The 72,089-nt window shown below is 40.9% G+C and overlaps 1 long non-coding RNA gene across 1 annotated transcript; it reads left to right on the forward strand.

Moving 5' to 3' along the window:
- Window positions 1-32,593: 32,593 nt before the first annotated feature.
- LOC142436620 (uncharacterized) lies at window positions 32,594-50,935 on the forward strand. Its single transcript, XR_012782030.1, has 4 exons — window positions 32,594-32,677; window positions 33,683-33,773; window positions 42,355-42,471; window positions 50,864-50,935. It is a non-coding gene; the product is annotated as an uncharacterized LOC142436620 (long non-coding RNA).
- Window positions 50,936-72,089: the final 21,154 nt, after the last annotated feature.

Here is a 72,089-nt window from a genome sequence, read left to right on the forward strand (position 1 = left end):
TTCTGGTCTCCAGTGGTGGAGGGTGATCGTTGCTTGAGTCACTAGTCATTGATTCATTGTGCCCAATCAGTTCTCCTCTTCTGCTGTCCTCTGGATAGGGAGAGACCAACTCTTGCCCCTTTCCTGATTGCTCAGGAACTTTGAAAATCCCAGAGACGATGGTCCTGATCCCCCAGCCTCAACAACTCATTCCCTCACAGTTTTTGCATGTCTCAGAGATTTTTTTCCACCCCCACCCCGTTTTATGACATTGGTCCCTGTATGCTCCACCATATACCTGGATCTATTTAACAACCTAGGTCAATACATTCTATAAACTTTTCAATGGCCGAGGATTCTGAAGAAGATTGCCAGGCTTCTCTTTCACAGCTCCTCTAAGTGGGTTGGGAATGACAACTTTTCCCTTAATAGCAGAGCTCATTAACTGTTTACACCCCTAGATACTTCTTACTCTTAGAAAACTCACTGCCATCGAATCCATGCTGACTCACAGCCAACTTATAGGGCAGCGTAGAACTGCCCCTGTGAGTGTCTGAGACTCGAACTCTTTATGGGAGCAGAATGCCTTATCTTTCTCCCACAAAGCAGCTGGTAGTTTCAAACTGCTGATATAGCAATTAGCAGCCCAACTTGTAGCCACTAGGCCACAAAGGCTCTTTTTCTTCTTAGCAAAGAGAGGGAAAATAAGCAAACGGAACATTCCCCTGGTGCTTCCCGTGGATGCTGCGATGGGAGCTGGATCCTGAAGGCCCGGATTGGCTAAAGCTCCATTTACATAGGAACACATGCCTCCCTTGTTAGTATTTGCATTGGGCAAGCCATTTCCTGCGCTGACATTTTGCATCTAGTTAAATGCCAGCAACTCCAGAGAGATGTAGCTTTTACCTGTGGCTCTGCCCTTCTGGACAAGCCTTTGGTGCTCGATGGGGCTACTTTCAGTCTATGATCTTACATGTCCTTTTGGATCCCTTCGTCTCTTGTTTTTGTTTTGATTAACACAAACTGGATGAACAGCTTCAGGCTTAATATAATCGCTGCTGAATATTTCATTGGGAAATGTTAAGAAGGCAGTTGGCATCCATGATCTAAGTGTATGCATAGAGATTTCTTTTCAGATGGTAATGTGGCTTTGAATAATTATTGTTATTATTAGTGAATTAAAGACAAATGTGCCTCAAAATGTGAACATTAGGTGTGTGTGTGTGTGTGTGTGTGTGTGTGTGCATGTTTTAAAGAGCACATGGCGTGGTGATAGAGAGGGCGAAGCACTGGTGAGGAGCACATGACAGTGTTCAGAGAGATGACAAAGGGTAGTGATGAAACAAAACAGATTCCAACCTCAAATCCTCTGCTCCCTGCCTCAGAGGGAGGTCGCAACAAGGAGCAGAAAAGCCAAGGGCATTTCCTGCCCTCTCACAGCTGGCAAGCGCCACAGAAGGCACAGGGTTTTAATGCCGAGGCTTTGCTGCTGTGAGGCAGGGAGGGGGGCTTGCCATAGTTTCCACACGCTGACATCACAAACATACCGCAAGTGGGTGCCTTTAACACACCAAAGTCAATGTTCTCACAGCACCGGAGGCTGACAGCATCATGCCAGTGCACCAGCTTGATGGGCACGCACTCTTTGTCCATCCCTGGGGGCTGAGGGCTGGTGGGCGGTATTCTTGTTTTGGCTTCAATGACCTCCATGGTTGGTGGTCCTTGGAGCTCTCTGCATGGCAGCTGCCTTCTTCCCTTGGAGTTGGTTTGCTTCAGTGTTGAATTGAATCCTTTTGTATCAGCCAAGTCATTGGTGTAAGGTACAGCCTCTTTAAGTCACAAAGAAAATATCTGCCCAGGTGGGATTACATCCACAGTAAAAAATCCCACTCCTGTAGAGCTCACTCCAGTTCATCATGGCCCTCTCCAGGGGGGTTCCATGGCTGGGCATCTTTATGGAAGCACACAGCCACAGTTTTTCTCCAGAGAAACAGCTAGTGGGTTCTGAACTACTGACCTTGTTGTGAATAGCCCCCTTCTTAACGTGTGCGCCAGAAGCCCTGCTCTGCGGTTTGATGAGCAGCCCTTCTGGCCATTGCTAAGGGCTACATGGCAAAGCCATTTGGTACAAGCAACGTTGTCATCAGCAAAGAATGAGTTTAGCTGGCCTCAGTAGGATACTCAGCCGGGAAGTGATAAACTGCTTGGCTTGGGTTTTATGCAGGAGAACCATGGGAGTTGAGATGTGCAGTCTCTTGATTTGAACCCAGACACTCTATCTCCCAGCCTGAACTCTCACCATCATACTCAACTTTTGGGGGTCAAATGTTTGACTCACCTGAGAGATGTGCAGGTGAAAGCTTGCCCCAGGAACATCTCCCTCTCATCCCTGTCATCTCAGAGAGTTCTCCAGATAAGGATTGGTGGGTCATGTGAAGGGACATATTGTAGCATTTCCCTTGCACTCCTCAAAGGCAAGAAAATGACCCACAGCACCTCGAGTTGCCAGCAGTGTCAAAGGGGATGTGCTCCTTGAGACTCAAGCTGAGTCCCCAGGAGACGAGCTCTCAACTGTGGAATTAGCGCTTTTGAAAAGGGGCAAATCTTCCAGCAGTTCTCTCTTCAGAGGCCTGGCCGTACGCTCTGCAGACTTGTGGGCACGCTCACTCTGGTGAACCCAAATTCTTGGGAGAGGCTGATCTGTCCCTAGAAAACTGGCCACATGCAAAAGCATAGAGACCAATATCTGTCTCCTGCTGGAAGGATCTGGAAGGAGAAGGGTGGCTGGAGTCCTCTAGGAGGGAAGTTGAGAGCCAGGAGAGGCAGCAAAGCCACAGTTCCAGCAGGTGGTGTCCTAAGGCTAAGGGAGCTTGCCAAGGATCAAGTGAGTCCTGGAGGTGTCTGCAGCCCATCTTGCTGAGGGCCTCCATTTATTTCATATATCTATGGATAATGGGAAGGGCCCCCAAGGCCCGCTGGCTGACCTCATATGATACGCCGTGAACTATCCACCTTGGCATCCTCCAAAGTCTCTGAAAGCTGCAGCCCCTCCCACCCACTGGCAGCCTTCTTGGACAGGATCTCCTCCACACTGCTGCAACCATGGGCTCACACACAAGGACCATTGTGAGGACGGTGCAGGACCAGGTGGTGCTTCAATCTCTTGTGTGTACTTTTGCTATGAGTCAGGAGCTCACTCAATGGTATCTAACAAGTTATTGTGAGATGACATAAGAGGACTTGGTGGAGGCCCTTTCAAGAGAGGGTTGGAACATAGCATGGTAAGAGGCCTGGTCAGGAATGTGCTCATTGTGCTCATTGTTTCCATCCCCTTCTCCCGGAAGCCAATGCTCTAGGGAGGAAAGGCAGGCCCAGAGACAGGGAAGGGCTAGGGAAGAGGGAGCGATAGGAGAGCAATAGAAAAGACAGGTTACTCTCCCTCATTCCCAGTATAGCTCCTCAAACCTCAGGTAAAGCCTCTGATTCTGAGGCTGAGGCTTATAATAGGATCAGACTGAACATTTAATCCCTCAAGCTGCCTGGAAAGTGTGGGAGCTGATTAAGATGGCAAGAGATGAAGAAGGAAGGAATCTACTGGTTACAGATGTGAAAGCACCTGTTAGTGAAGCCTTCTCAGTTTCTTATTGCCTTATCAATGTCATCAGTCCACTTAATGTACTCACTTTCCAAACGCCTATTAACCAATTGTACATACCTTGAGTTCTTTCTAGGAGGCAATAATAATATTCTCATTTCCGAGTTGAGGCCACAGAAGTTTGGACAACTTCTGGTTGTTGTTGTTGCTGGCAGGTGCTCATCAAGTTGGTTCCAACTCATAGCAACCCCTGTGCATACCGGAAGGGAGCATGGCCCCGTCCTGTGGCCCCTCTCTGAAGGGCACTTGCCTCAAATCTTTAAATTCAAAGCTTCTTGTTTTGTCAAATGAAATCATTTCTTCAGTCAATCTCAGAAATCTTTATGTAAAAACGTTGGAAACGCCTTTCACTCAAGGTCTAGGGAGGCTGAGTAAGGTGGGAGGGGCTCCAGGACAGATGGTGGGAATCACTCCTGCAGGTGGGTGGTAGGTTGGCGAGGCCAGTCTCACTTGCCTCCCTGGTGACTGACCTCAACCAGCAATGTGCAGCTGGACACATGGCATGAAGTGACCTCTGGTCTTCGTGGCGGTGGATGCCAGTAGACCGTCAGGTATGGGAGACCCATGAGAAAATAGGTTACTTTTCTCTTTCTCTCCAAGTTTCTCTGTGATCTCTTTATGCTGCCTGAGCCCGCATGCATACTGACAAAGGCAGACATGTGCACACACATGGCAAAGTAAATAGAGACGCCCACATTCACAGACGTATTCATCCACGTGCAAATAGGCACATATGTGCACATGCATGCCAAAGCAGACACAGACATCCATGAATGCACATGTATTCGTGAAAGTTGATTTTCATGGGGAAAAAGATCAGATCTATCACTGTCAAGTCCACTCCAACTCAAAGCAACTGTAGAACACAGAGGAGAACTGCCCCATTGGGTTTCCAAAGCTGTCATCTTGTCAGACACAGTCAGCCACCACTTTCTCCTGCAGAGCAGCTGGGGTTTTCCAACTGCCGACCTTTCACTTAGTAGCCGAGCACTTGCTGATTTTCATAGGAGTCTGGAAATCAGTTTCATTGCCTGCTAGTCACACCTCCTCTGTGAGTTAGCACAGCCTGGTAAGCTTGGAAGGAGAAAAATCTTCCTTCCCGAGGTAGTTGAGTGGTTTTCCCCTGAGGAAATGGTTCAGAAAAATATTTCCTTCAAGAAATCAGAACACTCTTGAAGAGAAATTTCCTGCCAAAACATTTGTTTGCTTGACACTGAGACAAGTGAAGCAGCCCCCTGACTTCCCCCTTGGGTCCTCTTTCTCATCATGACTGCTCTGCTCAGCTACAAGGCTCCAGGTCCTGGGAGCAAGGGTGCCCTTCTATTTGGAACCTCACAGGGCTACACTGTGAGTCAGGGAAAGACCTGGAAACTTGAGCATCCTGAAACGAGGCCTGCATATCAATATCATCTGTCATCAGGCTCATCATTTCTCTCATTTTTTGTAAGATCATTGAGCCCTTGGAGCCCTGAGAAGTTCTCTCAGAGGAAGCCATCCTCCTCCCATGAATCCAAGAGGGACTGCTTAAAGATTGTTGTCTTCTACTTACAGGAATACCAGCAACCAATTGCCATTGAGTCAACTCGGACTCATGGAGAGCCCAAGTGTGTTAGAGAAGTCCGGTCCCTAGAATTTTCCATGGCTGGGGTGGGTTTTTTTCCAGAGGCATAGCACCAGGCCCTTCTTGGAAGGCACCTCTGGGTGAACTCAAACCTTTAACCCGTAGTTCGCAGCCTAGCTCATGAACAATACCATCCAAGGACGGTACAGTTACTTGCTAATGGTCACCTGCAGTAGATGAACCGAGGTCAAGTAACTGCCTGAGAAACATCAACCAGAGGAAAGCAGAGTGAACCCCAGGGTTCTTGGGAAGAGGGCCAGAGAGAGAAAAAGGAGAAAACAGCTTTCTCGGGACATCAGAAAGGAAAGGACTCCACTTTGTGGATGCCATAGAACAATCCCAAGCCAAGCATGGGTGAGAAACAGACCCCACCCAAACCCAGCGGGCTGGATTCTGTCGCCAAGTGTTGAACACCAGACATGGATATGACAGAGCCGCTAGTCGTCCGTGGAAAGAAACTGTTTGCCCATTGTCTGGTAGTTTTGTAGCATTTGAACAACCAGGCCTCTGCTGCCTCTTCTGGCCTGAAATATAATTGCAGCCATAACCGCCCAGCGTTTCAATGGGTAGAACTCCCTGGGGAGGGCTAACTACCCAAATCATTTGGGAGATCCTTTTAGGATTGTCCAGGAGATCTTTCTTTGGCTGTGTCTATAATATGAACGATGGTGTCTTTGTTTTAAAAAAATAAAGTTTTTATTGTAAGGTGGGTTAAGGTTTACAGAGAAAATCAGCTTTGCACGTAACAATTTATACACGTTTTGTTATGTGACATTGATGACAATCTCCTGCAATGTAATATCACTCATGCCATTGAAACTCTGCTTCCTGTTTTCATTCATCCTTCTCCCCTAACCTTGCCTGCCTTTTGAATTTGGCCTTGGGCAAATACTGCCTATTTGCTTTTGAATGGTTGATGGTTCTGAGGAATGTGTGCTCCTCAGTGCTATGATACATTTTGGTGTAGTTGTTCTTATCAGGTGCCATTGAGCCAGTTGCAACCCACATTGACCCTATGCCAAACAGACAGAAACACTACCTAGCCCTGAATAATTCTCCTAATTGTTCCCAAGCTTGAGCCCCTTGTTTCAGTCACTGTCAATCCATCTCCTTAAGGGGCTTCCTCTCTTTCACTGTCCCTCTACTTCACCTGGCATGATGTCCTTCTCCAGGGACTAGTCTCTCTTAATAACATGACCAAAGTATGTGAGAGGAAGTCTCACCATCCTTGCCTTTAAGGAGCCCTCTGACCATACTTCTTCTAAGACAGATCTGTTTGTTCCCTTGCCAGTCCATGTTACTTTCAATATTCTTCACCAGCACCACAATTCAGACATATCAATTCTTCTTCAGCCTTCCTTATTCAATGTCTGACTTTCACATACTTATGAGGCAATTTAAATTACTATGGCTTGGGTAAGGTGCACCTTAGTCCTCAAAGTAACATCCTTGCTTTTTAGCACTCTACAGACGTATTGTGCACCAAATGTATCCATATGGAATGCGTCATTTGATCTCATGATTGCAGCTTCCAACAGCATTGATTATAGACCTCATCAAGACAAAAAATCCGTGACAACTTCAACAAATAACAACAAGTAAAAAAAACAACAAACTTCTCCATTTATCATGGTACCTATTGATCAAGTTGTGAGGATGTGTGTCTTCTTGACATTGAGTTGTAAACCATACTGAGGGCTGCAATCTTTTCTCATAAGGTTCACTTTATAAACCTGTCTATTTTTCAGGGGGTTGAATTCAGTTCCAGACCTGAAGGGTGATGAAGGACCATAGTAGTGGGGATCTCACTAGTCTATCTAACCAATAAACCTCATCTTTTACCATTATTATTATTACTATTGGTAGTAGTAGTATGACTTTCAGTTTTCTTACACATTACTCCCCACTCTATCTAGGACCATGTACCATGATCCCTTTCAGAGCAGCTGTTTGTCATAGGCAGGCACCATTTAGTTCTTCTGACCTTAGCATCATAGAGGCTGAGGTACGCATAGTCCATTACTGATTTGGACTAAGTGTTGCCAGGCATCTTGAGCTTCTTCAATGTTATTCGCTCCAGACAGGGTGCAATAGTTTATTGTGCCAGCCTGGCCGATAAACACAAGTAGGATTAATCGAAGGGCAGAGGGATAAATGGCTTCGTGAGCCTCGCCTTGCTTGTTCTATGCCTCAATTTAAAGGGGTACACTACCTGTGGGATGCCTAGCTTGTGGACTCTGTCGCTGTAAGTTGAGGTCCATTTAATCCCACAGGATTGGAATGTTCGTCTCTGGAGCTGGGGACCGACAGTTGGTGACAGTTGGTGACTTGCCTTGCTGTTTGCTGCCTGGGTATATATAGCCCAGCTCTCTCTACAGAAAGGGACTGGCAACTGGCGGCTCTCAAGCCTTAAAGGACTGCTAGTGTCTCACTGTTTTATAATTTAACTGTTAGTTTCTTGTGTTATCTATCTGTATATAATTTAGTGGTTCATTTCTTGTATTGCATATCTAGCTTTATAAATATATTTATATATAATTACTAGCAATATGGTTTTGTCTCTCTAGAGAACCCTGTCCAACACATAGGGTGAGACCAAGAACCGACTTTTAGTTTGCTACTCACTAGCTTTTGAAGATCCCAGTCACTTCCCTGATGGATACAGAACATTGTCTTTGTGAGCTAGTTTGTACCAATTGATCTTGAGGTCTCTCAGAGCTATGTTCCTGATCCCCGATATTTAGGACACGCTCCCTCAAGGGGTTTTGTTCTAGCTAAGACATTTCCTAACTATGCCTCCTGGATGCACTATTATATTCATGGTCATATTTGTAGTATATGCTAATATGTATATAGAACTATTCTCTGGCAAACCTATATTTATTCATGGGGCTATTCCCATTCCCCTTCCCACAACTGCTCAGATTTTGTGGTTTTTCTATCTATCTATTTATCTCTCTAGCTATCCTTGTATGTTATTGTTATTATTGGAGTATTTATCTCTGTTGCCTTTAATGCTTGTAGTCTACTGAGAAAGGATAGTGTTTTGATGTTCCAAATGTTTCCCCATTTTCTGGGTTACATGACACAAACCAATAGAAGAAGAGAAAAGAAAAAAATTTAACCCAAGTAATAACACCAACAATAAAACCAATTTAGTCTTTTGGTTAAGAATTAGTCAGACTTTCCCACTCCTAGGCTAACCCTTGAAAGAAAATGAATGAGATAAAAGACCATAGGAAGGAAGAAAGGAGAGTGGGAGGCAAGGGAATAAAGAAAGAAGGTGGCAGGGTTGTGTGAACAATTAATGTGGACCTTCTTTGATGTGTATTAAAAATAATATTGACTGGTTTTTTCAATACTCACCAAAAATTATTTATATCAATCAAGAAAACCTCATTACCCTGGAATCAATTCTGACATATAGCAACCCTTTGGACAGAGTATAGAACTGCCCCTGTGGGTTTCCAAGGCTGTAAATCTTTACAGGAGTAGAAAATCTCATCTTTCTCCTGTGGAGTGGGGGTGGGGGGAGTTTCGAACTTCTGATGTTGCAGTTAGAAGTCCAACTCATAATCTACCACACCAACAGGGCTCCTCCTTTCATCATTAATCTAGACTGTTTGACCTTCTTGGCTTACTGGGTTTGGTTTTCTCGCTTTGGAAGACATGGTACCAAAATACACACCATTTCCTAGCCCCCCAAAAAATCAAAAGTAAGCAAAACAAAACAGGAAAAACTAGCAACCCAATCCAAACTAACTAACCTATTTAGCCATATAGATAAAGGATACTTGTAGCCAACCTCTGTTTTGGGGGCAATAGGGATGGATGGGGACTCTGGTTAACAGGCACGTGTCAGCTCATCCACAGGGGACATTCAAATTCTAGCTCCAGACTGTTGTTGCCTTGGGGAAATGCAAGGATTTTAAGGCCTGATTTTCTGTTTGTAACTGAGATGCTGAGAATATAAAATTCGATGTGAAATCGTCAACTTTTCAAATATTGGATCACATTAGTTAAAACCACTTTTCAGGCTGCTCATCATCATACTAGCACATCATTAGGCTAAAATCATATCAAAGACATCTGGTTTGTCCCCTGTGCCCTTTAAGGACATCTGAAACATAAGGACGGGAATGGGACATTCATTCTTCCTCTAGACCCTCACCCTTTGCCTCCATCGGCTGGCGTTCATAGAAGAGGCAGACGGTTTTGTTCAACTTCAGCATAATCAGAGTCCTGAGAGTTAAACACAATACATATATAATTTAATACTAGTCATTTTAATATTAGCCCAAACAAAACCAACAAAAACCCAACCCATTGCTGTTATGTTGGTTCTGGTTCCCGAGGACCCTCTGGGTGCCAGGGAGAAACTACACATCACAGGATTCTCAAGCCTGTGGGCTTCTAGAAGCAGGCCATTAGTTATTTCTTCTGAGGGGTGCAGCTGCCCACCTCTTGATACGTTGAGTCCTTAACCATTTGTGCCACCCAGGGTCTCCCAGTCTTCGTATGTGACCCCCAAATTCCTTGACAGGTTACCTATAGGAAGGTAGAGTCTATGCCCTTTCCCCTTAAATTGGGATGTTCCATGACCTCTGTGACCAATAGATTATGGAGAAGATGACACTGTGACATCTAGTTTGGGCAACCCCCTTCCCTCCCACAAAGTGCTTCACAGCTTCTGAAAAATCCCTTCAAAGACTTCTTCTTGAGTGCTCACCCTTAGAATGTCCAGCCTCCACGTGCTACCTCTCAGGACACTTCTCAGCACCCGGACACTATGCTGAAAGAAGCCTGAGCCGCCTGGAAAGGCCACGTGGAGACACTCCAACCAACAACCCAGCTAAGCACCCAGCTTCAGCTTCCAGCCCTCTGAGTGCACATGTAGGCACTGGAGTCACCAGAGGCCCCTGCCCCAGCTCCCATGTGACTGCCAACTCATGGGAGACTCCAAGCACCACCCAGTGGCCTCCCAGCAACCACACGATGATGGTCCTTGTTTGAAGCCACTGCGTTTGGGGAGAGGGTGTTTCTTGCCCAGCCACAGGGATGAGAACCTATATCTCAACATCATGCAGGTGGGTGAGGGGGCCGTCTCTCGAGCAAGGCAGCTTCCCTTCTTGTCAACTCCTGGGGATTTTTGTTGTTCTTGCCACTGGTGCCCCAATTCCCCAGGAGCTAGAGGAAGGCAGGCAGCAGGCCTCAGGTGGCCAGGAGGCAGGAGCTTTTGTGGGATGCAGTTACAATGGGAGACATAACTTTAAAGGCAGGAGCCTGACTTTACCTTTGCCTCCTGGAGATTTGGGATGCAGAACACCTGTCAAATCCCATCTTCTGTCCAATCCTGATCATATGTCTGTCTTATGTTTGCACACAGGACACAGACTTGTGAACACCCAAAGAACAGGGTCTGGCGCCAAGAAACCAGCACCACAAGGAACTGATGTTTCTCCAGCAATGGGGAGGGGTGGGATGAGAGGAAGAAAGGAGTACAAATCACTGGATCAAAACAAGGTGGGGGAAGGAAGGAGCAAAGGAGAGAGTGAAGGAGGGAAACTGGGAGGCCTAAGGGAAAAGGCAGGGAAGGAAAGGAGAAAGGTGGCGGTGGGGAGAGAGGAGCGAAGAAGAAATGGAGGAGTTTGGGAGGGAAGATGGAAAGTGAAGGCAGGCAGGAAGACGTGAGCAAAGGGAGGGAAGGAAGAAAAGAGAAAGAGAAGGGCAAGAAGAAAGGAAGGTAGGGAAGAAAGGAAGAAAACGAGAAACCTAATGTCAATGGCACCCTCTATGTTTTTATTTCCTGTTTTTCTGAGGTAGCCTCTTCAGCAGAAGCAAATGGGCTGAATCGCCTCAAACTCTACCTAGGTAGAAAGCACGGGTTTCATTTCGCCAGGGCCTGTGAAAATGTTTGAAGTGAGCAGCATTAACACGGAGACAGCGATGACCCCACGTGGCTGTTGCACTCTGATGATACCAAGGCAATGGGAATGGGGGCTCATTATTTCACCAGGTGACAAAAAAAATTGTATTTTGATGTTTCACCCTGAATGTGGGGAAGGGTGGCGTGGGGGAGGAAGCAGGGGCCCTTTGTGGAGTCTCCTCTTGCCATTGTGATGTCCCTTGGCCTGGCAACAACCTGAGGTCCTGCACGCTGCCAGTGAGGGGCTTGGCTGCAGGCCCTAGCCCAGCATTTCTTATCAGATTTACTGTGACAAGTGATGGGAGAAAAGCAAGATGCTGTTAACAGCGCATCCGTTCAGACCCTGCTATTTAGAAATTTGGATTGATATTTTGTCAGAGAGAAGTAGCACTGATGTTAATCTTTGCACTACCCTTGGAAAAAATCATTCATAATCTTATAACAATAATCCATAGCATTTGTGGAGCTCTGAGAACCAAGGGATGGTCAGAAGCATTTTTAGACAGATGTCTCATTTCATCTTCAAAGCAACCCAGTGAGGAATAAGAAAAGTTGGCTTATGACTTCCCTTTTGGAAAGTGAGTCTTTGGAAGCACAGAGAGGTCCAGGTTTGCCCAAGGTCACATAGTCAATAAGTTAGAGAGCCTGGATTTGAACCTGAGCGGTCTGCTGCCAGAGGTACTTTTTTTGCACGTGTTTATTAAGGCAACTTGCAGCTCTGGCAAGGATTCAGATAGAATTGAGGATCATTTTTTTTTTAACAATTTATTAGGGGCTCATACAACTCTTATCACAGTTCATACATATACATACATCAATTGTGTAAAGCACATCTGTACAGTCTTTGCCCTAATAATTTTTTTCTCCTCTTTTCCTTTTTTACATTTTATTAGGGACTCATACAACTCTTATCACAATCCATACATATTCATACATCAATTGTATAAAGCACATCCATACATTCCCTACCCCAATCATTCTCAAAGCATTTGCTCTCCACTTAAGCCCTTTGCATCAGGTCCTCTTTTTTTCCCCTCCCTCCCCTTCCCCCCCTCCCTCATGTGCCCTTGGTAATTTATACATCGTTATTTTGTCATATCTTGCCCTATCCGGAGTCTCCCTTCCCCGGTTCTCTGCTGTCCCTCTCCCAGGGAAGAGGTCACATGTGGATCCTGTAATCAGTTCCCCCTTTCCAACCCACTCACCCTCCACTCTCCCAGCATCGCCCCTCACACCCTTGGTCCTGAAGGTATCGTCCACCAAGGATTCCCTGTACCTCCAGCCCTCATTTGTACCAGTGTACAGCCTCTGCCCTATCCAGCCCTAACAGTGTTTCTCTCTATCCTTGTGGAGCCCTGGTGATGGGCTGGGCTGCTAAGTAGTAGGTTAAAGGGGCTTTCCCCTCCTGTGAAAAGTTACACTCTCGGGAAACTCACGGGTGCCAGTCCTACCCTGTCCTCCAGGGTTGCTCTGAATCAAGGTCAACTCAATGGCAGTGAGTTTGGCTTTTTAATGTCTCTCCCTGTTGTTGTTGTTGTTAGTTTGCCATCCAGTTGGTTCTGGTCCATGGCAAACCTATTCACAGCAGAATGTAACAATAACAGCTCCTCCTCCATCCACCCAAGTGTTCCTATGCTCAGTCCTCTTGTTGTCGTCACTGTGTCAATCCAGCTCTTCAAGGGCCTTCAACCTTTTTTCACAGCCCTTCCATTTTTCTAAGCATGATGCCTCTCCAGGGACTGGTCTCCACTGACAACATGTCCAAAGTCTCACCATCCTTACTTCTAATGGGAATTCTGGCCGTACTTCCAAGACAGATTTTGTTTGTTCTTTTGGCAGTCCATGGTACTGTCAATATTCTTTGCCAGTACCATGGTTCAAATTCATACAGTTTACCTGGGTCTTCTTCACTCAATGGCAAGCTTTTCACATGCAGATGAGGCAAATGAAAATACTATGGTTTGGATCAGGTGTACTTCCTGCTTAAAGTAACATCCTAACTTTTCAACATTCTAAAGAGCTCTTATGCAGCAGATCTACCCAGTGCAATGTATCTTTTCATCTCTTGACTGCTGCTTCCAGGAGCATTGCTTGTGGATCCAGACAAGACAAAATCCTTGACAACTTCAGGTTTTTCTCGATTTATCATCATGTTACCTATTGGTTCAGTTGTGAGGATTTTGGTTTTCTTTGTGTTGAGTTGTATCCCACATTGAAGGCTGCAATCCTTGATCTTCACCAGCAAGTGCTTCAAGTCCCCCATCCTTGTCAGCAAGCCAAACTGTGTCGTCTGCATATAGCAGGTAGTTAATAATATTTCCTCCAAATCTGATTCTGTGTTCTTCTTCATATAATTTGGCTTCTCTGATTATTTGCTCACCATACAATTGAAAAAGTATAATAAGTGGGTGCAACCAGGATGCACACCTTTCTTGGTTCTTAAACCATGCAATCTACCCTTGTTCTATAAGTGTTCTGGAATTCTCTTCTCAAAACTATCCATGTTTTCTTATGATCCACACAGTCAGATAGCTTGGGTGTTAATAAAACATAAGTAACCATCTTTAGGGTATTCACTGCTTTCAGGCAAGATCCATCTGATATCTGATATCCTTTGTTCCACATCCTCTTCTGAATCTGGCTTAAATCTCTGGGAAACCAAACTCACTGCCTTGTAGTTGATGACAACTCATCCTGACCCTATAGTATAGGGTAGAACTAACTGCCCCTGTGAGTTTCTGAGACTGTAACTCATTATGGGAGTAGAAAACCTTGCCTTTCTCCCACGGAGTGACTGGTGGTTTTGAACTGCTGACCTTGGGGTTTGCAATCCAACCTGTAACCACTGTGCCACGATGGCTCTTGAATGCTGAATATGGTAACTTTCTGTCAATGAATCAATGCAACTGTTGTTGTATTAGCTTCAGTACAATTTGACTCACATGTGATGCCAATGATAGTGTTACATAATTTGACCATTCTGTTGGTCTCCCTTCTTTGGTATGTATACACATATGGATCTTTTCCAGTCCGTTAGCCAAGTAGCTGTATTCCAAATTTCCTGACATAGATGAGTGAGTGCTGCCAGTGCTTTATCAGCTTGTGGAAACATTTCAATAGATATTCCAGCAATTCCTGGCATCTTGTTTTGGGCTAGTGCTTTCCATGCATCTTGAATTTCTTCTTTCCTGACCATTGGTTCTTGCTCATATGTTACCTCCTGAAATGGTTGAATGTTGGTCTATTCTTTTTGATACAGTGACTCCATATTGTTTCCATCTTCCTCAGATGTTTCCTTCATCATTCAATATTTTGCCCATAGAATTTTTTAATATTGCACCTCAAGACTTGACATTTTTCTTCAGTTCTTTCAGTTTAAGATATGCTGAATATGTTCTGTTTTGGTTTTCTAACTCTAGGCTTTTGCACATTTTGTGATAATATTTTACTTTGTATTCTCGAGGTGTCCTTTGAAATTTTCTATTTAGCTCTTTACTTCATCATTTCTTCCTTTTGCTTTAGCTACTCTCTGATTAAGAGTAAGTTTCAGAGTCTCTTTGGACATGCACTTGTATCTTTTCTTTATTTCATTTTTTTTATAATTACACTGTGCTTTATTCAGAGATGTTCTCAAAATTTGGTTGGTTATTATCAAGGTTGTATATTGACTCTCGTGTACTTGTTTGCATTTTCTTGAACTTCAACTTGAGCTCACATATGAACAATTGCTGATCTGTTCCACAATCAGTCCCTGGACTGGTTTCAGTTGCTGATATTGAGCTTCTTTTATTGTCTCTTCCCACAGGTGTAGTCAATTTGATTTCCGTGTATTCCATCTGGAGAAGTCCACATTTATGGTCACCTTTTTTGTTGTTGATCAAATGTTTGAAGAAATCATTAATCATGCAAAATTCTAACATACAATCAAGATAAATTGGTAATTATTGGTGATTGGAGTGCAAATGTTGGAACCAAAGAGGAAAGAACAGAAGTTGGAAAATATAGTATATGCTATCAGCAATTTATTGGTCTTGCAAACTCTGTCATGCGATCTCCAGCTTGGTTTCTATCACCAAGACCATATTTTTCAACTACTGATCCTTCCTCTTTGTTTTCAACTTTTGCATTCCAATAGCATTTTGATAGCAAGTCTGACAAATTTGGGACTGAATATGGTGGTAGAATTATTCAATTTCTGCATCACCAGCTTTGTGTGGTTGGTGCATAAATTTGAACAATAGTTGTATTGATTGGTTCTCCTTGAAGGGGCATAGATAGCATCCTATCAAAGATAGCATTGTACATTAAAATAGATCTTAAAATGTCCTTTTGATGATGAATGCAATGTTGTTTCTCTTGATTGTGTCATTTCCAGCAGAGTAAACCGTAAGATTTTCTGTTTCAAAATGGTCAATATCAGTCCATTTCAGCTAACTAATGCTTACAATATCAATCTTTATGTATTCCATTTCATTTTTAATGACTTCCAATGTCCCTAGATTCATATTTCATACATCCCAAGTTTCAATTATGAATGACGATTTGAACTGTTTCTCCTCATTTTGAGTTGTGCCCCATCAGCAAATGAAGGTCCTGATGGCTATACTCGATTTGCATCATTATGGTCGACTTGCCTATGAAAAGTCAGCTCTTCCTCTTCCTCAGCCGTATTTTGAGTACTTTCCAAGTTGAAGAGCTCATCTTCTGGCACACGTTCTGACAATGTTCTTCTGTTGTTCATGGGGGGTCTAGTAACTGACAGTGTTGCTGCTATCCATAGGGTTTTCAATGGCTCATTCTTCCCATGCAGGCAGCCAATTCCTTCTTCATTGTCTGTTCTTTGTCTGGAAGCTCTTTGGGTGACCCTGCTGGTATATGAAATGCCAATCACATAGCTCCCAGTATCTCACAAAACAAAAGTCACCACAGTACCACAAAATGCCAGACAAGTGATGGACCTCTATTCTTAGTGAGGCGTGGCCTGGTGGGAGGAGTGTGCCCTTAGGTGGTTCTGATCCACTTACTGGAACAAATACTGTTAGTTCTTATTTCATAAATGTGAAATGCATAAAAGAGACCCCCCAAAAATATCCTCCAATTCAGACTTTCTGCCTTTTAAAAGAGGATAACCCACTCTGATTCAAAGTCATTGAGGTGTTTTGTTTTCCCCTCCCTCTGAGGCTACCGAGACTAGACTAATCACAGCTGAGGTGGAGCGACTGAAATGACTTAAAGCACCAGCTAGACTGGCTGTCAGAAGCAGCTACAGTCAACAGCTACAGACTGACAGAGCTGCTCAGCCAAGAGCTGAGGGTTCTCAACTCCCACTTCTACTGATGGGCACAGCCAGTGGCCTCTGGGAGTTGACTGGAACCCAGCAGCCAGCTGTGAGGAGCAAGCTAATTCATCTCAGCCTGGCCCAGGTCATCAAGTCACTGAAGGAGTATCGGGAAAGAGGGAAGAAATTTGGGGTCCCACATTTGGCCACAGACAAAAGTTGTTCTGTGTTTAGACAGTAGTTCTGGGCCTGAGTTTGGGGCAGGTGTGATGGAGGAAAGTCGGCTCCCTCCCTGCATCTGGGAACAGATGGTGGGGCTGCCCTGGAAACAGCAGGTCAGTCAGCTGGAGCAAAAAAGGCTTGGCCTCTAAAGCCCTGGCAGGGCAGACTGAAGCTACCTGGACTGTTTTTTCTTAACCCAATAGCTCCTGCTACCCTCACCACCCCCAACTAGGTAAAAGGGAAGAAAGATGCATTTTCTTTACAGAGGCAACTTTCTAGAAAGGAGACCAGCCCACCAGCTGTGAAAGGTCCCCTTAAACCATTTTACTTTGAGCAGGAGGAAGAAATGTTGAGATTCCCAGAGCCACGTGGAATTGTGGATCCTCTAGTTTAGGTTCCAGTGATGCCAGATCGATTTTTCTAGAGAAAGTCAAAATTCCTGTTTTCTTAAAAACCTCCTGATTTTTTCAAAGGCGATTCAATAACATTGGATAGAAGCCAAGTAGGCCAAAGAGCCCTGATGGCACAGTGGGTTATGTGTTGGGCAGCTAACTAGAAGGTCAGTAGTTTGAAACCACCAGTCACACTGGGGGAGCGGGGGTTGGGGGATAGGGTGGGGGGCTGTGCAGAGATGAGACCTTCTAGTCCATATAGAATTTCAGCCTCGGAAACCCACAGGGGCAGTTCCGCTCGGTCTTACAGGGTCACTGTGAGTTGGAATCTTCTAGATGGCAGTGAATAAGCAGGCCAACCAGAGTCCACACAGGTCCTCATTTGGCCATGGGAGTCCCCAGTCTGTGACCCTCACAGAATCGACCTTTGTGTATCGATGTTAAAAGTGAGATCCAGAGAGGGGAGTGCCTGTCCCCTTGAGGAGCACCGAGTTGACTTTCCAGTCTCCAATCTGGATTTCTACCCCTGAGCTCCAAATATACATTAATCACATTCATTTTTACCAGTTAGTACAGGAATCACCAAAGACAGCAATCAAAGGAAATCATAAAAAGTTTAACTTCCTGTATTTTTTCCATAAAACAACCCAGCAAACTGAATGGCCAGATCTAACCTCTGGCTAGCCAAAAAAGTACTACCATGAGCAGACGTCAAACAAGCATCCACTCTCCATCTTTGTGATTTGTTTCTCTAGTACACCACTCCAGGTAGCATAATGTGTTAGTCCAGGTAGACCAGAGAAACAAATTCACAGACACTCATGTGTATAAGAAAGAGCTTTGTATAAAAGAGCAATTGTATATTGAGAAACATCCCAGCCCAGTCCAGATCAAGTCCGTAAGTCCAATATTATCCCCTATGTCCAATACTGGTCAATAAATTCCTCTTTAGACTCATGTAGCCATGCAATAATGCCAAATGCAAGAATATCACAGACCAGTGGGTGGAAAGTCATGTAGATCCAGTAGCGGTGAAGGATCTTGGTGCTGGCAGGGGTCACTATGTGGCTCCTCCAGCTCCAGGGCTCTGGCTCTCTCAGTGTGTCTCCATGTGGTTTGTCAACAGGATTGTGTAGAAAAGAGACAGTGTGTTCCACCACAAGATAGCAATACAGGAATACCCAAAATCCTCTGGAGAAAGCCAGGCCCCACAGAGGCCTCATTCGCTGTGACCCTATTGACAGGCTAGACTTTACCCTTTCTCAAGTTATTAGATTATGTAACTGCCTACAGTGGGTTTTCCAACAATTCCTGGAGCCTTGTTTTTGACTAATGCTTTCAGTGCAACTTGGACTTCTTCTTTCAGTACCTTTGGTTCTTATATGATACCTCTTAACATGATGCAATATTGACTAGTTCTTTTTAGTATAGCGACTCCATATATTCCTTTAATCTTTAAAATTTTTTCAGTTTTATTGACATATAATTCAGATGTCATATAATACAATAGTTTAAACTTGTTAAAAAGAGGTGTGTAATGATCTGATCACTGAAGACAAATGGCTATCAAAAGATATAGGGTCTTAGAGACTTCAAAGTAAATAAGCAGCTCTCTAGCTCAGAAACAAGAAAACCCACATGGAAGAAGCACACCAGCCTGTGTGATCATGAGGTGCCAAAGGGATCAGTTATCAGGCATCAAAGAACAAAAAAAGTCATATAATTGTGTGCTCACCTTCCCGATATGATTGCTGAAGACAAATGGGCGCATAAACAAATGTGGTGAAACAAATCCTGGCTGTCAAAAGAGATAGCGTCTGGGCTCTTAAAGACTTGAAGGTAAACAAGCAGCCATCTAGCTCAGAAGCAACAAAGGCAACATGGAAGAAGCACACCAGCCTGTGTGATCATGATGTTTCAAAGGGATCAGGTATCAGGCATCAAAGAACAAAAAATTTATATCATTGTGAATGAGGGCAGTGAAGATTGGGAACCCAAGAACCATGTGTAGGCAAGTGGTCATCCCCTTTCAGAAGGGTTGTCGGGAGATGATCCAGTCGGTGCAGTGTAGCAATGATGAAACATACAACTTTCCTCTAATTCCTAAATGCTTCCTCTCCCAACCCCCTCCTGTATCATGATCCCAATTCTGCCGCACAAATCTGGCTAGACCAGAGGATGTACACTGGTACAGACAGGAACTTGAAACACAGGGAATCCAGGTCAGACGCTCTCTTTAGGACCAGTGCTAAGAATGGCTATACCGTGAGGGTGGAGGGAAAGTGGGGTATTAAGGGGGACCGATTACAAGGACCTACATAACCTCCACCCTGGGGGAAGGACAACAGAAAAGTGGGTGAAGGGAGATGTCGGACAGTGTAAGATATGACAAAATAATAATTTATAAATTATCAAGGGTTCATGAGGGAGGGGGTAGCGGGGAGGGTTGGAGAAAATGAGGAGTTGATACCAAGGGCTCAAGTAGAAAGCAAAGGTTTTGAGAATAATGATGGCAACAAATGTAGAAATGTGCTCGAAACAATGTATGTATGGGTTGTGATAAGAGATGTGCAAGCTCCTGATAAAATGATACAAACAAATACATAAACAAATAGAAAATAACTAGAGCAAAGCTATATGTTTCATTGTTGCTCCACTGCACCCTGAACACCTCTTCTCTTCCCACAACCGTTCTGTAAGGGGATGTCCACTTTCCTTCAGATGGGTTTTGGCCTCGTCCCTACTCCATACCCTTCCTCATTCACAATGATGTGATTTTTTTTGTTCTTTAATGCCTGATCCCTTCAACACCTCGTGATCACACATGCTGGTGTGCTTCTCCCACGTGGGCTTTGCTGTTTCTGAGCTAGATCGCGGATTGTTTATTTTCAAGCTTTTAAGGTGAGCATCACGGCATGCCAGTTCAATAGAACAAAGTGTTCTTGCAATTGAGGGAGAAAAGAAGTGGAGGTCCAATGTCCATCTGCTACCTTAATTCTAAACCTATCAATATTAACAAGGGTTTAGGAGGGAGGGGGTAGGGAGGGAGATAGAAAAACGAGGAGCTGATACCAAGGGCTCAATTAAAAAGGAAATGTGTTGAGAATGATGAGGTCAACAAATGCACAAATGTCCTAAACACAATGGAATGATGTATTGATTGTGAGAAGGGTTGTACAAGCCCCCAATAAAATGATTTTTAAAAAAAGGGGGGGACTGATTACAAGGATTTACATATAAGCCCCTCCATGGAGTTGCACAACAGAAAAGTGGATGAAGGGAGATGTGGGCACTGTAAGACATGACAAAATAATTGATAAATGATCAAGGTTCCATGAAGCAGGGGAAAAAGTGAGGAGCTGATATAAAGGGAGTAAGGAGAAAGCAAATGTTTTGAGAATGATGGCAAAAATGTACAAATGAGCGTGACACAATGTATGTACATATGGATAGTTATATGAGCCCTCAATAGAATGATTTTTATTTTTAAAAAAGGGAAAAGAGGAAGTTTCGGGGGGTGTGGGCGGTACATCTATTCCAAGCTATGCTGCTCCCTAAACTATGTGCTCAGATTAGTATTGGAAAATTCGTCTCACCTCATGGATAAAGTCAAATGGAACCCCAAGGACTCTTTCCGGAGGGCCGCGTTCCACTGGAACAAGGCACCGGTCACCGCCTCCCCACTTCCGGTCATATTTCTGTACCGCGTATGGAATTGTCCCTTTGCAACCACCGTAGCCACGCAACCTGCGTCCTTGCCTTCCCATTGGTTGGGGATTTTTTCGCCAAAGCGCAGGCGATTTCCTAGACCTGCGCTAATAAGCGCGGCGCGAACTAGGCTGCAGGGAGCCCGCAGACTCTTCGGTCAAGTGGGCGGCCGACAAGGAGGTCCCGGTACCAGGTCTACCCGCCATGTTCTGTGAAAAGGCGACGGAGGTGGTCCGCGAACTGCACCACACGCCAGAAGGGCAGCTGCCCGCCTTTAATATGACGGGCTGGACGGCAGAGGGCGGGATGGAGGTCCGGGGAGCTTGGCTGAAAGGGGCTGGAGGGTGAGCGGGATCTCCCCTGGGCTGCTCTTTTCGCGGTTTGCTTCAGATTCCCCTGAGGGTGTGAGCCAAGTTCCGGAAGGGAAAGTAACAGCATAACAAAAGGTTACTGTGGGAGAAAGAAGGAAGTTACTGTACAACTCAGCAATTGCGCTTCCTCAAAGTCTACTTCCTTCCGTTTTGCTTCATTTTTAGCTTTGTTGCTTTTCCTTTGCTTAGCCAAGTAAAAGGTTGCCTAATACGAACTAAAGTAAATTCGAATCCACCTCCATTCTGCCGAAGAAAGCTGGAAGCTTTCTGTTCTTTTAAAGATTGACAGCCTCAGAAACCCACAGAACCAGTCGTTTTTATTGGATCTAGCGTTTTATGCGCGTTAGTGTGCGCGCACGCACTCAGTGAGCAAAATGTGATGATGAAGTAGGCCTCTGGTGCCAGACTGAGATTCATACTCTGTTCGATCACTGTGGACTCAGGCTTTCTGTGCGTCCAGTGTTCTCACCAACAAAAATGGGCATGATGATGGTACAGAGCTCTTGGTGTAGTGAGGAACTGTACCTGACACACCCAGGGCTGAGTCCCTGTATGCTGTTTCTACAAGAAATAATAATAGTGCTAACAGTCGTATTGTTACTATTATGATTATTTGTCCACTACAATACCATGGAAGTAGGAATGATGTTCAGCACTTAGCTTGCAATTGTCTCTCCTCATAATTGTGTGAGATCTGAGCTGTCTCCCCCCACCTCAAACATGTGAGTGGAGAATTGAAGTTAGGAGATTTGTCAGTGGTGATATAGCCAGTAAAGAGCAGAGCTAGAGCTTGAACCCTGGAAGTCTGGCTCAAGAGCCTGTACGTTTAAGCATCGTAGTAAACAATCATAGGGCAGCAACTAGATAGATGTCAGTGAGAGGACCAAGAAACACAAGTGAATAGAATGCAATGTGGTAAGTGAAACTGGTGTTGCGTAGATGGGAGCATAAAGAGAAATGCTACTGGGGGGTTGGGAGTGGGTGTTCGAGCCTTGTATGAAGTATTAGCCCTCACACAGGCAGGTGATAAACAATGGCTTAAGACTCATGATCACAACTGGAAAGGTTATGTATGGAGATGTCAATGGTGGGTTCTAGGATTAGAAAAACTTCGGCATTATTCCACAGGCATTTGGAATCAGGTAGAGGTTTTCAGGTAGGGGTGTGGCGGGATGTTTTTATATTTTGGAGTACTTATTGGCAGTAAAATGAGGCCTGGAGTTATGCATTGGGCTGCTAGCCTAATGGTCAGCAATTCAAACACACCAGCCATTCTAAGGGAGAAAGATAGCCGCTTCTGTAAAGATTTACAGCTGTGTAAACCATAGGGAGCAATTTTCTCCGTCCTATAGGGTCATTTAATCAAAATGTACTTAATGGAAGTGGTTTTGGTTATTGGCAATATGGAAAATGCATCAGAAGAGAAGAACTAATGGAGGCAGAGAGATGAGCTAGTGGTGAGAAATGTGGATGATTGAAACTCAATTCTACAGATATTGATAAATGAGTTTTTTAAGTGATTGAAGACTAGCAGGACTTGTAACTTTTAGAATTGTGGAGATGAAATGGGTAATAAATGACATCAAGAGTAAACAAGGCTATTCATCATCATCAAATATTTTCAACATATAATTGGCTACAGGGTTGGTTGAACCCAAGACTGTATTTTGGCTGAAAGAATATGTGATGTCACTTCTTTTCAAATGGTCAACTATCTTATTAATATTTATGAATTTTAGAATTAAAACATTTGTCTAAGTGAAAAATTTCTATCTTAAGGTAGATGGTAGGAAAAATTCCTTTGGCCTTTCTTTTCTTGCAGTACAAACCAAAACTGTGTCTTTGGGGGAAAAAATTGGGAGAAATATTTTAAAACTTGTATTTGTTGTTTTTGCAGTGAAAATATGTACTTTCATGCTCGATTAAGCCTTTATTTTTGATATAGGTACATAAATAGCCAGAATTTATGCAATGGCTATGGATTTTAAATAAATTATATATATAAATTGAGGATAAATGTAGTACAGATAGACTTAGGGGATTAATTGAATGCATTGGGGAATCCATGGATATATATCAAAAGCAGTTTATATATTCCAGGAGGATGGACTCAGACAAATTCTGGAGGAGATGAAGGCTTTATATGAACAAAACCAATCCGATGTGTAAGTTTTCATAAGATTTTTTTTAAGTTATCAGAGTTAAGAATTAATTAGAAATAATATTAGCTAGTTGATTTTGCATCATATTTGGGTTTTTTTTAATCTCTGTGCACCTGATTATATTCTAACTATATAATTTAGCCCAGCTCTAAAGGACTTAATATTGCTTATTGTTATATCTGCATTTTGGGTGCTTTAATGCATATTTGTTGGTTGATTGATATGACGGAATTAGGATAGACCCAAATTGAGATACAAGTGAATAAAAGCACTAACAAAGTGGAATACATACATTTTACTTTTTAAAAAACTTAATAGATGTTTTAATGCATTGAGTAAAGAGAATAGACAATATATAGTAGGCAGTATAGACAATAGACAACATGATAGCTACATGTTGGGCTGCTGACTGCAAGATCAGCTGTTTGGAACCATCAGCTACTCTGAGGAGGAAAGATGAAGCTTTCTACTCCTATAAAGTGACAGTCTTAAAAATCCAGAGGGGCAGTTCTACCCTGTCCTATGGGCAGAACTGCTTTGGGTGGAAATCAACTCACTGGCAGAGTTTGGTTTGAGTATCGGCGCAGTAGAGATTATTCATAGTTGGAGTGGAGTTTATACAGAACTAGTGCTGCAGAAAGCTCAAAAGGTTTCTAGATTTACAGATAGTAAAAGTTCAGCCTGGGATTTGGCACAGTGAAGAATTTGAGCTGTAAGACAAAGTAATAGTGCCCTGTGATTTGGTCAAAAACAAACCAAGCTCACTGCCATTGAGTCAATGCCGACTCATAGTGACTCTATGGGACAGGATAGACTGCCTGTGTGGGTTTCTGAGCCTTTTTTAAAACAGTTTTATTGGTACTTAATCCACATATATCACACAATTCAATAGTTCAGTCATATCAAGAAGACTTACATAATCATTAACACAATCAATTCTTTAGAGATAAAATTACAAATAGTGAGTAAGAAAGAAAAGACCACCTTGTCTTAGAACAAGCAAGAAATGCTCTCACCTAAACAGCAGTTGTCAACCTGTTGGTTACGACCCGTTGGCGGTCAAACAACCCTTTCACAGGAGTCACCTAAGACCTGAAAACACATTTCCAATGGTCTTAGGAACCAAGACACTGTTCCTCTAGCTGTCTCTAGGCAGGGCTGCCCATATGCAGATATGCCCACATACGAGTAACTGGCGTGAAAACTGTTACCCATGCTACACTATGCTTTACAACAAAATTAATTTCATTTGTAGTTAGAAATTAGTCTTTCACAATAGAAAATGTTTTTGTGATTAATCACTCTGCTTTAATTATGTTCAAATTGTAACAATGAAAATACTTCCTGCTTATCAGGTTTTACATGACGATTCATAACAGTAGCAAAATTACAGTTATGAAGTAGCAACAAAAATAATTTTATGGTTGGGGGGGTCACCACAATATGAGGGACTGTAGTAAATGTATATTAGGAAGGTTGAAAACCACTGACCAAGAACAAGTTCAGGTTAGAAGGGAGGTCATCTGACCATGTATCCAGTTCATTCCAGCATAATCACACTTACAATGATCTCTATCTGATAGAAAAGCTGTTCGAGACACTTTCCTGTGACTAGAGGGGATCTGCTGGTGGCTTAATCTGACTAGATACTCTGCAGATGGGTTTGGGGCCCCCCTATCTTCTATAGCATTCTATAAATTGGGTCTTCGAAATTTGGGCTCTGATACTTTTCCCTTTGTCATTTTTGAAATTTGTTTTGCGTGCCTTTGGGTCACGCAAGCTGGTGTGCTTCTTCTTTGTGGACATAGTTCACTCCTCGTTTAGATGACTACTTGTTTGAATTTAAGACTCCACACACTATTCCGATTGATAGTGAGCACCATTTGTTTTCTTCACCACACTTAGCTATAGCACCCTTATCTTCAGTGATCATTACATGAGGTGGGCAAGGCCATGTTATCCAAACTAACTGTCTTTGGATTGGGACTAAAGTTAAATTGGGGCCAGAATCCATCTGCTTGTCCCTGGGATATGCATAGCTCGGGTTTACTTTGACAGCCATACTATGACAAATTAATACCCTGTAAGACCAACTACCCCACCAACAGCAACAAAACAACTAGCAGACAACTAAAGACAAACACAAACAAAACAAGCAAATGAAAGGCAGGGAAAAAAACCCATAGAAACAGAAAAGTAACACATTGTCAATCATTCCCCCTGGAGTATAAGATGATTGCACTGGCAACACCATCAAGTTTTCCGATGACACATCATTCTGCTGTAGGTTTGAGGAGTCTGCAAGTACAGTTCTAACTTGAGCCGAAACCCATGAGTTGTTGCTCCACACAGTTAGATCTCATATTCAGTTGAATTCTGTTTACCCTAAGCAGGGGGGATCGATGCCAGGGGAAACATCCTGGATCAATTCTTCCAAGTTTAAATCCCTGCCCAACAGATCAAAGCCAGTCATATCACTGAGAGGGGAGCATCAAGGTACTAAATATATGGTGATTCTGAGTCCCTTTTGATGGACTCCAACCAAATGGGGTTCCCCCCAAGGTCCAATGACCATCACTTCCACAGGTCCAGGGCAGCCACTCTGCTTCCTCTTCTATCTAAGCACCCCAGTCCTCAGTCCAAGGGTACAGGCACCTTTGAGGCCAGGCTCAGTTCATTCTGCTGGGCCTCTGTGTTAAGCGCTTGTGTAGCCCGAGTGATGCCATGCTGACCACAAGGTTTACCGTACCACAAGGTCAGCATCCAGTGACATCTTGGTGTTTAGTCCATGGCATGTTTTATTGAGCTTTGGCTAGAGACATATTTGTAGTGTTTACCCAGGAACATAAAATCTGTCCCTATAGGTTCCCTACAATCATTGTTTAGCACCCCTTCCCAATGTGAGGATATTTCTCCCCAATCACCTACCATGCTCGCCAACAGAACTATCAGTGATGTTCCTCTCCCCTGGCCTAAACTTGATTTCCTGGCAAGGTTCTTTCATTTCTGTGGGGATTTGCCCCAGCCTTGTCTTGGTGTAGACCCTCAGGTGGATGGTCTTATCCCATATCCCACCTCTTTGTGGAGTGACCCACTTTGGAGGATATTTTTGGTTTAAGGATTATTTTAGGACTTGGGTTTTTCCAGTTTACGTGGCTCTAGAAAGTCTAGCGTTCTTGGTAATTTGAAATTCAATTTTGAATTTTTCCCTTTTGATCAGCATTCGTTTATAGATTCTTTAATCAAAAAGTTCACACTATCAATAGAATTGCCATGTGCCCCTGGGGGTGATTGATAATGTTCTCTAATATAAAATTACAATGATGTCTCTTAAGATTAACCAGAGATGTACGTAAACCATAGATAACATGAATGGGATTTAGACTTGCATTTAATTCTAGCCCAATATGAGAATTAGTTCTTGTGACTTGGCCCTTTTTGATGCTCACTGAAGATATGGATGCTATAGCAAAGTGTAGTAAAGAAATTTAGATGGTATGATTTTTAGAAAGAATGGCGCATGGGGGTCTTATTTTTCAACAAGCAGCCTTCTGAGTGAAATGTCACCTAAGTCCACATGGAAGAAGCACATCAGCCTTTGTGACCAGAGGAGTGTGAATAATTAAAACTCAAATATGAAGGAGGGAATAGTATTAGAGCTTAAATTGTGAACACCTGATTTGCAGAAGGATATGGATGACAGTGGAAATCCAAAATCATTTGCAAGTTCCACACAAGTGGTTTAAGATTCCGGTGAATCCTCTCTGACTCAGTTGAAGGATGTCAGTAGTCTTGCTATCAGACAGAGAGTGTTATAGAGATGATTACAATAAAGCATGATATCATTTGACCTCTGTTTTGACCCATTTTACTTCAGTAAAAACAAAGTGCAGGGGAAATATGTATGGATAAAGCTCTGTGAGTCCTCTCTGAGCATAGACAAGTGTTGTGGTTAGCCTTGCTGTTATGCAGAGTGCATTGGAAAGTGGATTATTGCAGATGCAATTCCTTTAAAATTTAGCACCATAGCCATTGATCTCCTTTTTGACCCATTTTAAATTGATTTTAGTTTTTTATATTTTCTATCTTTTCAGTTGGGATACTTTTGTTTTACTTTGTTATTTTTAGTAGGTTTTTTGCTGTTTTTAAATGTTTTAGTGTATATGAAATCTAGGGTAGGTATATCTATTGAGACAATATCTTGATTAATGGTTCCTGAGTTGTGGCCGGGGCGGTTTGAAGGAAGTGAGTACAATAATAACAGTGAGTACAAGAAGGAAGAAAATGTTCTAAATTCGATTGTGGTGATGATTGTACAACTCTTCTTAATATGATTGAACCATTTAATTATATAATTTGCGATGGACTTTTTAACAGTTTATTGGTATATAATTCACATATCGTTGTAGAATCATCACCATAATCAGGTTTAGATATTTTCTTCATTCTTGGACTCATTGTTATTAGCTCCCCATTTCCTCCCCACCTCCCCTGCCCTGCCCCAAGGAACCATGAATCCAGTTACTGCCTCTGATTCACCTATCTTGGATTTTATATACAGAAAAACAGTGAAAACAATAAAAACAACACTAACAAGACTATGAAAGTAAAACAAAAACCTCAGTCAAAAGAAAGCTACAAGTATCTTAAGAACTAGAACACATTTAGATGGCTCATAAGGGAGAGCAAATGGTGGGGTGCTGAGTTTGAACCTAACCGCATCCGCAGGAATCCACTGCGCTCTGCATGCTAGCGAGGCCCTCCACCCCTCGTCCATGGTCACAGTGAGGCTCCAAGGGTTTGCTTCATGAGTATTTTCCCTTCACTTTTTTTAAAAATTGAAACAGCTTTAAAATGGGTCCAAAGGAAAATCAAATAAGATATACTGCATTTTGATCTATGTCTGACATATTGATTTACAGTGTCTGATAATAGAGCTCTTCACATCCCTCAGCTATAACGAGAGGGAATTCACAAGAGGCTTGATCTCTTTGTGGACCCTCTAAATGGATTTTGGGCTTCCACTGACAACCATAGCCTTCTACAAACCAATTGTTCACAATTTAAGCTTTGATATCATTCCAGCCTTTAGATTTGGATTATGTTCACACAGGCTGATGTGCTCCTTCCATGTGACACCCCACTTAGATGGCTGCTTGTTTGAAAACAAACCTTTAAAATCCCCAACACTATTTTTTCTAATAGCTGGGCACCATCTAGGTTCTTCACCACATTTTGCTGTAGACTCATATCTTCAGTGATTTCTTCATGAGGGCAACCACTAAGCAGGACCATGTCATAAGAACTAGCTGTTCTTAGATTGGGACTAGAATTAAGTACAAGCCTAAAATCCACTCATGATTTATAAATGACTCTGGTTCACCTAAGAGACATCATTGTCATTTTATGTTATAGAACATTATCAATTATCATCCCCTTGCTGACTCATGACAACTTTATAGGGCAGGGTAGAACTGTCCTGTGAGTCTCCCAGCCTGCACATCATCACAGGAGTAAAAAGCCTCATCCTTCCCCCACAGACTTGGCTGGTGACTTTAAACCGTTGATGTTTCACTTAGGAGTCTAATGTGTAGCCGGTACACTTTGATGGTGTCATTAGTTTAGCCAATGTTACAGAATTTAGAACATTGTTGAGAAAGGGAAATTATACAAATATGGGCCAGCTGTGAACTGCAATACATGAATTGTTGACTTGTGTAAATTAAACCTTTAAGTGACTGAGCACTATTTACAGAAACAACAGGAGTTGGTGATAGGGCAAACGTTCCAATAATATTTACAACAGCAGAGCCACACCTGCCATAAAAAGCAAAGAAGCATTAAAACAGACTGGTAGTTCTGGGCCACTGTTCTTGGTGGCAAGAGATTGAAACCAAGTCCCGTGCTGTGGTTGACTTCTTTCACTAGTTTAATGACATCGAGTCCCATCCATATTGTAGATTGTGCCAATTCTTCATTTCTCCGATTGGCTGAGTAACATCAGCAGCAGCAGTAGTGTGTACACATATATATCACATTTTCCTATTCATGGGCATTAGGTGGTTCTTATCTTCACCCATTGCAAATAGTATAGCAAGGAATGTTGGTGTACAAGTCTGTTTGCATGTCTTTTCAAATCTGGGTGTAGTAGATCAGATTTTTGTTGAGTTGCGACACTACTACCTACATTAGCGATACCATTTTACATTCCTACCAGCAATGGATACAGGAAATTTTTATTTTTTTGGTAGTGAGTTTGGTTAGGTTTATTTATTTTATTAAATCATTTTATTGGGGGCTTGTATAACTAACTCTTTGCACAATCCATAAATCCATCTATTATGTCAAGCACATTTGTTGCCATCATCATTCTCAAAACATTTTCTTTCTTCTTGAGTCTTTGGTATCCGCTCATTTTTTACCCTTCTTCTCCCTCCCTCCCTACCTCACAAAACTTTGATAATTTATAAAAATTTTTTCATGTCTTACACTGTCCAATATCTCCCTTCACCCACTTTTCTGTTTTCCACCCCCAGGGAGGGGGTTATATGTGGATCATTGGTTCCTCTTTTCTCCCCCACCTTCCCCTTACCCTCCTGGTATTGCTGCACTCATTGATCCTGAAGGGTTTATCTGCCCTGGATTCCCTGTGTTTCCGGCTCTTATCTGTATCAGTGTACAGCCTCTGGTCTACCCGGATTTGTAAGGTAGAATTGAGATCATGATAATTGGGGGAGGAAGCATTAAAGAACTAGAGGAAAGTTGCGTGTTTCATCAGTGTTATACTGCACACTGACTGGCTCGTCTCCTCCCTGTGACCCTGCTGTAAAGGGATGTCTACTTGCCTACAGATGGACTTTGAGTCTCCACTCCGCACTCCCCCTCATTCACAATGATGATTTTTTTTTGTTCTTTGATGACTGGTACCTGTTCCTATAGATACCTCGTGATCACACAGGTTAGTGTGCTTCATCCATGTGGGTCTCTATCTTCAAGCCTTTAAGATCCCAGAGGCCATATCTTTTGATAGCTGGTACCATCAGCTTTCTTTTTCACATTTGCTTATGCACCTGTTTTGTCTTCAGCAATCATGTAGGGAAGGTGAGCATCATGGAATGCCAATTTAATAGAACAAAGTGTTCTTGCATTGAGGGAGTATTTGAGTAGAGTCCCAATGTCCTTTAATACTAAACCTATAAATACATGCACATTAGATCTACTTCTCCATCATCATATATAAATATTGGCATGTACACACCTGTATTTAGACCTTTAAATACTCTGACTCCTAATTCTTTCCTCTATTTCCTTTTGCTTTCTTCTTGTCCCACTATCATGCTCAGTCTTCATTTGGATTTCAGTAATTCCTCTAGGTTATACTGCTCTTGATCAAGCCCTACCAGGCCTCCTGCACCCTCCTGGCCATTGATTTTGAATCACTTATTGTTCCCTTGTCCCTAGGTTTGTTAACACCCACTTCCTTTCCCCCCACCCCCGCCTCCCCTGCTCCCATATCTCCCCAGAACCAGCAGTCCGTTGTTTTCTCCTTCAGATTGTTTATCCCGCCTATTTTTTCTAGATAGAATTGCAGAGATAATAATATGCACAAAAAACAAGACAGAGCAAAACGAAGCAACAAAAGAAAACCAAAAAAAGACAAAAAAAAAAAAAAAGAAAAGCCTGTAAATAGTTCAAGGTCTGTTTGTTGACCTTTAGGAGTGTTTTCCAGTTGAGTCTGATGGGGTGGCACACTCTGGCCCCAAAGTCTATTTTTTGTACTCCCTCAAGACTTCTTTGCTCTGCTTCCTTTGCTGTTCTGTTGCATGGCTCTTAGTGTTTTGCCTCAGTGTGATGGGGTCAGATTGGGCACAGTTCCCACACTGTGTTTCCAGTGTTGTCCCCTGGTAGCACTATGGGTCAGTGAGGTACATCGTGTCTCATAGTGGACTGGCTATATGGTCCTCTCTGCTTTGACTTCTCTGAGTGGAAATATCGTCCTCAGGGCTTGGTGGGCCAGGATGTGTTCCACTTTGAACTACTTTCTTGTATTCATAACACTTGTAAATTCTTGTTTTAAAAATTTGTCCCCCATCTTCCTGATGTCCTTCTGAGAAAACAATCACTGTAAGCAATGTCTGGTTAAATTATATATCAAAAGAAATCTTTTTATTTACCCACCTATAAATGTGATTTTTTTAGGACATTTGATGTATGTTTTTAAGTACTTGGTATTTGGTGTATTTGTGCTTAGTTTGTACAATGTAGACCATAATCTGGTACCCATAGAGTGACAGCAGATATAAAAACCTAACAGCACAGGGTGTGCATTTTTCCTGTTTTCAGGGCCTAGTGCATTATGTGGAACAAAGCATGGTGGACCCTTTTTATATTCATCTAATTGCTTTAAAATGCTAAAGTAGATACTTACTCCTTTTGTTCTTCTGGTTTTAAAATGTGATCCATATCAAGTGTCTAAGAAGATGTGCATTTTATAGGGTGAAACTACTTCCTCTGTATATGAAAAAACCCTAAAGTATAGTAAAAAATATAGATGGGGAAATAGCAAATATTTGTTGAATGAATAAACTGCTGACTCCATGTCCAGCTACAGTAGTGTGGTGAGGATTCGGAAGTGCTCCTAGAAGCGGAGTGCTCATACAATAGAAACATCATGTAAGACCACCTTCTTCGGGCCATGATGTCAGGTTTTCTCTTACCTCAGTGAACAAATAGGACACTTGTCTTTTGAAATAATAGAAAGCAATCAGTGTGCAAAACTGTACAATACCAAATGGTTAAAGGAGATTAAATTATTATAGTATCATTGCATTGACAAGTTAGTTAACTTGGCTTTTTCTTACTTTAATCTTGTAATGTGTAAATAAAAGTTCTGAAGTAGAAGCAGCACAATTTGCTTAGGTAAACTGTTACGTACAAATAGGTAAAAATGTGTACGTGTATCAGTCCTTTGAAAAATATCATGGAAAAATTAATTTTTTTGGTTCTGTAGTGCCAGGAACTGGATTTAATGGTTTCTTGTGGGGATTGTAGGGGTGGTTGGTGGGAAACAGGAAGCTAATAACAATGAGTACAAGAAATAAGAAAATGTTCTAAAATTGATTGTAGTGGTAATTGTACAGTTTTTTGTATAATTCTTAATAACTATTGAATTGTTTGATGTGAATTGTTACATGTCAATAAAACTTAAAAATTTTTGTTGTTCTGCAGTGTATTTATCCATTTTCTCTTTAATTCTCTTCCTAGTAATGAAGCAAAATCAGACGGAAGAAGCAATTTGATACCAACCATCAAATTTCGGCACTGTTCTTTGTTAAGAAATCGACGCTGCACTATTGCGTACTTGTAAGCTGCTGTGATTTTACTTGTAGTAGCAGGAAACAAAGAAGAGTTTTCCATGGGGTTTCTCAATTAAGTTTCTGGTTGATAGCAACAGATCTCAGATTTATTTATCTCTGTGGTTATGCATGGAGCCCTGGTAGCATGGTTACTTGTTGGGCTGTGATCTACATGGTCCACAGTTCAAAACCACTAGTAGTTCCGAGGGGAAAAGGCCGTGTTTCTATTCCTGTAAATAATTACAATCTCGGAAACCCACAGGGGTTTGCTATGAGTCAGCATTGGCTTGATGGAAGTGAGAGTGTTTTCAGTGTTTATGCGCTGGACTGTTAACCAGAAACAGCATTTCAAAACCACCAGCTGTTCTGCGGGGAAAAGATGAGGCTTTCTACTCTTAAAAAAGAGTTACAATCTCGGAAACTCACTGGTGCGCTTCTATCCTGTCCTTACAGTGTCAGTATGAGTCAAACAACTCCATGTGGCAGTGAGTTATTTCTTTTAAGTTTGATTTAATGTAAGCATTTTAATTTCGTTTTTCCAGTTTAAAATTTGTATTGTAAAAGATTGCACTATTCTTGAAAGCAGAGAGAATAATATAGTGAAGCTCCTGGAGTTGTCTTATAAATTTAACAATACATTTTCCATAATTTATGACATATGTATGTTAGGCTACTTAAAACTAAGTACTAAACATCAGATAACATTTTACCACTATATACTTTAGGATACATGTCTAAGAAATAAGGGCCTTTCTGATCTTTTTCCACATTACTGCTGTGTCACCATCACAGTTACGACAATGAACAGTGCTAGGGGCATCAGCCCAGTTCCTATTCCCGATTTCTGGTAGTCCCAAAGATGTCTTCTTAGAGTAGATCTATTTGCATCAGAATCTTAAAAAAAAAAAATCCACAAATGACAGTTTAGTTGATAAGATCCTTGAGTCCTTACTGATAGAACAATGTCTGATTTCCTGCTTGTTTGTATGCTAATACTCTCTCAATGTCCTAGGTATGACCGGTTACTGCGGATTCGTGCACTTAGGTGGGAATATGGCAGTGTGTTGCCTAATGTTTTACGATTTCACATGTCTGCTGAAGAAGTAAGTTAGCACTTTTTCAAGTTAATGATTTTGGGAAAATACTGAGATCCTGGCTTTTTTTTTTCTACAATGATGTTTACTGGTATTTCTCTGTTTTCTGTAAATTTTCTATATTTTGTTTGTGAGAATGTGTAGAGGTAAATATAAACTACTAACTCAGCAGTTTGTATATATAATTTATTGACACATACTTTTTGAATTAAGCAACCATTCTTACCATACTTTTCTGAGTTATTCCTCACTAGCATAAACTTACTACTCCAAGATTCCTAGCTAATCTTTTGAGTTGCTATCATTTGATCCATGATTTGATCACCTTTTCAGCAATAAGTTTTCAGCGTTTTTTAAGCAGTTAGTACTTACTGCGATAGGCATGGGAAGTATAAAACCAAACTCATTACTCTCAAGTCGATTGTGACTAAAACTGCCTCAGAGGTTTATAAGGCTATACATTATTTTTGTTTTGAACTGTCTTATTTGGCACATAATCCATATACACTATCAATCTTTATGGAAACCAACTGCCATATTTTTCTCTTACAGAGTAGCTAAGTGGATTCAAATTGCCAACCTTTCCATTAATAGTGACAAATGTAGCAACTGCCACTGGGGTACCCTCCTGGAAGGGAGTAGTAGTAACTAATTCTAGTGCTACAGGGAAAACTGACAAACAATGAAAAAAGGAGTTTCTTTTATTTATTAGTGATTCATCAGTGGAGTTGAAAAGCCGACATTATTCTTAGGAGATATGTAGTTTCTAGTCAGCATGAATAAATATTCAGAATAAGATGAGTATTTGTCACTGAAGGTAGGGTGCTAGACCAGTATTTCAAGATAGAACATTAGAGTCAGAACACTTGGTTTCAACTCCTGACACTGCTTTCTAATCTTGGGCAAGTAACCTCATTGCTCTGTGTTCACTCCTTTATTTACAAAATGGGGTCATAGTGTGTCCTACTACAGCCTTGGTTCTCAACCTTCCTAATGCCACGACCCTTGAATAGAGTTCCTCATGTTGTGGTGATCCCCAATCTTAAAATCATTTTTGTTGCTACTTCATAACTGTAATTTTGCTACTGTTGTGAATTATAATGTAAACATCTGATATGTAGGATATATTTTTAGTTTACAAATTGAACATATTTAAAGCATAGTGATTAATCACAAAAATAGGTAATTATATCTTGTGAAATACTGATTTCTAATTATAAATAAATGAAATTTTGTCTTGAAGCATGGTGTAGCATGAGTAACAGTCTTAATATAACAATAGTGAACTACATTGCTACATTTTGCGACAGTGTGCGTAAAAAGCCAGAAGGTTGAGATAGTTTCTTTCTCACTAGATCAGAAATTCTCCAGACAGTCTTTGCAAGAGCACAAGATCATCTTCCACAACAAATCTACTTCTTTATTTAGACTTGATAACAAACAAGCTGGAAAACCCTGTTTCACAAAGATAAGTTGTTGGAAATGGAAGAAAAAGGTGCAACACAGTCTCCGACAGAACAGGACCTGACTGCAAACACTTGATCCAGAATTTTGTAACTGGCATTGTAGAGAAATCAGTTCTCGCTGCATCGCTGTTAGTTCAATAAACGTCTCTTGTGCTATCTCAGGAACATCTTCAACTTTGACTGTAAATGGACTTCTGGCAAGTGCAAATGAGGTGTCGGGTAGATTTGGAAAGTACGATGAAATTTCATCTGCAAGCATATGCAAGTGTTCTTTCACAGAAATTGTAATCCTTTTGTCTGGTTCAGTGTCATGTTCTTCAAAGAAAACAGATAGGGTAGGCATGTAAATTTTATTTTCTTTTTATTATTTTTTTGGTAAATTTTATTTTCATCCAATTTTTTCCCCCAAAGCTGATGTTTCCTTTGGAATGATCAGATATTTTCAGATAAATCAAGGCATGTTGCATTTTGTCCTTGCAGTAATAAATTGTAACTCATTCAAGATGGCAAAGATGGCAATCAAACTATTTTCTGTATCTCACTTTTATCGCTGCAAAATGCTTTGAACTGCGGTCATGTTTTCTGATAAAAAACGTTTTGAGTTCATCACCATGCTCAAAAACACCTTTTAAAACTTTTCCTCTGGACAACCGCCTCAATTCAGTTGCGAAAGCAGTAGACTGTTTAAAGTGCTCGCCTTTACAAAATTGACAGAATTTATGATGCTTCTCATTACTTCTTGTAACTCTTTTGGCCGTGTATTTGTTGCTAATATTTTCTGAGGAGTTATACAGTGAGTTCCGGTGACTTTCGGTGACTCAGTACCAAACGTTGAAATTCAGATTGACATCCTAGCATAGTGGAGCATCATCTGCAAACACCACAAACCTTTTCCCAAGAGATCTTATGCTCTTTCAGAATGAACCAACTATCAAATACATCACGTGTAGTAGTTGCCATTTTAAGAGGTTTGCAAAAAAAGAAACTCATATTTAAAGTCGCCATCATTAATATGCCTCAGGTAAACAGTAACTGTGAACAGTTTGCAACGTCTGTAGATTCATCACGCTGGATGCTAAATATTGGAAGTGGAGCAGATTTACTTTCCTGGATTATCTGATCAAGAATATCAGCAGCCTTGTCTGCTATTCTTCTGCAGGCAGTGTCATTTGATAAGAAAATTGCGCTCAATTTTGTAACAAATTCATCTCTGATCATAACTCGAACAATTTACTGGCCCCTGGCAACAGTGAATCCTCAGCAATGGTGTAGGGTTTCATAGCGCTGGTGATTCTGAGTGCCACCAAATATGAAACTTCAATGACTGCTACGTTTTGTTTGTGGTACTTGCCACCAGTGTCAAGTCTGGCTTTCTTGAGTTTATCATCAGCTTTGCTTTTAAAATAGTTGGTATCCTTGCCAGCAAAGCTCGGATATTTGCTATCAAAATGGCATATTAGTTTGTTCAGCTTCATAGATTCAACTAATAGAACTTCACAACAAGTAAGACATTGTAGTTTCTCAGTTCCTGCTGTCATTGAAGTAAAACCATACCATAAAAAATCCTCACTATCTTTTCTTAACGTTCTTCTACATGATCCATTGTCATGGGATGGTTGGCTAATGAAAATAATATATAACCATAGCTTTAATAATACAAAAGATGGCTCTCCCTCCTCCACCACTGCCACCTCCTCCTGCTGTTCCTGCAGCTGCCTGTGTGCTCGTTTGGTGCGGACCTGGTACCTCTTTTGAGAAGACTTCAGCATTCACCCTGGCCAACAAAAAACTCAAGGGAGGAGTCAAGACTGAGAACAATGATCAGATTAACTTGAAGGTGGTAGGGCAGGATGGTTCTGTGGTGCAGATTAAGATTCAGAGGCACACCCACTTAGTAAGCTAATGGAAGCCTATTGTGAACAGGGTTTGTCAATGAGTCAGATCTGATTTGATTCGACAGACAGCCAATCAATGAAACAGACACACCTGCACAGTTGGAAATGGAGGATGAAGATACAATTGATGTGTTCCAGCAGCAGACAGGAGGCATCTTCTAAGGGAGCCTGCTCCTTTCCTCCAGAACTCTCTTCCAGCCGACCAAGAATCCATTCTCGATTAGAAAACCACAGTTTGATTCCACCACCTCCTGACAACTACAGTATAGTTTTCTCTTTATTTCATTTCCCCTTCCTCATTCCTTTATTGTACACAAAGTAACTGGTGCATGTACACAAGCATATTAAATTTTTCCCTTTGTTTATTTATTCGTTTACTAAATCACCAATGGTATGTTTTGATCAACATCAGGTGGAGATGGGATGGGGAAAACACTGGTTCTGTGAAAGCTCCCCTTCTCCATCAGTGGCTTGCTCATTCAGCTTCTCTCTTTGTATTTCAGTAGGTTATTTTGCTCTCACTGTTTAACAAAAACAAAAAAAATGACATGAAAAAAATCCTTGCATGCCTTGTTCGATTGAAGAATTTTTATGTTTTTCATTTATCATTGTAAAACCAAGGACAGTTTTATAACATTTTTGTATGTAGCTATTACATGTAGGGCAATCTGTCTTTAAGTAGGCGTAAATTACTCTCAATGAAGCCTAGATAGTTTTCCCTTCAAGTCAAGCGCCTTGTTTAAATTTCTTATTTAAAAAAAAATAGTACTAAAGATGATACATGGCACAATTTAGTCAATACAGTTTATTAAAATTTCCTATGATTTAACATTCTCTATGTTGTGTTTTTACATACCTGTTACTATCACAAGGAGCAGTATTCACATCAACCACAGCTGAATATAAAAAGACCAATCAGCATCCAGATAAAGTTCCCATGGTACAGATATCGATTTTTTGCAGTAGTTTATGATTTTACCCAGAAATAATAATTCATGAAGTGTCATTTACCACCAATACTGCTGCTTTTAACACTGTCGCTGCTTTTAACACAGTAGCTGCTTTTAACACAGCAGCTGCTCTCTACGCATGTGTGACTTGTCCACATAAACACATTGTGGTGCCAACCCTGTCACATCCACCTTTATTTGTACAAGTTGAATGTGATGGGGTTGTCTGATTATGTCCTTACGCTGCGTACACGTATGTGGGCAGACCCTCCTGGAGATGGATAGAGGAGCAGTGACTTGGTTCCTAAGACCATTGGAAATACATGTTTTCCAATGGTCTTAAGTGACTCCTGTGAAAGGGTCCTTTGACCCCAAAAGAGGTCGTAACCCACAGGTTGAGAACTGCTGTATTAACAGGGTTGTTACAGGATGATTAAGGCTGCCCATTTGGAACATAGCATAGAACGGAATGTGATCAATGCTGTTATTGTGTGAGTTTGGTATAGTATATCACTTATGAAAGAAAGTGTTAGTCTGGGTTGACTAGAGGAACAGTCATACACTCATGTGTATAAGAACTTTATATAAAAGAGCAATTATATATTGAGAAAACATCTCAGCCCAGTTCAGATCAAGTTCATAAGTCCGATATTAGCCTATATGTTCGGTACTAGTCGATAAATTCCTCTTTAGATTCACAGTATATGTAATGATGCCAAATGCAGGAATATCGCAGGCCAGTGGGTAGAAGGTCTTGTGGATCCAGTGGCAGTGTATGCATTTCAGTGTTGGCACGGGTCTCCTCCAGCTCTCTGACTGTCTCAGCGCAGAAAAGGAAGGCAGAGAGACTGGGTTTGATCTCCATTGAGCTACTTATTTCTGTCATGCCTCAAAATGAGGTCATCAAGCTGCAATTTTATTGACAGGCTGACAGGATATAATGTAATTGCCACGGCATGTATTCAGTAAATTTGCCATGAGTTTTATAAACAATTTACTTGCTAACTGCATTTAAAAAATTTAACTTGAGTTTAATTGACATAATTCATATACCACACAACCCAGTGGTTTAAATATATTAAAAAGAGCTGTGCAGTTATGATCTCCATCAATTTTAGAACATTTTCTTCAGTCTTAAACTCACCATTTGCCCCAGCCTGCCCTGTCCTAACCCAAAGAAACTGAATCCATTTATAGTCTTCACAGTAACTAAGTCCTATCCTAGATTTTATTTAAAGAAAATCATATGCGTATGGATTGTGATAAGAGTTGTATGAGCCCCTAATAAAATGTAAAACACAAAATAAAAAAAAAACACCTAACTATCCTAAGTCATCATGGCAAAATATTGAATGCTCAATAAACCACTGAAAACTCCAAAAAAAAAGAAAGAAAATCATATGCAAAAAAACAGCCCTCAATCCAAAAGAAAATATAAAAACTAGAACAAATTTAAAAGGGACCAAAAGAGAGAAAAACAATAACGTTAAAAATTATCTGTGTTAATCTACTTTCCAATGCACTCAGTGTATAACAAGACTATTTCCATTCTTTGTTCATGGTCTAAGGAGATTCACTGGAGGCTTAATCTGTGTGGGAACTGTGCAAATGGAGTTTGGGCTTCCACTGTCATCCGCAGTCTGCTCAGGTTTTAATCTCTAATACCATTGCCTCCTCTGATCTTGAATTGCTAAGTACATTTCCATGCTTTATTTTTATTCTGTTCATGTTCTGGAGAAAGAAACAAAGTACCTCAGCTTCTTGAGGGAACTACTAAATAATTACGTTACCAGTTAATTTTTCAGGTTCTTTTTCCATGGTCTTTGTGCCGGAATCTTACATTAAGTGGACTTGAGGGGTGCCTCTTTATTATGGTGAAATGAACAGAACATGTTCTTTCTCTAATAACAATAGCTATAGTATTTTTTTAAAAACATAGAGTGTTTAAGAGTAATAGTTCTTGTAGGATTTTATCTTAAAATTTAAGTAACCAATAGATGAGGATTTTATTTTAAACATAAATACATGAACTTGTCGTGCATAAACTTTTTTAGTTTAGTACAAGGTAGTCATGACAAGGCACACAAGTAAGACTTCAAGATGCTGATTTTCGAACCAGAAAATTATAATTAAGAATTATAATGTTAGTCTTGAGATTAGATTTCCATACTTTAGACTTCATTTTGACCTTGAGTTCAATGGAAATCCCTTATAGCTGGGGTCCAAATTCGGTGTTAATAGAGTCTCTACAAGGTCTAGTCTATGGAGAGAATCACTGCCTCTGCCTTTTCCTTCTCAGAGCATAAACCGAAATTCAGTTTCTATATGTGAACATTTCACTTTGAACTCACCGATAAGGGATAGGTGATGCCATCTTTAACAAAGATTAGTGTATTATTTTTTTCCATGAAGGTAGACAAATAGTAGTTTACAAGTTAGAGACTCCAAGACACTTTAGAGAGAGATAATCTTATGTCATAATTTCTTTTTTAAAAATCATTTTATTGGGGCTCATACAACTATTATCACAATCCATACATACATACATTAATTGTGTAAAACACCCACTGCCATTGACTTTTAACAATCCTTAAGGATGAGCAAAGTAGAACTGGCTCTTTAGGTTTCTGAAGCTGTATTTCTTTATAGGAGCAGAAATCCCCTTTCTCCCTAGGTGTAACTGGTTGAGTCAAACTGTTGACCTTGGCTTTAGCCAACACATAACCCAATACTAACCAACATAGTAGTGGTGGGTGCCTTCTCGTCAGTTCCGCCTCATAGTGGCCCTGTCTAGATCAGCATGAAGTACTACTGGACTCTGCATCCTCACAATTGTTATGTTTGAACCCATTGTTGAGTTACCGTATCAATTCATCTCCTTGAGTTGTTTTTGTTTTTCCCACTGACTTTGCACTGTACCAAGTATTGTGTCGTTTTCTAAGGACTGGTCTCCTGAAAACATGCCCAAAACTTGTGAGACAAGTCTTGCCATACTCATCTCTAAGGATCAGTCTGGCTGTGATCTTCCGAGACAGATTTGTTTGTTCAGTTAGCAGTCCATGGTACTTTCGGTGCTCTTTGCCTACATGCTAATTCAAAGGCATCTATTCTTTGGTCTTTATTAATTGTTGTCCAACTTTCATATGCTTATGAGGCAATGGAAAATCCCATGGCTAAGGTCAATGGAAAATCCCATGGCATTGCTCAGTCCTCAAAGTGTGACATCCTTGCTCTTCATCACTTTAAAGTAGAATTTCAGAAATCCAAAATATGTTTAGTGAAAGAAATTTGTCACAAAATAATAAATACTGTGTGGATCTATTTAAAGTACAAATAATGAACAGCACTAAACTAGTGTTTTAGGGATGCATTCTTGGGTGATAATGTAAAATTTTCAGAATGGAACAAAATGATAAGTCCCCATTTTGGGGCTGAGGATGTGTTACTCCTTGACCAGGCTGTTTCTTAATAATGTCATTAACCTGTACATCTTTGTTTTGCCTACCTTTCTGTAATTATACATAAATAAGATTCTGAGGAGATTGCAACTAATGTCACAAAACAAAATATATATAAATTATTGTATAAAACATGAGTTTTCTCTGTAAACTTTCACCCTAACCATAATAGACTTTAAAAAATAACAAATGCCTTTTATTATTATTTCCTTCCCCCAGCCCTTTGGCAACTCTTAATCTACTTTTTTACATTTATAGAATTCCGATGACTGACTTTCCTACAAATGCAGTCGTAAAATAATGTGACCTCTTGCGCCACTTTACATGTGATAAAGGTTTACCCTTGTCAGATACAACTTAGAACTGAATTCCAAAGTAAGCCTCACTATCTTCTATTGTGTGCACTCCTCATTTTGCTTGTCCTTCCTTCTCTTTGGGGACATTTGCATTGTCTGCTCAAGCATGTTGTTCCATTCTTATAAAAAGAGTCCGTGCAGTATTTAAAGCGACCATAACTGAATCATGTGTTTTTCGTAGTGTTGTTTCTGGTTGAATGGTTTTTTTAGATCTGTGCTTAGGTCTACTGGTTTGTAAGCTATGTGATAACAAGAATTTTGTCTGTTTTGGTTGAATGCTCCATCCTAAGTGCACAGACAGTTCCTGACTCGTAGAAGACAACCATTAATGTTCGCTATATAAATACAGGAATGCCACACTCATGATCTACATGGGCGTATGTGCTGTTTGAAGTCACGATTACACAATGTTGGCAAGCTTGTTTTCTTTGTCACTTGGTAAAAAGACCATTTTTCTGTTTTCAGATAGAATGGTTCAATTGTTATAAGAAGTCCCTTGCTACTTACATGAGGTCATTGGGAGGAAATGAAGGTTTGGACATAACACAGGATATGAAGCCTCCCCAAAGCTTATATATTGAAGTAAGTTTTACCTCTTGAGAATGGATTTTATTGAATGTGTGGATTATGCTCCTATTATGTAAGAAGGAGATATGAATATAGTTTTGTTAGGTGCCACCAAGTCCTATTCATAGTAACTAGATGTACAACAGAATGAAACACTGCCTTGCCCCGCACCCTCTTCTCAAACATTGCTGTTTGAGCCCATTATTGCAGTCATGGTGTCAATGTGTACCACTGAGAGGCTTCCTCTTTTTGACCATCCAGGGACTTGCCATCCAGATGACATATACACGGAGTCGGCCTCTTTAAGGGGCACTCCCGCTGTAGCTCTTCCAGCATAGCTTTGTTTGCTCTTCTGGCTGTTGATGTTTTGTCAGTGCTTTTCTGCGATATCATAATTCATAGTTATCAATTCACCTCTGTCTTATTCATTGTTCACCTTTCATATACATATTAGGTGATTAAAAAATAGCATGGCTGGGGTCAGATAAACCGAGGACTAGTTTTCATAGTTTTACTGAGATAAAAGGACCCCTGGTGGTACAGTGGTTACACATTGGGTTGCGATCAGCATGGTCCGCAGTTCAAAACCCACAAAAACTCTGTCCCTTGACTCCACCCCTTGAGGGATAAGATGGGGTTCCTGCCAGGTCTAGAGGCCAGGTGTGTGGATTTCTCACCCAATGGGGGGGGGGGTTAAATTAAACCTCTCAAGTCTACTTTGAGATTGGTGCGGGAAGTGCTAGGCTTCTCTTTCCCCCTTGCCCCCTAATTGTGTTGTTTTGCTAACACATTTCCTGCTTGGGGGTGGCAAGGTGAGGAATGTTGAGCAAGGGCTGGTGGAACTGTAGAACAAAGCAAAAGTTAAGCTTGGCTAGTGACTGTCTGCACCAAGCTGACTCTGCAAAGCTGTTCTTCACCAGAGGACAGCAAGCCAAGAGGCTTGGTCAGCTGGGTTAGCTCAGGGACCAGAAAAAATTGGCTATGCCAGGCAGGAGGGACGCTTCCCCAGCGTGTGGACAGCCTATAACAAAGAGGGGAATCTGTTAGTAGTTGCTACTGCTCTCTCAGTTTAAGAAGCTTGGATGTACTTCATATTGAGATTCTCTTCCATGAAGTTTAGGATATCGCTCCTAGTGGACCTTCTCTATAATTGCTGAGAGTTGTCCGAGTTTGTTGTCTGACAGTCATTTTGCTGACTCTGCTGCTCTTTAACACTTTAAAGAAGTCTTTTGCAGCATTTATCTCATGGCTTGATTTCTTCACTAATTCCATGAATGTTGATTATGCATTGAAATAAATGAAATCCGTGTCAATTTATTTTTTTCTCTTTTTATCATTGTGTTTATTGGCCCGAGCATGAGGCTTTTTTTTTCCATCGAGCCATAATCCCTACAGAAAGCTTTAGTCTCAGTTCTTCATTAATGTGTTGAATCCTCTTAGCTTTCCATAAGCAAAGTTGTATCATATGCATATCACAAGGTCTCTGCTTTTACACTGGACATTTTAATACTTTCATATTGAAAGTTACTACCACTAAGGAAGTACTTACCAAGGAGCTTCAAATGTTTCTGGGATTTTTTTCAGTTTTTAAATTCCATATTTGCACACACTTGAAGTCCCTGTCATATAGTTGTCATTTTGTTACTTGTTAAGTGGGTTATCCTCTCTTTGCTCCTCATTTCTTCCAGTAGTACCACGTACTTTGGCGCTTAGTTAATTTTTGGATTTTGAACCATCTTTATTATCCTCTTTTGTATACTTTTGAATATTGAATAAAGAAGACCAAAGAAAAATGTTTGCATTCAACTTAGGTGTTGGCTAAATATGTTAGGTAGCCAGAATAGGGGCCATAAAGGGGGAGTGTTAGTCTGGGTAGACAAGAGAAACAAATTCATAGAAACTCATGTTTATAAGAAAGAGGTTTATATAGAAGAACAACTGAATATTGCGAAAACGTCCCAGCCCAGTCCAGGTCAAGTCCGTGAGCCCAATATTAGCCCATATGTCTGATACCAATCTGTAAAGGCCTCGTCAGACTCACGAAACATGCAATGACTCCGATTGCAGGACGATCTTGAACCAGCGAGTAGAAAGTTTTTGGATCCAGTAGCATTGTAAACATCTCAGCGCTGGCAGGGTTCTTCTCTATGTAGCTTCTCTGGCTCCAGAGGTCTGTTGCATCAGGGTAGGTCCGTGTGGCTTTCCCAGCTACCAGGACGTAGTGCCATGTGTCTTGCCAGTAGAGCATCTCCAAGGAAGTGAGCTGAGAGAGAGAAGCGTCTCCTGTTTAAGGAGGAAATACTGGAGTTCCCAGAATTCTCAGGCGAAGGCAATGCCCACACAGAGGCCTCACTGGCTATCCTGATTGACCAACTAGACTCCACCACTTCACTCTTAATCCTCTCAAGTCCCAAATTGACATCAGATTACATAAGCACCACAAGGGGGTTGTCTCCGCACTAACTGCATAAGGCTAAAGCAAAAGGATTGGAAGAAATCAGGCATCCATTAAATTTTAGAACAATCAAACTGAGCATGCTCAGACAAGAGCTCCCTCCGCCCCGAGGGGAGGTCCACCAGGGCACACAGATTAGGCTCAGTTACATTACCTCACACAGGTGGGCCTAAACTCAAGCCAGTGGAACCAACCAATACCTTCAACCATGCTTCCCCCAGCCGTTGTGGAGAGGAGGGAATAAAGACCCTGCCTTGACTTCCTTCCATTCCAGCATTCTCCACAAGTGGGGGGTGGGAGCCCTTTTGGCCCCTGGGATTTCCTGGTTCCACGTGCTGGGTTACGTGTTCCTGTTCTTTCTATGTGTTTTTTCCCCATTCAGCAGTGAACCCATGTGCAGTTCTGCGGATCCTTGTATGCTTTCTTAAAACAATGTGTATTTTTTGAGGCTGTAATACCTGAAACTTCCCTTTTCCCCATAAAAATCACTTGGATTACAAACCTGCTTCTGCTGTGTGAATTCTTTCAGGTACCTGAATCCAGGAACCTAACACCTTTTTCTCTATATTGCTTCATCTTGCAATCTACTCTCCTTGTATTTCAATCTAAAGGAATGTCTCAACATTCCCTCAGGTTTTATTTGTTTTCTTGAATTTTATCCTCATTTATAAAGGAAAGTTTTGCTGGCTATAGGAATCTTGGATGGCTGTTCATTTCTTTCATTATTTTAAATATGTGACTCTATTACCTCCTGGTTTCCAGGGTTTCTATATATGTAAATTGGTACTTCATTTTATTTGATATTGTCAAGATTTTATCTTTTTTTTAAAGAGTTTGATGATAAGATATTTTGGTGTGGATCTCTCAGGCTTTCTTCTGATTTGGAAATTCTTAAGTGTCATTGATATGTACATTCTTGTCCTTTGTCAAGTTTTGGTAATGTTCTGCTGTTGTCTATTAAGTTTTATTTAGTTACCCTTTGCCCTCTTCTGGGACTTCCATAATATTTGCATTGATTTGCTTGATGGTGTTCCTTGGGATCATGTTTCTTTACTTTTGTTCCTCAGACTCAATAAGCTGTTCTGTTCTTCTGCCAACTCAAATATCCTGTTGAGTTATCCAGTAACGTTGTTTCTCTTATTTGTTAGTGCTAGTAATTGGATTGGCTTCTTTAAATGTAGGAAGACATATCAGAGGGCCGTATTTGACTTTCTCTGGCTTCACTGTTTCCATGAGGCAGAGTTCAGACATGCCTCCATCCTTCATCCTTCAATATCTATTCTGACACCACCCACTCCTCCCTCACACACTGCCTTTCTGTCGGGTTCAATTATCGGTCCCAGTTGGCCTCACAGAACTCACAGACAATATTCACAATTTAGTGGGCTTATTAAGGAAGGTAACTAGTTACCACAAGTCAGCATCAGGAAACAGTAAGTGTACCTCTCCTGTCATCCAGCAGTCATGTCAGTCTTTAGTCCTTAGCCTCTCAGTCACATAGTCCCTTTGCCTCTTTGGGCCAGAAAGGCAGCCCACTGCTCTGCCTCAAAGTATCATAGTCTCAGTATTGCTCCTCTGTTTTATGTCATGGACGCCTTGCCTCAGCTCTGGTCTTGGCCTAGTCCCTCTGTTCTGTCCCATGGTCTCTGTGATGCAGCCTTTGATGCCTCCATCTCAGTCTCTACCACTTCAGACAAAGATCTCAAGTATGTCCCACTAGGGCCTCTTACACCTTGATGGTCCAGCATTTCTCTGTGTTCCTGCTTCTGAGATGGCTTTTCCACATAACCATCCCTCCAAAATGGGATTTTAACCATAGCCATATAGGCTAGAATTGATAATACAATGCATAAGAGATGATTGCTAGATGGGCCTTATTCATTGACTACATCTCTTCATCTCTTTCTTAGGATCCCTGCTGGCATTGTAGGATAGGCATTGATTGGACTGCTAACCATAAGGTTCCAGAACCAAACTCTCTGGTATGGAGTCAATGCTGATTCCTAGGGATCCCCTATGGGTTTCTGAGTAGAAAGCCCAGGCTTTCTCCTACTGGTACTGGTAGTTTTGAACTGTCGACCATGCAGATTGCAACCCAGTGATTAACTGCTGTACCACCAGGGTTCTGAGGTTCTTACGGTTCAAATTTACCAACTGTTGCTCAGGGGAAAGATGAGACTCTTAGTTTCTGTAAGGATTTACAGCCTTGGAAAACCAATATAGGGTCATTGTGAGTTAGAATCAACTAGAGGGCGGTGATAGAATCTCTTTATAGATATTTTAATTTATGTATATATATATTGCTAACCCAGTTTTCTTTTGTTCTTTGGGCCTGTTTTTTTTTCCTAATTGTTTTATTAGGGGCTCATAGAACTCTTATCACAATCCATATATATACGTACATCAATTGTATAAAGCACATCTGTACATTCTTTGCCCTAATCATTTTTTTTACATTTTATTAGGGGCTCATACAATTATTATCACAATCCACACATATACATACATCAATTGTGTAAAGCACATTCCTACATTCTTTGCCCTAATCATTTTGAAAGCATTTGCTCTCCACTTAAGCCCTTTGCATTAGGTCCTCTTTTTTCCCCCCTCCCTCCCTTGCCCCCCCTCCCTCATGAGCCCTTGATAATTTATAGATTGTTATTTTGTCATATCTTTCCCTATCCGGAGTCTCCCTTACCCCCCGCCCCCCACCCTTCTCTGCCGTCCGTCTCCCAGAGAGGAGGTCACATGTCGATCCTTGTAATCAGTTCCCCCTTTCCAACCCACTCACCCTCCACTCTCCCAGCATTGCCCCTCATACCATTGGTCCTGAAGTTATCATCCACCCTGGATTCCCTGTGCTTTCAGCTCCCATATGCACCAGTGTAGAATTAGGATCATGGTAGTTGGGGGGAGGAAGCATCCCGGATCCGGGGGAAAGCTGTGTTCTTTTTTTTTTTTCTTTCTTTTTTTACATTTCATTAGTGGCTCATACAACTCTTATCACAATCCACACATATACATACATCAATTGTATAAAGCACATCCCTACATTCTTTGCCCTAATCACTCTCAAAGCATTTGCTCTTCACTTTAACTTTGCATCAGGTCCTCTTTTTTTTCTCCCCTCCCTCATGTGCCCTTGGTAATTTATACATTGTTATTTTGTCATATCTTTCCCTATCCGGAGTCTCCTTTACCCCCCCCCCCACCCTTCTCTGCCGTCTGTCTCCCAGAGAGGAGGTCACATGTGGATCCTTGTAATCAGTTCCCCCTTTCCAACCCACTCACCCTCCACTCTCCCAGCATTGCCCCTCATACCAATGGTCCTGAAGTTATCATCCACCCTGGATTCCCTGTGCCTCCAGCTCCCATATGCACCAGTGTACAACCTCTGCCCTATCCAGTCCTGCAAGGTAGAATTCGGATCATGGTAGTTGGGGGAGGAAGCATCCAGGATCTGGGAGAAAGCTGTGTTCTTCATCGGTACTGCATCGCACCCTGACTGACCCATCTCCTCTCCTAAACCCCTCTATGAGGGGATCTCCAGTGGCCGACAAATGGGCTTTGAGTCTCCACGCTGCACTTACCCCTTCATTCACTATGGTGTGTGTGTGTGTGTGTGTGTGTGTGTTTGTGTGTGTGTGTGTAAAATTAAAAACTTTTATACAATAGCCTATACTCCAGGATAAAGTGTAGCTATCTGCTTTATACTCCTCCTGGATCATTGCAGTATCCCCACTTTGGGAAACACTGCTATAGAGGGACAGGAGTATGGAAATACTTATAGTGCCCTCTCTGCAACAAACTTTGATTCACAGTTTTAAGGTAATAGTGATGTGTGAGCTGAACTATATTAAGCTTATATTTTATAGGTCAAAAATGATTGGATGTTGGCACTTTAATTTCAAGCATCTTAATGTAATCTAACATTCCATCTTCCATAAATTTTGTTTTATTTTTAAAATACTAAATGAAAATTAATTGATTGCTAAGTTACTGTGTAAGCAAAATGAAAGAGCATGAAACTGAATCTTTTAAATGTATTTTTAAGTATTCCTGAGAAACAAGAGATTGGAAGACTTGATTTCCTTTGAAAAACAGTTTGTTCACTCCCTCAATGCATGAATATCTCCTTTTATTAGATTGGAACTCTATGATGCTCACTCTCCCGACACAACGTCTGGAGCCAAAGTGGGTGAACAAGTAAATATGGTGAAGAAAGCTGATGGTGCCCGGTTATCAAAAGAGATAGTGACTGGGGTCTTAAAGGCTTGAAGATAAACAAGCGGCCATCTAGCTCAGAAGCAACAAAGTCCACATGGAAGAACACACCAGCCTGTGTGATCGAGTGGTCCCGAAGGGATCAGTTACCAGGCATCAAAGAACAAAAAATCATATCATTGACTGTACACCTCCATGATAGGATCGCTGAAGACAAATGGGTGCATAAGCAAATGTGGTGAAGAAAGCTGATGGTGCCTGGCTATCAAAAGAGATAGTGTCTGGGGTCTTAAAGGCTTGAAGGTGAAAAAGCGGCCATCTAGCTCAGAAGCAAAAAAGCCCACATGGAATAAGCACACCGGCCAGTGCGATCGCGAGGTGCCAAGGGACCAGGTATAAGGCATCATGCAAAAAAAAAAAGATATGTGTGTATGTATGTGTACATGTGTGTATATGTATATATGTATATGTATATATGTATATATATACCATATTAAATGAAGGGGGAAGTGCAGAGTGGAGACCCAAGGCCCAAGTGTCGGCCAATGGAGATCCCCTCATAGAGGGGTTTAGGAGAGGAGATGGGTTAATTAGGGTGCGAGGTAGTACCGATGAAGAACACAACTTTCCTCCAGATCCTGGATGCTTCCTCCCCCCAACTACCATGATACGAATTCTACCTTGCAGGGCTGGATAGGGCAGAGGCTGTACACTGGTACATATGAGGGCTGGAGGTACAGGGAATCCAAGGTGGATGATACCTTCAGGACCAAGGGTGTGAGGGACGATGCTGGGAGAGTGGAGGGTGAGTGGGTTGGAAAGGGGGTACTGATTACAAGGATCCACATGTGACCTCTTCCCTGGGAGAGGGACAGCAGAGAAGGGGGGTAAGGGAGACTCCGGATAGGGCAAGATATGACAAAATAACGATGTATAAATTACCAAGTGCACACGAGGGAGGGGGGAAAGGGGAGGGAGGGGGAAAAAATAAAAAAGAGGACCTGATGCAAGGGGCTTAAGTGGAGAGCAAATGCCTTGAGAATGATTGGGGCAAGGGAATGTATGGATGTGCTTTATACAATTGATGTATGTATATGTATGGATTGTGATAAGAGTTGTATGAGTCCCTAATAAAATGTAAAAAAGGAAAAGAGAAAAATATGATTAGGGCAAAGACTCTACAGATGTGCTTTATACAATTGATGTATGTATATGTATGAACTGTGATAAGAATTGTATGAGCCCCAATAAATTGTTAAAAAGAAAAACAGTTTGTTTTTAGATGTATGTTCTTTTATCCTGATGGATTATGGGAAGGATCTGGTCAATCTAGTTGAGGTAAAATGCTCTTTTCTTTCTTGTTTGCCACTGTTATGTCCCTCATTTTTATTCCTTCTGATTAATATAGTGCATTGTTTGAGAGGAAAACGTCCAACTATGTAGTCTCCTTTTATCTAAATCCCTGGTTTCCTTATTGGTAATACCATCCATGTATACATTTGCAAAGCTTATGTTTCCCTTCCCGGTGACGTAGGAAATTGAGATCTTTAGGTTTAGGACCACAGTAAATATCTGGGAATAGTAAGGGTCCTAAGTACACAGAGGAGGAAACAGACACATAAAATACAGTACTTTTACTGTTCGGGCATTTATATAATCCCACTTCATGTTATGATCACTGCATATTTTAAAAGGCAATTTGGATAAAATATCTGATTTTCTTTTCAGGTACGGTGTCTAAGAGACTATGGAGAATTTGAAGTTGATGATGGTACCTCTGTGATACTAAGAAAAAACAGCCAGGTATTTATTGTCTTAAGAATGTATACTTTGAACTTCAATAAAAGTATTGAATGAAGAAAATGTTCGAATCAATAGTAAAATAATTACCTTGTGATGACAATTTATAGCACAGGCATTATGTTTAATATAGATCACCTTGTTTTGTACTTTTTGTAAATGTTAAGACTTACAAATATTGAATATACAATGGACTGCAAAAAGTGGGAAAATTCCATTCTGTGATTCCATTTATCTACCATGTGTTCTAAGCAATGTACTAGTAAAATTTTTATCTATTAATTACAAACAGATATAATTTTTATGAGTATATTACTTGGGCTTTGTTTGTTGTTTTTTCATTCTCTTTTGTTTTGTTTTTTCTATAGCACCTATATCTTTAGTGACTTCTTTAAGCATTAAAGAGGGCCACATCCTAAGAACGCATAGTTCTTAGATTGGGGCTAGATTTAAATGGGAGCACAAAATCCATTCACATATCTGTGGTTTATATATGTCTCTGGTTCACTTTAGAAACAACATTATCATTTTATGATAACGAAAACTTTTCAAACCATCTTCCTGGGACATAAGGTAACGATAGTGTGATTCATTTAGCTAATGATACAGAATTTAAAACACGGTTGAGAAAAGCATATAGAAGTATAGGCTGGTTTCAGACATCAATTCATGCTCGAATTGTTGACTTATATAGATTAAATTCAAGTTTCTGAACAATTTATTAAAAAATCTTTTCTGGGGGGACTCATACAGCTCTTATTACAATTCATCCATACATACATTGTGTCAAGCACATTTGTACATTTGTTGCCATATAATTTTCAAAACATTTTCTTTCTACTTGAGCCCTTGGTATCAGCTCCTCATTTTCACCCTCCTTCCCCCACCCTCCCTCACGAACCCTTGATTATTTATAAATTATTATTATTTTGGCATATCTCACACTGTCCAACGTCTCCCTTCACCCACTTTTCTGTTGTCTGTCCCCCATGGAGGAGTTTATATGTAGATCTTTATAATCCCTTGCCCCTTTCTACCCTACCTTCCCTCCACCCTCCCGGTATCGCCACTCTCACTACTAGTCCTCAGAGGGTCATCTGTCCTGGATTGCCTCTGTTTCTAGTTCCTGTCTGTACCAGTGTACATCCTCTGGTCTACCCGTATTTGTAAGGTAGAATTGGGATCATGATAGTGGGAGGGAGGAAGCATTAAAGAACTAGAGGAAAGCTGTATGTTTTATCTTTACTATACTATACCCTGACTGGTTTGTCTCCTCCCCAAGGCCCTTCTGTAAGGGTATGTCCAGTTGCCTATAGATGGGTTTTGTGTCCCCATTTCGCACTCCCACTCATCACAGTGAAAGGACTTTTTGTTTTTTGATGCCTGATACCTGATCCCATTGACACCTCGTGATCACACAGGCTGGGCTGGACACTATTTACACAAATAATTAGGGTTGATGTTGGAACAAAACTTTCAACAAAATTCATTCCAAAAGGTAGCAACATGCATACCTGACTAATACATGTCATAACAAAATAAGAAGAGCATTAAAGTAGTAAATATTTGGTATTCCTGGATCACCATTCATTAGGCACCCTGAAGGCCAGAGAGTCAAACCAAAGTCCAATAACTGCCAATTCCATAACTTGGGATAGCAGTCATCATCTTCTCACACTGATGAATTTCAGTCTTAAATCAAAGGGCTCCTGATGAGTTTGAATGAAAGCCCAGTTTACAAACTCCAGTGAATGTAGCTTCCACATGGATTCTTTCTGGTGTGGCCTATGAAAGATATTGTGTGCCTCCAAAGAACAATATTAAGTCCACGAGTCTGTAGCACACACCCTGGATTACCAAGAGCTGGATAGAAAGTAGGTCCAAAAGGTCCAATTAAGTGGGCCTCTACTCAAGTACTCCCTCAACGCAATAACACTTTGTTCTAGTCACCTGGCATTCTGTGATAACCTTCCCGCCAGAATTGCTGAAGACAAATGGGTGCATAAGCAAATGTAATGAAGAAAGGTGATGGTGTCCAGCAATGCAAAGATATACTCTGGGGTCTTACAGGCTTGAAGATGAACAAGTGACTCTCTCTAAGAAGCAACAAAGCCCACATGGAAGAAGCACACCAGCTTGTGTGATAAAGAGGTGTCGAAGGGATCAGGTATCTGGCATCAAAGACCCAGAACAAAAAGCCTTATTGATGTGATTGAGGGGGAGGGTGGACTGGAGACCCCAAACCCATTTGTAGACAGCTGTGAGAGTAGTGGTAACAAGAGGGGGCACTGATCACAATGTAACCCCTCCTTGGGCATGGGCAGTAGAAAAGAGGGTAAAGAGAGACCTCGGACAGTGTAAGACATGAAAAATTAATAACAATTTATGAATTATTAAGAGTTCGTGAAGAAGGGAAGAGGGAAAAATGAGGAGCCCATGCCAAGGGCTCAAGTAGAATGAAATTGTTTTGAAAATGATGATGGCAACAATGAACAAATGTGCTAGACACAATGGATGGATGCATAGATTGTGATAAGAGCTGTATGAGCCCCCAAGAAAATGATTTTGATCAGAATTGTGTTCTATCTATAGATTTATTGCTTTCAGTAATATTCACATTTTGATTTTTCTGTAGTTTCCTTTGTACAGGTCTTTTGTTTCTTTGGTTAAGTTTATTCCCAGGTATTCATCTTTTGTATGGATATTATAAATGATATTGTTTTCTCTTTTTTTATTTTTTTTCTTGATGTTTTTATTTTGGAGCTCTTCAATAGCATATTAAAATTGATTTCTGCTTATTAATCTTGTATGCCATTACTTTAACAGATTCGTTAGTACTTTCCAACAATCTTTCTGTGGAGTCCTTGGGGCTCTCACTATGTAAAATCATACTATCTGCAAATAGTGACAGCTTGACCTATTTTTTGCCCAATTATATTCCTTTTATTTTAAAATTTTTTTGCTGTCTGTCTGGCTAAGATGTTTATTGTAGTACAATGTTGAATAAGAATATTGATGAGGGACACTCTTATCTACTTCCTGTTTTCATTTTTTCTAAATGATCGTGATCAGGTTTTGAGGATTATGCTCATTTCATAGAATGCGTGTGGGAGTTTGCTGTCAGTTTCTATATTTTGGAATAGTCTGCACAGAATTAGTTATGGCTCTTCCCTGAATACTTGCTAGCATTCTCCTGTGAAGGCAACATACATACTTCTTTAGAATCTTTCTTGGTTGGAAGTCTCTTGGTGACCTCTAATTCTTCTTTTGCTCTACATGTATCTTTTTATTTCATTTGGATCTTTTGTGATGGCACCCTTTTCATCTCAAATTCTAGATATTTGCATCTTTCTTTTCCTTTGTTAAGTTTTCTAGCAGTTTGTCGATTTTGTTAATCTTTTCATAACCAACTTTTTGTCTTGTTGATTTCTCCCCCATTTTTCAGTTCATTTATTTCTGCTTCAATTTTTATTAGTTCTTTCCCTTTATTGTTGAAGAACTTATGTGGTTTCCCTCTTTCTACTTCTTGGAAGTGTTTTATTAGTATTGGTTTTGGATTTCTCTCATATTTCGTGTGTGTATTGATTGCTATAAATTGACTTCAGATAACTGCATTTGTTGTATCCGAGTTTTTGGTATGATGTGTTATAGGTTTGCTTGTTTTAAGGAGTTTCTTAATTTCTCGTTTTCGTTTACTCTAGTGTCCAGTCATTTTGAAATGGTATGTTGTTCAGTCTCCATGTGTTTGTCTTTTTGTTCCTTTTCTTTCTGTTGTAGATTTCCAGTTTTATAACATTGTGATCTGAGAAAATGAATTGTTGAATTCAAAATTCCTTTATTTTTTCCTCCTCAGGAAATAACCTTTATTTCTCCCTTGTATTTGAGGGATATTTTTGTTCAGTATAATATTCTTGGCTGGCTTCCTTCCGCCCCACCCCCCCTTCCACCCGTCACAATTGTATATATGTCATTCCATTGTCTTCTTGCCTGCAGGTCTTTTGCTGAGAAGTCTGAATTTATCCTTTTCAACTTTCCTTTGTAGATGACTTTTCCTTTTTCTCTAGCTGCCCTCAGATTCTCTCCTTTTCTTTATGTCTTGATGTTTTCTCTTTGGTTGTCCATTCTTCTCAGTTTGTTGAATAGTATGTTGAAATTTTCTTCCATGGTTTCTTGTACTATTCTCTGTAGATTTTTTTTTTGGTGGTGTTCTTTTCCCAGCATTTCTTTTCTTTTTTCTTTTCTTAGATGGGTTCTTATGATAGTGTCCTACAGGATTTATTTGGATGCTTCCGGGTTTTTTTGTTGATTGCTTCTCTTGTCTACTGTCGTGAGGGTAATTGTCTTCAAGCTCATTTATTTTATTTTCCTTTTCCATTTTATTCCTCTAGCCTTTTACTATGTTGCCTAATTCAGTTATCTCATTGCTTGTCTTCTAGAATCCTTTGGTTTAAGGATTTTAGTTTCTCAATTTCTTCTGTTTTTCTCATGAACATTCCCCAGATCTCTTGACCTAAGCATCATTCTTCTGAATTCTGTTACTGGTGGTTCACAATCACATCTTCAGACTATTCCATTGGTTTGAGTGCTACTTGGTTGTTCATGTTTGTTTTTCTTGAATTTGGAAGCTTTCTGTGCTTGACTGCTGTTTCTTCAGCATTGTGGTGTGTGAGCTGCTGGTCATACAGAGGTAGAGTTTGTCTAGTGACACAGGTGAGTTCTAATAGGAGCTGGAAAACATACAGTGGTGAAATGAAAAGAAGGGGAAAGGTGCCTAAGTGGGGATAGTGGCTGGGAAAAATAGAATAAAATAAAAGTAATGATAAGAATAAAGTAATGATAGTAATAAGTGACTGTGAATAAGCCAACAGACTTGCAAAAATAATGGGAAAATATTTTCAGAGGGGTAATCACAATAAGGAGCTCTGGTCATATAATGGTTATGTATTGAGTTGTAATCCGAAAGGTCAACATTTTAAAACCACCAGCTGCTCCGCCAAAAAAAGGAGACTTTCTATTCCCATAAACAGTTACAGTCTCAGAAACTCACCGGACAGTTTTACCCTGTCCTATAGGATCACTGTGAGTTGACACTTGCGGGCAGAGAGTTAATCTCAATTAATAGGTTTCATGGAAAGATATTTAACGAGAGAACAGCAAGAAAATAGAAAGATAATTGATAGAAGTACAAGGATCAAAAAAAAAGACTTGGGTATGGTTGTGGGTACCAGATTCTGCTATTGTGGCAATGTGAATGAATGTGAGCATATCTGTGCACTTAGGAGGTCCTGGAAAGCCCATGCTAGAGTGGGTATGCTGGGATACACAGACCTGTCTCTTCCTGGGAGGAATGTGGATTCTCAGGAGGGTGGAGTCACTCCAGAAGAGGAAGTAGGAGATCAAAAAAGAGAGAGAGAGAGAGTATTAAAATAGAACAAAAGTACAAAATCCAAAAATATATATAATAAAGCTACCTTGTGGGTGGGGATTCCTGCTCTTTTAGTAGTCTGTGTGTACATGTATGCGGTATCACGGCGCTGGCACACGGGATGGAATGCCTTGTAGAACAAAGCAGGAAAAGAGGAGGAAGATGGGGAAATGGTACAAAGCATACCTTGGGTACTGAGCATGTGTGTACCAAGCTGCCCAAGTGATCTGCTAGCTATCTGTGTCCCTAGAGGCCAGGGAGGTAGAGGGTTGGCTGGCTGACTGTCTTTTCTCAGGGGCCACGAAGAATCACGATGCTTGTAGAAGCAACTCATGTTGCTGCTCATCCGTAAAGGGGAGTCTGTCAGCAGGCCTTGCTGCTTTCCACTTTGAGAAACTTGGGTCAACTTGGCTTTTAAGTTGAATTTCTTGCTACCAGGAAGTGCAGAATCTCTCTCATAGTGGAAACTCTTTGGTAGTTGCTGAGCACATCTTCCCGGGCTTGTTATATGGTGGCCATCTTACCCCATTTTCTGTCTTTTTCTACTTGAGGTATTATAGTAGTATAGATGTATTTTTTTTCTCACAACAACAACCTTACATTATTTATTGTTAAACTTGATTAGGAAGCAAAAAAACAAGGAATAAACCAGATTATTTGCCGATTGAAGTTCAATTCATCAGATGGGGACAAAAATCTTAATTCATGATTTGAGCCTGGGAAAATGCGGCCATGCGTGCCATCCTTCAGGGGGCTCCTTACAGACCCAGCTTGGTTCTTCTCCAATGTCTTCTCTTGGAGTTGTACCTGATTTTATTACCGGTTTTCATTCGAATCCATTGGGGAATGGGCAGATTCTGCTTCTGTTTCTTGGCCAGGAATCTCTTGATCCTGAAAGTCTTATGAGATGACATGGTGAAGTCGGAGCACCACCACACTCGGGGTGGCAGAGAGACGGAGAGGTAGATGTATTTTTTAATATCATTTTACTAGGGGCTCTTACACCTCTTATAGAAATCCATATATCAATTGTATCAAGCACATTTGTACATATGTTGTCACCATTATTTTCAAAACATTTTCTAATTGAGGCCTTGGTATCAGCTCCTGTTTTATTTCCCTCCCTCCCTCCCTCACCCTCATGACTCCTTGTTAAATTATAAATTATTATTATTTTCATATTTTACACTGTCTGCAGTCTCCCTTTACTCTGTTGCTTGTCCCCTGCAGGTGGGGAGTGGCTTATATGTCGATCATTGTGACTGGTTTTCCTTTTCTCCCCTTCCTCTCCCATCTTCCCCTTCCCCTCATGGTATTGCTACTCCCATTACTGTTCCTGAGGGATTTATCTGTCCTGGATTCCGTGTACCAAGAGCTCTGATATGTACTAGGGTACATGTTCCTGTCAAGCCAGATTTGTAAGCTAGAACTGGGGTCAGGATAGTGGGGTGCCAAGGTCAATTAAAGAGCTAGAGTAGTGTGTATTTTGTTGGTGCTAAACTTCACCCTGACTGACTTGACCCTTCTGTGAGGAGATGTCCAATTGTTTACAAATGGGCCTTGGGTCTCCACTCCAAACCCCCCCCCCCCAATTCATATCTATATGATGGTTTGTTTTGGGTCATCTGATACCTGATCCTGTTGACACCTTGTGATCACACAGGCTGTGTGCTTCTTTCATGTGGGTTTTATTGCTTCCCTGCTAGATGGCCGCTTGTTTAACTTCAAGCCTTTAAGACCCCAAACACTGTATCTTTTCATAGCTAGGCACCATCAGCTTTCTTCACCACATTTGCTAATGCACCCATTTGACTTTAGCTATCATGTCAGGAAGGTGAGCATCACAGAATGCCAGGTTATTAGAAGGAAGTGTTCTTGCGTTGCAGGAGGACTTGAATAGAGAACCAATATTCATCTGCAACCTTGATATTAAACATAAATATATGAACATAGACCCATATCCCTATCATTATATAAGTATATTTTTATATATGTGTGTATATTTACACCTCTATAAATGTCTTTTGCCTCCAACAAACGATCCTTGAACTAACTACAAGTTTTCTTTCTTGATGTGTTTTGTTTTGTTCTTTGTCAGTGATTTGTTGTTGTTTTGTTGTCTGGTTGTATACTGTTGCTTTGTTTTCCTCTGTCTTATTTTCGTGTATGTTATTGTCTCCACAGGTCTGTCTAAATAAGACAGGCTGGATGAACTATCTGGAGGAAAAACAATGGACCGACAGTTCCGGGGGGGGCTTGGGATATTGGAAGTGGGGGGGTAAGGAAGTGGTGTTAACAAACCCAGGGACAAGGGAACAACATGGGACCCAAAATGGTAGTGAGGAGGGAGTGGCAGGCCTGGTAGGGAATGATCAAGGGTAAGGTTACATAAAGAAGAGGTATAGCTGTAACCCAGGTGGGGATGGAGCTTGGTAGTAGGGCAGGAGGAAAGTCAAGGGAGATGGAGGAAAGAGCTAGGAGTCAAAGGGCATTTATAGAGGTCTAGACAAAGACATGTACATGCAAATATATATATGAGGATGGGGAAATAGATCTATGTTTCTGTATTTATAGGTTTAGTTTTAAGGTGGCAGAAGGACCTTGGACCTCTACTCAAGCACTCCCTCAATGCATGAATACTTTCTTTTATTAAGTTGGCACTCTACGATGCTCACCCTCCCTACACAACTGCTGAAGCCAAAGTGCGTGAACAAGTAAATGTAGTGAAGAAAGCTGATGGTGCCCGGCTATCAAACGAGATAGTGTCTGGGGTCTTAAAGGCTTGAAGATAAACAAGCGGCCATCTAACTCAGAAGGCACAAAGCCCACATGGAAGAACACACCAGCCTGTGTGATCGCGTGGTCCTGAAGGGATCATTTATCAGGTATCAAAGAACAAAAAAATCATATCATTGGGTGCACACCTCCATGATACGATCACCAATGACAAACGGGTGCATAAGCAAATGTGGCGAAGAAAGCTGATGGTACCCGGCCATCAAAAGAGATAGTGTCTGGGGTCTTAAAGGCTTGAAGGTGAACAAGCGGCCATCTAGCTCAGAAGCAATAAAGCCCACATGGAAGAAGCACACCAGCCTGTGCAATCACGAGGTGCCAAAGGCATCATGCAATATATATATATATATATATATATATATATATATATATATATATATATATATATATATATATATATATATATATATACCATAGTGAATGAAGGGGGAAGTGCAGAGTGGAGACCCAGAGCCCATTTGTCAACCACTGGAGATCCCCTCATAGAGGGGTTTAGGAGAGGAGATGGGTCAGTCAGGGTGCGATGTAGTACCGATGAAGAACACAGCTTTCCCCCAGATCCTGGATACTTCCTTCCCCCAACTACCATGATCCGAATTCTACCTTGCAGGACTCGATAGGGCAGAGGTTGTATGTACACTGGTGCATATGGGAGCTGGAGACACAGGGAATCCAGGGTGGATGATACCTTCAGGACCAGGGGTCTGAGGGGTGATACTAGGAGAGTGAGGGTGAGTGGGTTGGAAAGGGGGAACCGATTACAAGGATCCACATGTGACCTCCTCCCTGGGAGATGGACGGCAGAGAAAGGGAGGAAGGGAGCCTCCCGATAGGGAAAGATATGACAAAATAACAATCTATAAATTATCAAAGGCTCATGAGGGAGGGGGCAACCGGGGAGGGAGGGGGAAAAAAGAGGACCTGTTGCAAAGGGCTTAAGTGGAGGGCAAATGCTTTGAAAATGATTAGGGCAAAGAATGTAGGGGTGTGCTTTATACAATTTATGTATGTATTTGTATGGATTGTGATAAGAGTTGTATGAGCCCCTAATAAAATGTAAAAAAAAATGTCTTTTGCCTCCTTTCCTCCTCTATTTCCCTTTACTTTCCTCCTGTCCCACTATCATGTTTGACCTTCATTTGGCTCTCAGTAATTCCTCTTTCAGCTACATTGCACTTGATCTAACCCCACCAGGCATTCTACACCTTCCTCTCCATCAATTTTAGATCTCTTGTTGTTCCCTGTCCGTGGGTCTGTTGGCTCCCCTCCCCCTTCCCTAGCTCTCCCTTTCTATTATCCCCTGGAACCGTCGGTCCCATTTTCTTCTCAGGATTGTAGGATTTGAATTTTTCTAATATGGTTATAAAGTTCTTTCCTGTTGTTTTGTTTATATAGTGGATAACATTGTTTGTTTTTCTAATATGTAACCATCATTGCACCCTTGTTATGAATTCATGTTGGTCATGATGATTTACTTTACTGAGATATTTATTGTTGGCTTTATTAGGTAGGGTTTTGTTGAGATATTTTTACATTTATGTTCATAAGGGATATTGCTGTATTATTTTCTTTCCTGGCTATGTTTCTGTCTGATTTGGGTATAATGATTTTACAAGTTTCATAAAATGAATTTGGGGACTTTCCATTTTTATTATGTCCTACAATGGTTTGAATAAAATTGGTGTCAACTCTTCTTTGAATGTATTGGGAGTTTTTAATTGCATGACTCGTTTCTCTTTTCAATATGTATGTTTACTTTTCCTGCTTCAGTGTGTTCGTGTATGATAGATGGTGGTGTTGTTGCTGTTATTGGAAGGTGCTGTGGAGTTATTCCAACTCAGTGTTCCTATGGACAATAGAGCAAAACCCTGCTCCATACTGTGCAGTCCTCACTATTGTTCTTATCTTTGAGCCCAGTGATGCAGCTACTGTGTCAATCCATCTTGTTGAAGGTTTTCCTCGGTTCTAAAACCCGGTACTTTTATCATGCGTGGGACACGTCTCCAAGGTCTGTCTCCCTGGACAAAATGTCCAAAGTACATTAAACCAAGTCTCGTCATTTTCTGCTACAGAGCCTTCTGGATGCACTTTTTCTAAGACAATTTTTGTTTTCAGTTCCTCTTTTTAAGTAACTTATTTTTCCTCAATTGCTGTCAGGATTCCTGTCATTTGTAACTTTCATCATGATATGTCATGATTATTTTATTTCAGTCAGCCCTGCTTTTGGTTTGTTTAGCTTCATGAGTACATTTTTTACCATGTCATGATATATTAAGGAAGTTTCCTTCTCTCTGCTCTTTTGATTGTTTTGTTTGTTTCTTCCTGTTTTTTTGTCCAATCACACATAATGTACTTGATGTTGTCCCACAGAATTCTGTGATTTTCTCTAGATTTTCTTGTCTATTTTAAAAATTATTCCTTTACCAAATTAGGTTGAGAGATTTTCTTTAATCTCACTGATGAACTCTCTCTGATTCAATTCTAGTCCATTTGCTCTTTTTTAAAATTAAAAGATCATACTACTGGGGACTCAGTTAGTTTATTGTGCCAACCTGGCCGATAAACACATGTGGGGTTAATTGAAGGGCAGAGGGATAAATGGCTCAGTGAGCCTCACCTTTCTAGTTCTCGGGTCTCTTGCTTTGTGGTCACACCAGGGTGCAACTGCTTTCGCAGTTCCCTGCTTCAGCTTGCAAGACAGACTTCCTGCAAGACATCCCCAGGGAGAAGCCACATGAACGTACCCCGATGCAGCCCTGGGTGCTGGAGCACCCACGTGGAGACCCCTGCCAGCGCTGAGATGCTTACATATTCATTGACTCAGCTTTCCTCTGCAGTCGACATCATTGTGTCTGTTTTGTGAGATGGAGCAGGACTTTGTGGACTGTTATTGGACTAATGGGTTAATGTTGGACTTGTGGGCTTGGGCAGCACTGGGTTGGGATATTTTCTTGATGCGCACTTAACCTTTACATACAACTCTCTCTTATACACAAGTTGCTGTAGATTTACTTCTCCAAAGTACCTAGACTAATAAAGGGGCTCTTAGAGCTCTTATAACAATCAATACATCAATTGTATCAAGCATATTTGTACATATGTTGCCAAGATTATTTTCTAAACATTTACTTTCTATTTGAGCCCTTACTATTAGACCCCAGGGACTCTCAAGGGGCAGGATTGTACTAGGAGGCCAAGAGGTGCAGTCCTTATGCCCTTGTGATGATACTGGCCTTGCTGTGCCCCAGGGTCAGTTAGCCCCTAGGGCAAGGCAGGGCATGAAGTGAGACCAGTGTTAAGAGCTCCACTGGTGTAGGCAGTCCCCAAAGGAGAGAGGGCCACCGTTGATCCCAAACCCTAGCGAGGTGATCTCCTGGCTGTCTTTTCAGGCAAGTGGGGGAGATATGTCAGTTACGTGGGCGCTGACAGAAAATGAACCAGCCATGTGATGGACATGGGGCTTAGAGGAGCCAGCAGAGAGCAGGCTGCCACGGTCAGGCCTTATCAGGGGTTTAGAGGCCAGGGTCAAAATATCAGTCCCTCTTTTTCCCCTCCCTCCCCACCCCACCTTGACCCCTTGATAAATTATAAATTATTATTATTTTCATATCTTAACCAACCACTCTCTCCCATCACCCTTGGTTTCTGTTGATCGTCCCCCTGGGGTGGGGGTGTGGTTATGTGTCAATCATTGGAGTCACCTTTCTCCTGCCCTCCTGGTATCACTACTTCCATTGTTATTCCTTGATTCAGTGTGTGTCTCGAGCTCTTATCTGTATCTGTGTACATGTTCTGGTCTAGCCCGCAGTGAAAGGCAGGACTGGAGTCATGGTAGTGGGGGGTGAGGAACCTCAAGGAACCAGAGGAATATTGTATATTTCATTGGTGTTATACTGCATCCTAGTTGACTCATCCCTTGTGACCCTTTTGCAAGGAGATGTTCCATTATCTACAGATGGATTTGGAGGGGGGGTGTGGGGTGTGTGTGTGTGTGTTTTGCGTCTTCTGATGCCTGTTACCTGATCCCATCTCATGATCACACAGGCTGGTGTGCTTCTTCCATGTGGGTTTGTTTATCAGCTAGACAGCTGCTTGTTTAACCTCAAGCCTTTTAGATCCCAGATGCTATATCTTTTGATAGAAGAGGTACCATCAGCTTTCTTTTTTTTTTTAATATTAGCATGGTGTGTTTTATTTTTGCAGTACTTTCACATATCCTGCTCCAATTAGTGATACTTATTTTCCCCAGAGATAAAGAAAACAAGGGAATGGGTTATTAAGCTAAACTGAAATAAGGTATGAATAGCAAACTAGTAAATGTACAAGTAATTTTCTCACATAACACTTGATCACTAGAGTATGAATAGCAGCTTCTCCAACTCTGACACCAAGCGATTACATTTAATGCGATGGAAAGTTAATGTCCAAGCCTGGGTGAGCAGCATCTGACACTTGTCAGAGCCAGTCTTAGTTTTCTGTTGTTGTTGTGGTCGGGTGCTGTCGAACCAGCTCCACCTCACAGTGACCCTCTAGACAAGAGAGCACACCCCATCCAGTCCTGAACCATCCCCAGTATCGCTCTATTTTTGCATCATTGTTGCAGGCAATCCATCAGCTTTCTTTACCACATTTGCTTGTGCACCCATTTTGTCTTCACCGATCATGCCAGGAGGGTGAGCATCACAACATGCCAGGTTCTTAGAACAAAGTATTCTTGTATTGAAGGCAGGCCCTGAGCAGAGACCTAACGTCCATCTACTACATCAATGTCTTGCCATATATGATGTACATAGACCAATACCTCTATTTTTATGAATTAATGTATTTACATAGGTACACACTTATGCTTATACCTCTATCTATAGCTTTGCTTCCTAGATCTTTCCTGTTTCTTTTTACCTTTCTTCTACCTCACCATCACACTCACCCTTCTTCCACCTTAGTAGTTCTTCTCAGCTAAATTGCTGTTACCCCAACACCACCAGGATCTCTATGTCCTCCTCATTGTTGATTTTAATTCCTTAGTTGTTCTCCTGTCTTTGGCGTTGTTTGCTTACCACTCCCTTCCCCTGCCTCCTTCTACTCGCAAAGTCCTTTGCTCTTCTAATGCGTTATCTGTTTCTCTCATCTTAGTATTAATCTTCTGAATTTCTCTTTGCTGTGGTATACGGTTTCTAGTTTCAATTGATGTGTTGTTTTAGTGCTTTCCTGAATTACTCTAAAGTGTGTGTGTGTGTGTGTGTGTTCAGTTTTTCTTTAGCTTCGCAATCTTTCTTTTCTCCCGGTTCATTGATAGTATAAAAGTATAATTTTTAATAGTTTATCAGGTAATTTCAATGCCTTTTCTTCCTGAAAAAAGGTCTTCTAGCTCTATATTGGTCATGTGCTTCAGCTGTTCTGTCTTGTTTCTTCATATAAACTTAAATTGCCTTTGCCACTGAGATGTTGTAGTATTAGTGTTTTTGTGTTTAATTGATCTTAGTATTTGAGACTGCAGACACTCCACCTATCTAGTGGTTGTTGTAAAGGATAATTTGAGAATGTGTGTGGTACTGTTTGTTGTTATTATAGCACAGTTAGCAATGGTTTGTTTGGTGGTCTCACTTACGTAAAGATGATCAGGTGGTACAGGAGTATGTATTGTCTGTCACTGTATAGGTATGACTACAGTCATAGAGGTGGCTAGGCCTGCGATTGCTGTCCACTGTCAGGTAGAACAGGAAGGGACAAAAAAAATTGCCAACGAAGAAATAATTTTTGAAAAAGAAACCAGCAAGAGACAGCGGACAAACAAGAGCAAGTGAAAGGAATTTAATAACTAGAAGTGTGTGTGTGTGTGTGTGTGTGTGTGTGTGTGTGTCAAAAACCAAGGTAGAGAAAAATAAAAGAGAAGCTAATCAAAACATAAAAAAGGAAAGGAAGGGAACTGGAAAAGTAAATTAAAATGGAAAGAATAGAAGTAGAAGCAGAAATAAAGAAGAAAGCAGAGTGCAGAAGTGATTAAAATAAATAAAAGGAAGTGAAGGAAAAGGAAAAACAAAGAGAAAACTTGGGGTGAGGACCTTTTTGTATAGGTCACAGCCTCTAGGGGGTTGAATATTGATTCCAGATGGAGCTTGGCAGGCCTATCTGTTTTCTGTGGTCCACGTACCTGATCCAGTAGGGTGTTTTTACAGCTTAGGTGATAGCTGAGGGGAATCTTTCTGGTAGAGAAGCAGCTGGGTCAGAATGGCTAATCATGGGGGAACTTTCCACGTGTCCAAGAGCAGCGAGGGATCCAGCATTGTATTTTTTGCTAGTGCTATGAGGAGAATCTCAAGCATTTCTGGGCATGGGGGTGATAATCCATCTCTAGGCATGGGGATGTTAAACCATGAGGGCATAGCTTTGTCTTCAAGCAGAAATGGACTTACAAGGATATCTCTGTCTGGTGTATGGGTGAAGGTAGGGGCTGGCAATTGTGATATCAGGAGGGTGTGGGAAACAAGTGAGGATCCTTTCTTAGTGCCAGCTACCAATGTGCCAGGCTTCTGTCTGGATGGAATGCGTCAGGCTAGCTGACAATTCACCTGTCTGTTCTTGCACCACTTTTGTTTCCCTTCATCTTCTAGTTAGTTTTCAGTCCACTTTTCTATAATTTCTTCTGAAGCTCAAGGTTCCAAGATTACCTAGTTTTACTAGACCTCTTGTATCTTTGTTGTAAGTTGTCTGTATACTTATTCATTATACCTGATGTCCTTAATTCATAAGTTCTTCTTTTTTTAAAAAAATATATATACTAGTTACACTCCTGGAAAATTCAGTGTTTATTAAAGTTGGGCAAAAAACCACTTCTGTGTTTACAAGTTTCTTATTGAATTTAATTTAAACTATACAATTCATTTAAGTAATTCTGATTAAAATACCAATAGCTTTAACAAAATTTGAATAAAGCAATAAATATAGTAAACTTAACTTAATTCCTTATTAACTACTTGTTGCTGTTGAGTTGATTATGATCTATCACCGTTGGAATTTTAAAATAAGCTATTAGTTTGTTTTTTATTGATGTAAAATATAATCCAAGAGGTTATTTTCCAATAATTTCTTTTCTGTGTCCCTTTTTTCCCTCAGCATTTTTTACCTCGTTGGAAGTGTGAACAGTTAATCAGACAAGGAATTCTGGAACATGTGCTGTCATAGCTTCACATTTAGACAGAGTCCAGCTCTTGGAGACATCTGTACATCTTTCCATCTACCTGACACCACTGTTTAATTGTTAAAATTACAGGCATTCTTTATGTAAAACCAGAATTACTTGACTACATAGTTTTAGTGCTCATTTCTAAGAATTTATTAGAATCCTAAGAATTCTCATCCTTGCAGTAATCTCTATCCATATATATAACATTTTATATTAGTGGTTTGTTAATTACCTTTGAGTCTTTTTCCTCTTTTCCCCCCAAACACAGTTGCATTTGGCTGTACAAGAAGAAGGCAGACCCTCATGGGTCTTACATTCGGCAGGGATGCTGTAGCATTCCTGGTGAAGCCAAGAAGCCCAAGATTCTTGAATATTTATTAATGTTTCACACAAGCAAGTTACGATGATGTGTAAGACCTCTTGCTATATTTAATGTGTAACCACAATTGTTTATCATCTGATTTGCGAAGGCAGACAGTAATGGCTAGCCTGGCACATGACTATCAATAAACTTGTGCATCAGCAACAACTAAATGCCATAAGCAAGGTAGCTTAAAACAAAGGGAAGTTTATTCTCGGTTCTGGAGGCCAGAAATCTGAAGGCAAGTGTTGACAGCACCTTGTTCTCTCTCTGAAATAAGGGAGGTCCGTATATCGTTTTTCTCAGCTTTTGGGAACTGCCAGCAATTCTTAGAGTTGCTTAGCTTGTAGTCAATCATTCATTATCTATTTAATTGTGTTTTTGGATTCAAATGCCTTTTAAAGATACCAATCACCATTTTGAAATAACAGTGAAAGCAAATAATAATTTATAAGTGTATGTATATATATAGGTAGATATGAGTTGAACCGGTGGTCTGTGGGAGTATACCTGTGTGGCAGGGACTATTTTGATATACTTATTTGTACTGTAAATATGTCAATGTGTCCACGTATGTGATAGAGCATACAGGGTACAAAGTTATGAAAACTTATTCATATCCAAAAACACCTTCAAGTTCTGAGGCACTGGACTGGAAGGGTAAAGACCATAGTTTGGAGACTGTCTAGGGCAATTGGTGTAACAGTCTTTAAACCGAATGTTTTGCATTTTATTTGGATGAGTAGCAGTTACAGGGAGTCTTATAAGCTTGCGTGGTGACCAGTTAAGTTCCAACTGTTAGTCTCTTTCCATTTGGAAAAGAGTTGAAATCAAAGACCCAAACAATTAGGTTAAAGAACTATTGGACCACATGAACTCCTACCTCCTGAGGGGTACCAACTCCCACAATCAAACGGGTCCAGTTGTGTAATTGAGGGGTAAAATTAAAGAGACAACAGACAAAATAAAGTATACAATTGCTCACCTTCAGGACGGCCATGATCTCAACAGCCAGGTCCACACACAGAGAGAAAATGTATCATATTTCTAATCATGCTGTATATACATTTTGAGGACATTCAAGCCCCCTAGTGACAGGTAACCATATGCGTAACAGGAAGGGGCTGTACAATAGGTTTATGCGTGACAGGAAGGGGACGAGCTAGGAATACACACACAATAGGAAGGGGGAAACACTGGGGATACACCTGTGACAAGATACCCTCTAAGCAGCTGACCTCCAAGTGTACAGTCATTTACCATGTGTCATAATAAGGTTGTGACAACCTGGGGAAAACCTTTCTGTATCCCACAACCTCTCTAACCTTAAGACGAGGAGAACTGGAAGGTTCTTGGCTACCACTCTAGTAAAAATCGAAGATCCTGAACAGAGTAGGAGAGAAAAGACCAGCTTCACTGGTCTGATAAAGACAGGTAGAGAATCCCCTCTCCCCCTAAGACTATAACCCTTAAACATCCGTCAAACCTGAAAATGAACCTATTCCCAGAGATCATTTTTATGCCATACTGGACAGACCTGTAAAATAGTAACACTTGTGAGGACTCATGAGAACAAAGTATACTGACAATCATATGAGAAGAAATGTTGCTAAAAGCCAAGTTCAGAAGGCAGGAAGAGGGTGAAATGGGAACCCAAAAAGGATGTTTAAGGGATTACAACTAATGTCACAAAAGAAACAAATTAAGAATTGTTGAATGCGAAACTAATTCTGTAAACAGGTACAATGATGAAGTGTTCTTTAATTAAATAAAAACTTAGTATTAGATTGTTGTTGCTGTGCATGTTGGGTGCTGTTTAAGATTTTCAACTCAGCAACCCCATAAGTGTTTGTTGGGGCTGTAGTTTTGGTCATCTCTACTATATTTTAAATTATGAAATGATGAAATGTTAAGTAAGTGAGTAAAGCTTTTCCAAAAAGTCATGTGGAAATAGAACTAAAAGATAATCAAGAAGGACTTCTGCCAAGATTAAATAGACACCGAGAGATTGAGACAGAGTCACAGAACAGAGGCAGGGTTCAGACAAAAATGAGTGAAAGAAAAAGATTTTATTGAGGGAAAAGAACTCCCAGATGGATTCCGCAACCCAACAAGAATAGGTTAAGGAAGTCGCGCATGGTGCTAGGGTGGCAGGATATATACATATTATATGAGCTTAAAGGCATATGGGCCGGTAAGGGGAAGGGAGGTTCTTTGTACTGCGGCTGCAAGTTTCGGAGCAGGAGATGACCTGTCCATAAATCATCTTGTTCTCAGCAAACTTGCTTCCTGGCACGCTGGGGGGGAGTCTGTGTTCTGCCCGGGGGTAAGCTTTGTGACATGCTGGAGGCAGCTGCTTTGAAGTTCAGCAGGTCATTTGTCTTCTTGAGAGGCTGGTGCAAGGGGCTGCCTGGTCCGGACCTGGCCCAAACAGACACACTACCAAGATCCTGTACAAGAAATATGTGAAAGACCAAATAAAACACGAATGAAAATCCAGGGACCCTCAGTTTTAGAGGAGAGGATAGAGAGATTATTTGAATGCTGACTACAAGAAGCTGAATAAAATCTAAATATGAAGACACGAGACTAGTAAATTCTCAACTGACATTACAGCACATCCATTATGAAATTTGTGTTTAATGTGAAATCATCACTATAATCAACATTGGAAGATTTTCTTCTTGTACCCATTGCTGTTGAACATTATGAAGTTTTGTGAACAGGGTTTGATCAGAACAATGAGCTGACAACTGCCCCATATCAATAGCTGGCAGCCCAGGTGCCCAGCCCTCCCCCTCCCCCCACCCATTTACCATAGGAGTTCTACCTACAGGTGGGGGCCACTTTTTGACTAATGATAGTGGCCAACATCTTCTAAATCTGTTCTCAACTGCACTCCGCAGTGAACAGAGAATTATAGTCATTCCCGTTCTGTGTCACACCCATAAGGAGACAGGTGCTTAGCACCTAACAACATATAATCACCAATTAAGTACAAATAGTACCATTACAGTACACTGAAGAATTCAATTTCATTTCACCCAAAGAAACAATTCACCAAAATAAAGATCTAGAAACCCTTTCTAAGGAAGAAATGTCATGGGAACTTCCTAATAGTTAATAATTGGGCATTTTACAGAGAATATTGCAAGGCAAACAAAACTTTGGGAAAATTCAGGGACGACTACAATAACAAAATAAATGAAACATTAGAAATTATACCAACACAGCAAATTAAAATCCAAAAGATTACAGAAGTAGGTAGCATTGAAGGTAAGTCAATGAAATGTAATCAAGAAGAAACATTCATCAAGAGAAGACCAAGCTCATTAAGCTGATCATTTTTAGGTGCTATTTAGTTGGTTCCTCATAGCAACCCAGTGTACAAAAGAGCAAAATACTACCGTCCTGTGCCTCTTCACAATTAGGTTTGAACTTGTAACCATTTTATCAGTCCATTGTGAGAATCTTTTTTACTACCCTATTTTAACAAGTCTGATGTCCAACATCTTGAGACAATATGCTCAAAGTATGTGAAATGAAATCTTGTCATCTTTACCATTAAGGATCATTCTAGCTGTATTTGTTCTAGAATACTTGTTCTGCCTGTCCCTGGTCTTCTCACTGTTCTTCATCAATACCATGATTCAAATGTATCCATTCTTCTCTGGTCTCAATGCCCAAATGCCACACTCTCTTGGGTCAGACAGGTCTCAGTCTCAAAGTGACTCCCTTGCTCTTCAACACTAAAATGTCTTGTGCAGCAGATTTGTCCAGTGCAATACTGTTTGTTTTCTTGACTGCTCCTTCCATGGGCATTGCTTGTCAATCCAAGCAGAATGACATTTTAGATAATATTAGTCTTTACCATAATGTTGACTACTGATTATAAGGGTTTTGGTTTCCTTTGCATTGAGTTGTATTCCATACTGAAGATTGCAACCCTTGATCTTCATCAGCAAGTGTTTCAGGTCCTCACCTGTAGCAGTTGAGGTGTCATCTGTATATTGTAAGTTGTTAATAAACACTCTCTCCAATCCTGGGCCTGTCTTCATATGTTCTTAGATTATTACTTCACCATATATTTTGATTAAATATGGCGAAAGAAAGCAGCTCTGACATGAATATTAGCTGCTTTTAAACAGCCCCATATTGTTCTATTCCAATGAATGCCTCAAATACCACTTGGTTTGTACAGGGATGATCAAGGGTTGAGGAATTCCCATTTTTCCAAATGTGATCAATAGTTATGATCTATGTACCCTGTTACCTTTACAACGCAAGTAGCAACAGTTGTTATCTTTGTTCAGCCAAGATCCATCTCATATAATCAATGATAAATCCTTTGTTCCACATCCTCTCCTGAATCTGACTTGAATTTCTGGCAGCACTCTGTTGATTGTAACCATTGATGAATTTTTTTCAGCAAAAGTTGATTTAACAGATATTAATATAAGAAGTTTGATAACTTCTGCAGTCTGTTGTGTCACCTTTCTTTGACGTAGGCACAGATTTTCAGTTGGCCTTGTAACCTTGTGCCAAATTTCTTAGGCATAGACGAGCCTGTATATTACTTCGCTGAAGAAACATTTCCATTGACCAATTGCAGGAACTTTATTTTTTGCGAATGCCTTTGATAGGGCTTGGACTTCTTCCTTCAATACCATTGGTTTGTGATCAGAAGTTACCTCTTAAAATAGCTGAATGTACTTTTCAGTACAGTGAGTGTTCTTCCCATCATCTTTGGGTACTTCCTGCTTTGTTCAATATTTTGCCCATAGGAATCCTTAATGTTTAACTCAATGCTTGGATTTTTTTTTTCAGTCCTTCAGCATGAGATATGTTGAGTGTGTTCTTCCTTTTTGGTTTTCTAACTTCAAGTCTGCATATTTGATACTTTGTCTCATTAATCTGCCCTTTGTGATTTTCTGTGAACTTCATTTCTTAAATTTATTACAGTTGATCTATGATCAACTGCAAGTTTTAGGGTCTCTTCTGATATCTGCTTTGTTTTCTTTTTATTGGCATATTGCTTTCTTATTATATAACCTTGTCATTTATTTCATCCCACAGCATATCAGTTGTCATCAGTGTTGTTAATATTTAATGCTGTTCTTGATGTGTCTATAAAATTGAGGTGGGATATATGCAAGGTCATATTGGGGCTTTTGTGGGCATGTTTTAATTTTCAACATCAACCTGAACTTTTATGTGAGCAATTGATGTTCTGTTTCACAGTCAGCCTTTTGGCTGCTATTACTGAGCTTCTCTGTCATCTCTTCCCATGGAGGTAGTCAGTATGAGACCTATCTATACATTCTGTATGCTGTCTATCCAAGTACACATTATGTTGTTGAAAAAGGTATTGCATTTAAGTCCATCTCAG

Source organism: Tenrec ecaudatus, unplaced genomic scaffold (assembly GCF_050624435.1).
Source record: "Tenrec ecaudatus isolate mTenEca1 unplaced genomic scaffold, mTenEca1.hap1 Scaffold_482, whole genome shotgun sequence".
NCBI lineage: Eukaryota > Metazoa > Chordata > Mammalia > Afrosoricida > Tenrecidae > Tenrec > Tenrec ecaudatus.